Source organism: Callospermophilus lateralis, chromosome 11 (assembly GCF_048772815.1).
Source record: "Callospermophilus lateralis isolate mCalLat2 chromosome 11, mCalLat2.hap1, whole genome shotgun sequence".
Taxonomy (NCBI): domain Eukaryota; kingdom Metazoa; phylum Chordata; class Mammalia; order Rodentia; family Sciuridae; genus Callospermophilus; species Callospermophilus lateralis.
Window position 1 is genome coordinate 104,180,216 of NC_135315.1, and position 72,089 is coordinate 104,252,304.

A 72,089-nucleotide genomic window follows, 5' to 3' on the forward strand; every position below is an offset into this window, starting at 1 on the left:
TAATATTGCTTCAGATCAATTATATATTTTGCTAAATAGAAAACATTATTGATAAATAAAGTACATTATTATTTTACATATTTTTTTAGTATTTTTTACTTGTGGATGGACCTTTATTTTATTTGCTTATTTATACGTGGTGCTAGGAATTGAACCCAGTGCCTCACACATATGAGGCAAGTGCTCTACCACTGAGCTACAACTATTTTATATAAAACTAAGATTTAAAGAACAAAGAATGTCAATTCAAGTATGACAGGGTATCGACTAAAGGCCACACACGTTGCAATGTGAAAACTATGTATAAAACTATGGCCAACTGTCCTCTGAAAGTCACAGATTTTAAAATGTGAGTTTATGAAATAAAGCTTATAAAAATTATGGATATTACATAGAAGGAATACAGGAAGTCTTCTAAGATAGTGCACTATCTTTCCTCACCAATATTTTAAACAAATTTACATTTAGCAGATCCTAAAGCTGTACATAGTCCATCTGAATTTACACATCCATCTTTATTTTAGTATGTGCATGTGGATGAATGTGTGAGATTACCTAGAGCAACCATGAAAAAAGGTTTTCAAAGAGCTAAAAATATACAGTCAAAATCATTTATAGGGCTAGAGTTGTGGCTCAGTGGTAGAGGGCCTGCCTAACATGTGTGAGGCACTGAGTTGGAATCTCAGCACTGCATATAAACAGATGAAAAAAAATAAAGTATTTTTAGAAAATAAAGTATTTATCAATGTATAAAAATGGAATTATAAAGTGTTCAAGTGACCCAAAAAAGGCAGTAAAGTGAAAAGTAGGGAAACAGAGAAAACAAATAGAAGACTAAAAGTAAAATGGCAAACATAAGGCCCAATATTTCAAGGATCAGATTAAATGCAAGTGGGCAAAATATACCAATGAAAAGACACAGATTTGCAAAGTAAACTTTGAAACATGACCTAACTCTATGGTGTCTATAAATATTCATATGAGCTTTAAAAATATAGGCAGATCAACAAAGGAAAAGGCATCAATCACACATCATGGAGACATTAATTTTTAAAAAGCAGAACTACTTCTTTTAATGTTAGCTACCATTGAATTCACAGCAAAGTAAATTCCCAGACAAAGAAGAAAATTACACAGAGCAAGAATGCATTCCATTCCAAAATCAGAACTGCAAAATATGTAATACAAAATTGGTAGAACTTAAAAGACAAATAGACAAGCCTATAATGATGGTTGGTAATTTCAAGGCCCCACATCAAACTTGATATGAAGTTAAAAAATCAAGGAAGAATATAGAAGCAGCATAGTAGGATATGCTAAAGGTGATCTCACTGAATTCTATAAAACACTCACCCACAGCAGCAGAAGCACATTCTTCTCAAGCTTCCCTGGAACAGACACCAAGAAAGACCACAACCTGGAAAAGCATTTATAGTTTGTTCTATGACAACAATGAAATCAAATTATAAATCAATAACAGAAAGACAACAGGAAAATCTCCAAACACGTGGTCACAGAAAAACATACTTCTAAATAATCCATGGATCAAAGAGGAAGTCTCAAAGGAAATTGAAAGTATACATTGAACGAGTAAAAAATAAAATTGAACGTTAAAATTCCTGGGACAGTGACAAAGAGAGGACAGCCGTGGGGGACAATCAGCGGGCACACCTTGGGTTCTGCAAGTACTCGGGAGCCAGGCCTGGCTCCCGAGTACTTGCAGAACCCCTCTGGGGCCGCAGGTGAGCGCCTGGGTGGTGCTGGCAACTAGGGCCCAGGGAGACACCAAGGGAAAGTCACTGTCAGGTAAGCCCCCAAGCAGCTGCAAAGCGCCTCAACCTGGAGGAGTGAACCTTGGAACAGCTCCCAAGCCCAACCACTGCCAGGAAGAGAAGACCCCAGAGCTGGAGATTGGCGTGGACCAGCTCTGGACATGGAGAGCAATGATACCGAGGCTGCCAGAGTCAAGGAGCTGATGGTTGGCTGTTACAAACCCACTGACGCCTTCGTCCCCGACCTGCTGGACAAGATGCAGGGCATGCAGAAGCTGAGGTCCCCCCAGGAGGAGTAAGGGTCCCTGACTCAGGTGAACGTGCTGGGGTGGGAAGGATGGGGGGTTGTTCCCACAGGACAATCTCTGTTCCCGGACCTGGTAGTAACAGTGATACCAAAGGACCCTGAAATCAGGACAGTTTCATGAGCAAAGCTCCTGCCATGAGCAGTGCTTCCTGTGTCCCTGGTTCAAAGGTCTCTTCCCTTGTCCCCTCAGTTTTCCACTTTGGTTTTTTTAATTTGCTTTTTGTTACTAAACCAATAGGACTTTTTTTTTTAATCCTGGAACATAGCTAATATAGTGCTAAGAGGAAAATTAATAAAACTAAATTACATAAATTCGTAAAAAGAAAAGTCTCAAACCAATAAAAGCTCTAGAACCTAGAAAATAAGCAGAAAATAGAGAAAATAATGAACAGAAATCATCAAAATTGGAAACAGAATAGGGAAAAGCAGCAACAAAAGCTGATTTTTTGAATGATCAGTAAAATTGATAAAACTCTACCGCAATGATTTCCAAAATTAAGAAGTAAAAATTACTAATATCATAAATGAATGATGAGTTAACAATACTGATCCCATTAATAATTAAAAGGAAAGCTATTAAAACCTCTGCCTACAAATTTGATGACTTGGATGAAATGGACTATTTCTTTAGGGACACAAGTTATAAAATTCACACAAAAATTATAATTAATCAGAATAGGCCTTGCTGTGGTCCAAATGTTGTGCTCCTCTCAAATTCATATGTTGGAACTTAATACCTTATGTGATGGTATTCAAAGTCTGGGCTTTTGGGGAAGTGATTAAGTCATTAAGGGTCCACCCTCATGAGAAGGGTTAGTGCCCTCTTGAAAGAGAGTTAAGGTACCTACCTTATACTTTCAGCAATGTGGGCACATAGCAAGAGGGTGTCATCTGTAGGAACAGGCTCTCAACAGACACCAAATCTGCTGGCACCTTGATCTTGGTTGTAATTCATAAATTTGTAATACATCAATTTCTGTTGTATATAAATTGCTCTGTCTAATGTATTTTGTTATGACAACCCAAGTAAGCCAAGAAGGGCCTATGTGTACTAAAGAAATTGAATCAATAATTAAGTATCTGCCAAAAATAAAAGCACCATGCCTAGATGGGTTTACTGATACTTTCTACCAAACATTTAAGGAAGCAGTGATCCCAACTCTTAACCCTTGCCAGAAAACAAAAGCAGAGAATACCTCCCAACCCATTCTCTGAGCCAGTCATTGCCTTAATACCTAAAGATAAAGATAAAGGTGCTATTTTTTTTTAAAAAAAGGGAAGATATAGACCAATGCCTCTCATAAACATACAAACAACCTGAATAAAAGATGAGAAAAGTATATTCTTAAAAATATATAAAGAGAATTATATACCACAACAAAAGGAGATTTATTCTTGACATACAAAGCTGGTTCAACATTAGAAAGTCAACACAATTCAACATACCAATGGGCTTATACAAGAAAATTGTATGTTTGATGCAGGAAAATTATGTAATGGAATTTAACTCCCATAGATGATAGAAACTCTTATAAAATTTGGAGGAAGGATGATTCGGTTTGAGTGTGTCCTCCAAAATTTCCTGTGTTGAAATTAAATCTCCATTGTCAGGTAATAAGAAGGTGGAAACTTAATCTCTCACCTTGGGGAGGTGATTAGAATTACATAAGGCCATCAGGGTGGAACCCCCAAGACTGAGTTTCTGATGGCTTAAAAGGGATACAGACCAGAAGATCACACACACACACACACACACACACACACACACACACACACTTAATGTCTCTTGCCATGCGACAACATATACCATCTCAGGACTCTGTCAACATGAAATTCATCACCAAGTGCAGTCCTTCAACCCTGCACTCCCAGAATCATGAGCCAGAAAACCTTGTTTCTTTTTTTCTTTATTTGTTCTTTTTAGATATACATGACAGTAGAGTGTATTTTGACATATTATACATATACAGAGTATAACTTCCCATTCTTGTGGTTGTACATGATGTGAAGTTGCACTAGTCATATATTCATATATGAACATAGGAAAGTTATGTCCAATTCATTCTACTGTCTCTCCTATTCTTATTCCCCTCCCATCCCTTCATTCCCTTTTGTCTAATCCAATGAACTTCTTCTCACCCTCTCCTGATTGTGTGTTATCTACATACCAGTGAGAAAATTTGGACTTTGTTTTTTTTTGGGGGGGGATTGGCTCACTTCACTTGGAATAATAGTCTCAAGTTCTATCCATTTACCTGCAAATGCCATAATTTCATTCTTTAAAGCTGAGTTAATATTCCATTGTATATATACCACATTTTCTTTATCCATTCATCTGTTGTAGGGCACCTAGGTTGGTTCCATAGCTTAGCTACTGTGAATTGAGCTGCTGAAAATTATGCTTGGCACCAAATACATTGGTTGAACTAAATACCTTGTTGTTTATTCTCAATATCCAGCACGAGTCTGTTGCAAAGAACATACACAATAAGTGTTTGCAAAAAGAGATACTGAATCAATCTGAATAACATGGTTAAGAGAAAACAGTATCTAGAGGAAGTCATTTAGGAAGAAAGTGATAATGCATAATGATACAAGAAGCTATGGACCCAGTGGATAACTGGGGGAACATATAGACTACTAGGTTCTAATTGCCTTCCATTCAGCTGCCAATGCATTTCTACTTTTTAAAAATAATTCTTGGATTACATAGCTTTTGAGAAAAAATGGCTACAGTACTCTTATTTCTAAAACCCTTCTCTTTCCAAGTTATTGATTCTATCAGTTCACTCTTCTTCATACTAAGCCACTCCAATACTTAGGTACATAGAACAACAATCGTTAATTTATCATTCAGTGGTCTAAACCCACTCAGGTGATGTCCACTGACTTGTCCATGCCTCCACGACGTCAGTGTGTTTTGCCTGGTCTCTGGGTAATCTGAGACAGCCTCACTCATATGACTAATATTTGGCAGCCTATGTACATGCACAACTGGACCATGTTGCTGCAGTCTCTGGCTGGGCACAAATCATGAGTCTCCACACAGCTTGTAGATTCAAACAGCAATTCTTTATTCCCGAACTCACACTGGCCATCTACAAACACGTTCTGGGGGAATCCACATTCTCTGCCCAAATCCACTTCTCCCAAAATCACTCTCTGCCCAAATCCACTCCGCATGGGCTTCTGTCTCCCGAAATATACTGTCTGACCCTAAGCACTCAAGAGGAACTCTGCAGCAGGATACGCCCTATTCTAAAGGGGGAACACCCTAATCTCCTATTATGCTAAACTGCCCTATTCTAAAGGGGGAACACCCTAATCTCCTATTATGCTAAACTGCCCTATTCTAAAGGGGGAACACCCTAAACACGGATCCTGCCCTGGTCCTTGAGCAAGGTCACCTTTCAGAAGTCCTTCCACTAGACAGCATGGGAGTAAGCTGACAAGGAATTTGTCATACCTACTTGGCTGATGGCTCCCAGCACCATGTGTCTGTCATCATCTATCAGGTTAATGCAGGCTTTGTCACATGGTAATCACAGGATTCCGAAAGCAGCAAGCAAGCAAGAACTAGCATATTTTAAGCTTCTGTGGTCCTACCTTTGCTTAATAATCAAGTTTGAGCACTCCCTTCAGGAAGTTGACATTTTCCTGCCTGCTTTTCCCAAAGCATAGGCAACCCACAGAGCCCAGGTGGCAGTCATAGCTTAATTAACGAGACCCAAGTAGAAGCATTCCCCCTCTGAAGGTCCTCTATGCCTCAGAATTTCAGGAGCAGAAAACATATTATACAGGTAGGGCTGTATTCATTTACATCATAAAATAGTAGACATTTTTATAGTATTAGCAGCCAAGAATCTCTCACACAGTATCCAAAAATGATAAAAGAACAAAATTATGCCTAGTATATAGGTCACCTGATCCTAATTAAATTATGAGTCTTTTGTGCAATAATACCGAAATTCCTATTGGTGAAATTTCATTTATTTAAAGCATCAGGAAATCTGCTCTTTCTTTTTTATCTTTTGCAAGTAGTCAATTCTCCAATATTATTTCTAAAGTGTACTCATTAAAGAAACTGTGAAAAACTTGATATACTGACAAATTACACCCTCCAGTGGAAAAACATGTTTATCCATAAAAATATAGTGTTTGCATATTGCAGCTTTGGTAGATTCAAATGTGTTTCTATGACCAAATTTTTAAATGTAACTATATTTTATGACTTGAATGAATATATATCTATCTCTATTTTTCATTATACTTTCTAGGTCACTAGGAAGTTGCTCTGAGTTTCAGATTCTATTATGTTAATAGGATATTAAATGTTGGAAAAGTAAAAGAAATATTTAGGAAGAAAATAAAAGATGAAATCGCACCATATGCACCTGCATATACTGATTATTTTCTAAACAAATATCCTCAAGTATGTTTTTAGTATAAAAATATTTTAGATATATAATACTTCTTTGTGTTGAACATACTGAGTTTCTATATTAACAAATTTTATTTATATTCCTATGAGCAAAGACTTTGGTTGGAAGGATCTTCAGCTGGTCAATATTAGAAAATGATTTCTTTTTTAATTTTTTTTATTATTTCTTACATACATCACAATAAAGGAGTGCATTACATTCATAATTTTTGTATTACAATTCTTAATACATCTTTTTACCACAATTTATTAAATCTCTGTTTGTATATACTCAGCACTAAAAAATAATAAGATCATGGCATTTGCAGGGAAATGGATGGCATTAGAGAAGATTTTGCTAAGTGAAGTTAGCCAATCCCTCCACAACAAATGCTGAATGTTTTCTCTGATATAAGGGGGGTGACTCAAAGTGGGGTCGGGAGGGAGAGCATGGGTAGAAGATAATTTTTTAATTGGCTAATAAAAAATGAACCCCACACGTATTCTCATAAACTGAAAAAGGAAGTAAAAGATTAAGAAAAATACTTTCCCTCTGGAGATCTAAGCTAGGTGCTTAGATTCCAGTAATTATCTTCCCCTCCCTGCTACAATTGTATGGTAATAAAAACAGTCTCATAATGATTTTAATTTTTTTAAAAACTGGAGTCCTAATAACAATGGGAATTGAATATGGCCTGCAAGAAATATGTAGCACATCCCCTACAGCTGCCTATAATCAAGAAATGTCTTTATTTTTAAAAAATCATCAGGTAAATATTTCATATTCTACTTCAAAATACAGTATATGTGATTCTTTTCAGTGTAAAAACATAAATTAATGGTAAAATGATTGTTTTTTCAAAAAGAGCTGAAACCTTGAGCGCATCCGTTTGTCATGCTACTCTGAGAAGTCTAAAAGCTGATAGTAGTAGAAAGTGATGAACGCAGATGGACTTGACTTTAAAACTGACCTCACTCCACAATATTCTGTGCTAATTCCAAAGCCATCAACATCATTCTCCACCTTCTGTTTTTGGTGAGTGACTGCCATGCTATCAGACTCAGGCACAGATGGAAACTAAGTTCCTTTTCTTTACTGTCTTCTGGTCCAGAAATTCCTCCCTTTTGGCTTTCCTCTCTCTGTTGCAACATGGCCTCTGAAATTCTCTTCTGTTTTCCTAAGTTGAACACTACTGTAGCCTTCACTTCACACATCTTATGCACCAGCTATCTAGCTTTTATCCTTAATGTCTCCTTAGAGGACTTCTAGGTTTCTTCTTCCTGAAGAATTGTGCTAAGAAATACATCCTTCTCCCTAAGTTACCTCTTTGCAAACATTTGCTGTCCTTGACAAATTGACCTAAATCTTCTTCTCAAGAGAGAGCAAACATAATATTTACTTTTGTTTCCTAAAGTTCTTAGAGCCAGGACCTAATTCAGATCCTCTTCCTGCTGCCCTCTTCTTCGGTCCTGTCTCTTCTGGGAAACCCTGTATGGAACCAGCCTGCTAGGCACTCAGCTGCGGAGAGAGCCTGGTCTCACTCTCTGGAATGTTTTCTCCACCCTAACTCAAGGTTTTTATGTTGCTGGTCTCTTGCTGTATTTCAACTTTTTTCCAAGTTCTCTACTTTAACTCGTTTATGATCTTTTTACTGTATTTTACTTAGTTCTGTTTGTCTTTTAGACATGTAATACTCCCACTTCCTGAACTATTATCTTATTGGTTTGACTTTTTAACCTGTTAAGAGGGATAAATCATGCTATTTTTTCTTTTCTTTATCCATTTTAGTTCATAATTTTTCTTTTCTTTCTCTTCATGCTAAATAGTAGGTTAGGTCCCCAAAGAAAGAAAGAACAGAGAACAAAGAACAGTATCTCATGTCTCGCAGAGGAAACATATTAATTTAAAAGTACTTAAAATTCAAGTCTGGAGCATATGAATGAATTATTATCCTATTTAAACAAAGTCAAAGCTTCCCTAAAGAAAAGATGAACTGAGGTCTTATAAAGAATGAGAATAACGGAAGAGACTAAATACCATGGAAACATGAGGGACAGCAGGCTAGCAAGCTGATTTGCAAGAAGTAAAAGCCATTGAAGCCCAAAGAAAAGAACACATACTATGACAGAGCCAAGTGGAGTTTGGATCATTTAAGTTTTGTTATGTATCTTAAAACCAAAAAAGAAGTGATTCAGATATTTTGGCAGAAGTGACATGAGATTAGCATTTGAAATCTTACTCCTTACCAGCTGGCTCTGTGACATGACCTTTGGGCAAGTTTATCAACTTCTCTTAGCCTTATCTGGAAGGCAATAACCATTACATTTGCAGTAGTATAAGAAGTTGTAATGATAATGATGGGTCAAGCTTTATGGAGCATGTACCTTGCCCCAGTCTCTGTTTTTCGGGTGTCATGCTTTTTCTCTTTTGATCCTCCTCGAAGTAGTTACTATTACTATCATTCCTGTTTTTCAAATAAGGAATATGAGAAACAGAAATCAAGTGAAACAAACAAAACAACTAGTTAATGGTAGATTTCCTACTTCCCTTTTGTAAAGATTACAACAATTGATAAAATTGAAGTGGTTATCATAGTCACCATAGTAAGTATTTGACAAAATTGGTCATGGTATTAGAAGTTCTGTAATTACTATTTATTGTGTGGGAAATGATGAGTTTAGATTTTCTAAGACCCTATCCAAGGTTGAATTCTGATCAGATCAGTGTCAATTTCTTTCTTTCTTTCCTTTCTTTTTCTTTTTCTTTTTTCTTTTTTGGCCAGTTTTGTCATACAAACTGTTTATACTTATTTTTAAAAGCATTGTTATTTTTTTCAGTGGCCATAGAAAATCTGCAGGCACTTTCAGCTCGCTCAGGCTCCCTTAGTACTTTTTAACTATATGGGCTTTAACTCTTTACTGTCTGTACTCCAACTAACCCATGCTCCTCTCCATATCAAGAACTTTCACTGGGCTTTCTGCTAATGTAAATATGTTGTCTTACCTATCTTCTCCACCAAATACTCCAACTTCTTCCTGGTAAGGTGGCACTCCTTAGGGTATATGACTTCTCCTGCAGTTGCTCTGATGGTATTTCCTATCACAGCTTTCTCCCCCTCGTTTTCCAATATCCAATCCATCATTTCTTCAAATGAGTGCAAAAAAATAGCTCCTTTCAGGTCCATGTGTCTCTCTGTACCATATCCTGCCCTTGTAGACCCTGCCATTCCTAACATTGCATTATCCATATCCAAGAGACTTTTACTACCACATATTTGGCCCACACAAAATCCTTGTCTCTCAGGGCTGTGATTCCAACTTCACTGACTCTACATTCACTTCATTCTACTCGAGCTGTGCAGTGAAGCAGAGGTTATCAAGTAGGGTATGAGGCCTGAAATCGGTTGTTTGGTTCAGAAAATTTAAAAAATATAGTTGATCTGACAGTCACCACAAATCCAAACTTTATATATAGAAAATCTCTATATAAGTCTATATAGAGGGCATTTTCTGCCCTAAGTATAAAAATATGTTCCAGTTATCAGTCACTACCTGAGGGTATAATCCCCTATACAAATTACTCTCTTGAGGTTTCTACTGTATAAGATAGGATCAGAAAACACTTTCTTACTGATCAGTAGAGTACTCCCTAAGACAAATTTAAGCTTTTGCAGTCGTTGTGTTTTCATGGTATGATGAGAGATCTTATTGCTTGCCTAGCATACATGACATCATCTGACACTGGAGACAAGTCTAGAACAGCCTGCATAACTATGACATTGTCTGACACCTTATCCTTATGGTACTTTTCAAAATTTTAATTTTTCCCATTATTAAAACATGTGTTTATAATAGAAGAACTGAAAATATTTTTTGAAAATTAAAGAAAATAAAATTTTACATCTCTCCACTACCTAGAAAGAAACTGTTAAAATTTTTATGTAGTGTTTTCCAGTCTTTACTCAGCTCAATTCTTTTCTGCAAATCTAACCATAAATATGAACAAAACTACTCTTTTATTAACATATATATGTACATGTGAATAAAAGAATAGTTTTATTCACATATACATATATATTTCTAGAAATGTATCTCAGTGGTAGTGTGCTGCTTGCCTAACTTTCAAGAGGCCCTGGGTTTACTCCCCAGTACCACACATGAAGAAAAAGTCCTTTTTCACTTAAAAATGACTTCATAAGCACTTCAAATGTTATTGCAATCTCTTTTTACATATATTTTGAGATAAAATTCACAAATTATAAAGTTCTGAATTTTCAACCATGTAATTCAGTGAATTTCAGCATGTTTCCATGTTAAATCAATGTTCATATTTTGAAAATTCCTAATAAACAGAATTATACCATGTGTGGTCATGTATGTGTGTCTTACTTCATTCTGTCACACTTAGCATAATGGTTAAGGTTTATCCATATTGTAGCATGTAACAGTACTTTATTCCTTTTTATTGAATAAAAATATTGGTTTTTTGGAAAGTAATAAAAGGAATAAAAATGTTTTATGGAGCAATATTCAAGGGAATGGATATATCAAATTTTGCTTATCAGTTCATCAGCAGTGGACATTTGGGTTGTTTCCACTTTGGACTATTATGAATAATGCTGCTTCATTTATGGACAAGTCTTCATGTGAATATGTGTGTTTAATTGTCTTGGAATATATGTACAAGTGGAATTTGCTGGGTGTTGTGGTAACTTATGTTTAACTTTTGAAGCAACTAACAGTTTTCCAAATGGCTGTGCCATTTAACTTTTCCATCAGCAATGTATGAGGACTAAATTGCAGATAAAAGAGGAGCTCAATATCAGCAAGAAACAGTACACTTTTGACTTCCCAGTAATGTTAAAGAAATATTTCCTATTTTCTGCTATTTAAAGTTTGTGTTTTATTATAGTACTTCTATGTCTTCAACATTTACATGGAAAACTTTGATCCCTTTGGAATTTATTTTGATGAATTGACAAGTTTGTATAAGAACTTACTTTTATTTCTGATACCAACCTTTTCTCCATTTCCATTTATTTGAAAGTTCATCTTTTGCCACAGATTTAAAATTTTATGTTTCTATGTTGTAAATTTGTCTGTGAATTTGGATTCATTTCTAGATTTTTCTATTTCTCTATTCTCTGTCATTGTATGCTTCTGTTCTTGTGTCTATGTGACACTTCTTTTTTTAAAAAAATGGTTTTACTTATTTAGGCCTCTCATACACTACTCCACATGAAATTAATAATTTGATCAGTTATGACATGTGTATATCTTGGTAAAAACATCACACAATAAAAGTCATGAAAAAACATTTTCTTGTGCCCTTTTTTTGTGCTCCCATTCCTCACCAAGCAACCGATATGTTTTCTGTCATTATACCTTGGAGTGTCTCAAATTTTGATCATATGTAAATATACTCATTTTGTCTTTTGCTCAGCAAGTTATTTTGAGACACATTTATTTGTTGCCTTTAATCATTAGTCTTTTTTTTAATTGATGAGAATTTTGTTATATAAACATTACTTGGCTTCCATTTATCTGTCTTTGGAAATTTGAGTTGCTTCCAGTTTTTGACTATTATAGCTACTGTGTGAACATTTATGTGTAAAGCTGTGTGTATATACGCTTTTACATCCTTTAGGTAGGATGGAACAACTGATGTTTTTGGAAATTACTAGACTATTACCCAAAGTGCTTGTACCATTTTATATTTCCACAAGACGTGCATGAGTTTTTTTTTTTTTTTTTTTTTTTTTTTTTGGCTCATCCATGTCCTCATCAACACTTGGTATTGTGGCTGTATAATTTTAGGCAATCTTATATATAAAGGAAAATGTAGAGATATGTACTTTGTAAATATATATAAATGAAATGCTTAAATTTTCATTGAACATTGACTAGAGAGTAGATTACTCTCTAGTCAAGTGGTGAACTCATCCTATTATTTGAACACCTCCAGAACAAAGTCTGAGGTTTTTCAAAGAAGTATTTCTCCCTGATATTTAAACTTCGAAAGCTTGCCTGAGTTTTCAGCCAGGGGAATTCCGACTCAAGACTAGAATCTTATCTCTTGCTGAATTTACAGCCTATGGAGCCTATTTTATGATTTCGAATTTACTGTCCCTCACAATCATGTGAGTCTATTCCTTTAAATAAATCATTCTCTCTGTATAAAAAAGTATAGCTGTATCATATTGTGGTTAATTTCCAACTCCATTAAGATGCAAATTAAAAATTAAAAAAAATCTTTCCATATACTAGTTTAGTCCTTTTCCATGAAATGTCTGCACAAATATTTTGCCTACTTTATATAAATATATATAAATATATTTATACAATGTACATTCGTGCACATCTCTCTGTATAGTTCATCTTATTAATGTGAATTCATTTCATATTCTAGCTGTAAGTTCTTTGCCAGACACATATTTATCAAATGTCTTCTCCCAGTCTGTGGATTTTCTTAATATTATCTTTTGAAAAGAATATTAATGAAGTCCAGCTTATTTGCTTTTAATTTATTCTTGTTGTATTTAAATAGATTTGGAGACAACTTTACAACAGTGATTTTTACAATAGGTAAATATATCATATTGTATGGTCTGAATGCCCCCTTCCCACCAATTCATGTGTTGAAATTTCATTCCCATTGTAGTGGTATTAAGATGGGGCCTGAGAATGGAACCACCATTTAACCCAGCTATCCACTCCTTGGTTTATACCCAAGGGACTTAAAAATCAGCATAGTATAGTGATGCAACCACACAATGTTTATAGCAGCTCAATTCAGAATAGCTAGACTATGGAACCAGCCTAGGTGTCCCTCAATAGATAAATGGATAAAGAAAATGTAGTATATATACACAATGGACTATTACTCAGCTTTAAAGAAGAGTAAAGTTATGGAATTTGCCATTAAATGGTTGGATTTGGGAATATCATGCTAAGCAAAATAAGTCAATCCCATAAAATCAAAGGCCGAATGTTTTCTCTAATATGTGGATGTTAATTCACAATAAGGCGGGGGGCACTAGGGAAGAATGTGTTACCTTAGATTAGGTAGAGGGAAGTGGTGGGAGGGAAGGGGAGGGGATGTGAGGATAGGAAAGACAGTAGAATGAAACAGACATTATTACTGTATGTACATATGTGACTACATGACCAATGTGATTCTGCAACATGTACACTCAGAAAAATGAGAAATTATATCCCATCTATGTATGATATACCAAAGTGCATAAATGTATTCTACTGTCATGTATACTAAAAAAAATTTAAAAATTAAAAAACGATATAGTGAATAAAATTATAAATCAGATGGTATAAAGTTGAAATTCTAAAAAAAAAATGGGGCTTGAAGCAAGGTACTTAGGCCCATTTTTGTCCTTCTACTATCTTCTACTTGAGGACAGTGTTCACCCCTTTTCTGTCATGTGAGGATGTAAGAAAAAAAAAACCCTTACCAGACACTAAGTGCCAGTGCCTTGATCTTGACTTTCCAGACTGCAGAACAACAACAAATTTCTATTGTTTATAAATTACCCAGTCAGTGGTATTTTATTATAGCAGAACAAGGTACTAAGGATATTTCATCAGTTATTTAGGTTATTTCTCTGAGGTGTGTTTTAGAAGTGTTGGTCAGAAAACAATTATCCTTAGTGTATCAGATTTAGCCCATGGCTTGCTTTGTTATGGTTTCTGAGATAAAAATAATCAAAAAAATATTCTTAGTTGTAGATGTTCACAATACCTTTATTTTATTTAGGTTTTTTTTTTTTTTTTTTTTTTTTTGTGTGTGTGTGTGTGTGTGTGTGCTGGGAATTGTACCCAGTGCCTCACACATGCTAGGCAAATACTCTACCACTGAGCCACAATCCCAGCCAAAGATAAAAATAATTTTTACATTTTTAAAGGCTTGTGAAAATTCTGAAAAAAGTGGGAGAAAAACTAAAATATAAAATATAAAAATATAGCTGGTCTCTGACAGTAAATAGTTTGCCACTCCTATTGTAAAGAATTGTGTATGGACGTTAAATATAATTTATTAAATTCATTTCCAGGTATTTCATATTTGTTCCAGGTATTTCATATTTGTTCCAGGTATTTCATATTAAAAACATGTTTATAAGAAGTTTATTGAAAATATCACATTCCTGGTACAAGGTCATTGTTTTATGGATTTTCAATTGAATAAATGAAGGAAAACATTTTCATTATCAGAAATAAACTTCGGAATCAGTTTATTAAAGGATAAGACCATGACAGATCAGCAAAAGGAAGACACTGAAAGAAATTTTAGTATGCGAAGATTCCCTTTTTCTTGACCTCCTGCCTCTGGTCTCTGATCTCTCCCCACACTCTTGACAAAAACTTCTGGCACCTGAAGGATGTGGATATCCTGGCATTGTTTTTAATTTTTCTTTTTTTTCATTGCTGATGGATTAATTAGGGTTTTCCAGGAAAACAGAAGCAAGAGGATGAAGAGATATAACTTATTTGAAGGAACTGATTCACACATGATTGTGAGAGATAGAAAATTTAAAATCATAGGACAGTGGTGGAAGTTCACCCAGATGAGATTTCAGTCTTGAGTCTGAATTCTCCTGAGCTGAAAACCCAGGCAAGGTTTCTAAGTTGAATTCTTAGGGAAAATGGCTTCTTTGGCAAACCTGAATTTGCTCTTGAAGGCTTCAACTGGTATTACTAGAGGGTCATCTACTCCAGCGTACAGAATTGCCTGTTAACCACCATCTAATATCTTCTGAACAACACCTAAAGGGTGTTTGACCAAAGCTTAGGCATTTCCTCATATCCTCTATGCAGGAGACTCCTCCACCTGTTCTTCTATATTTGATGGGTAGATAGGGGCTAAGAGTTGGGACCCCCATTTCATTTGGTCTTGGTCTTTTGTCTTGCATTACGTCTGCACAATCTCAAGGTCTGGGACTATACTAATCAAAAAGTGACCCTCAGACCAGCAATACCAGCCCACCTGGGGCAGAAATCTCAGGTGCTCCCTCAGAGCAAAGTTGTCCTTTGGGATTTTCCCCTTTTTGACTTCCTTTCTTTTCTAACCAGCTGTACACTTACATGTGCTTTTTCTGTGTACAGGGGGAAAAAAAAGGTTTTTTTAAAAATCGCAATCTTAGGTGTAACTGCGTTTAAGTCTTGCCCTTTAAATCAGAAAAAAAAAAAAAAAAACAAGCGAAGTCAATATCGGTTTGTTAGACGTTTGCCAGCATGTGTGCTGGGACCGGCTTCTGGCGGTCGCCCTTTGGTTGGTTACAAACTATTAAACACACCAGTGAGAATAAAATACGTCGGTACTACTGCGCCTCTGCCAATTTCTTCCCAAGTCCTTATCAAACCTCCTGTCTTCCGTTCCCCTGCCGCAGCAAAGCTTCCAGGATTCAATCACGGGTGACCACCCAGCCACCAAGAAAACCTGGAGTAACGGATCAGGGGAGTAACCAGTGTTCCCAAAGCGGCAGAGGAACCGACCGAGCATGCGTAAGGAAGGGTGCGCGCGCTTGCGCATTGGTACGCGCAGGGGCGGGCGCCGTCGCTCTGGGCGGCTTGGAGGCTGCGCGCGCGGTTGACCTGTTTGGTGGTTGCAAGGCGGCGAGACTCCGGGAGGGGAAGGAGCAGCGGGGAGGGGGTTGAGGTGGGTGGCTGAACCCGGAAGTGGGTAGGCGCTGGAGCGAGCGCGCCCAGAGTGGACTCAGCGGCTAGAGCCAGCGGGGGAGCCCTGGGTTCCCAGTAATGAATCTGTGGGGCGTTTGCCTAGGGATACTCGGTGGGAAGGGTAACGGGTTTCTGGTAGGGAGCGCATTCTCCACCTGGCCCTGGCCTTGAAAGGCTCTTTTGCTTATTTTAGTCGTCCCTGTGTTTGAGCCCACTCCTCTTGCTCTGAGCCCCTTCTGGGGCCGTCTCCTGCTGGGTGGTTTTGGGAGAGGGACGCGTTAGGTCTGTGAATAGCTGTGCATTGCCCCGCATAAAAAAGCATGCTAATGGAAAGACTCGGATTTCGTGGCCGCGACGGCCTTATTGTCACTATTTCAGCGCCCCCAAAACATGACTGCAGCCCCCTTCAACCTCCATCGTCAAGGATCTTAGAACTCTCCCGCTTCTACCCAGTTATTTCCACCCTGTTCGTAAATCAGGCCTGGAAGGTGTGCTCTGGCTTCCTTTAAAAATTATTCTTTTGTTGGCTGTCTTTTCTAACCTGGCCCTCCTTTTTCTCCGCCCTAAAAATCTTAGCCACGAATGAATGTGAGTGTGACTTGATGGTAACTTAGTTATAATTTAGGAAGGAGCTGACAAATGCCTGTGACTGATATAAGGTTGCTTTGCCTGGAGTTATTTTACACAATTCTTACTTTTGCAGACCATGAAACCCTCAGGCACCCCTGTCCAGAAGTTGTTGTCCAAGACAATCTAGTTTTCCTTTATGAAGCTCTTAAGACACTTATGAAGTTTCTTGTTCTGAAATTTCTGTACTGCAATGAAGAAAAGGAGAAAGATTACTTCAAATCTTGACGAGAAGATCCATCTTGGCTATAAAGATTCTTCGGAAGGAAATGTTGCAGTGGAATGTGACCAAGTGACCTGTACTCACACTACAGAGAGACCTACAACTGAAGCTCTGCACTGTTATCAGGAAGTTCCTCCCTCTCCTGATCAGAGAAAGCTTTTGAGTTCTTTGCAGTATAATAAGAATTTGCTAAAGTATTTAAATGATGATAGACAGAAACAACCATCTTTCTGTGATTTACTTATCATAGTAGAAGGAAAAGAATTTAGTGCACATAAAGTAGTTGTTGCTGTTGGCAGTAGTTATTTTCATGCCTGTTTGAGCAAAAATCCAAGCACTGATATTGTCACTCTGGATCACGTAACACATTCAGTTTTTCAGCATTTGCTTGAATTTCTTTACACATCAGAATTTTTTGTGTACAAATATGAAATACCTCTTGTTTTAGAGGCTGCCAAATTTTTGGACATTATAGATGCAGTAAAGCTGCTAAATAATGAAAATGTTGCCGCGTTTCAATCAGAGCTGACTGAAAAGTCATCACCAGAAGGAACAGTAAATGAATTAACTGGAAGATTATCAAATAATCATCAGTGCAAATTCTGCAGTAGACATTTTTGTTACAAAAAGTCTTTAGAAAATCATTTGGCTAAAACTCATAGGTCCCTTTTGTTAGGGAAAAAAAACATGGGTTAAAAATGCTGGAGATAAGTTTTTCTGCAAGAAGATCAAAAAGGAATCGGAAGTGCCCTGTTAAGTTTGATGATACCAGTGATGATGAACAAGAAAGTGGTGATGGGTCAGACAATTTGAATCAAGAAAGTTTTGATAAGGAAAAGTCAGATAAAAATGATTCTGAGGATCCTGGAAGTGAATATAATGCTGAAGAAGATGAACTAGAGGAGGAAATGTCAGATGAATACTCTGACATTGAAGAACAAAGTGAAAAAGATAATGACACAGAAGAGGAACCTGAGGCTGGTGATTCTGTAGGAAGCATTCACGAGGGGTTAACTCCAGTAGTCATTCAGAACAGTAACAAAAAAATATTGCAGTGTCCTAAATGTGATAAAACATTTGATCGAATAGGTAAGAAAACTTTTGTTTCTTATCACTTACTTTACATGGATATTTAAGGTAATAATTGGAAACTGAAGTTTGAAAATAAAGAGTGCTTAAGTAGGGAAGATAATTTTCTTTTCACTGTGTACTTTATCCTATTATTTTAAATTTGTTGTGATTCAGGAATCATGTTAACTATTTATATTACCCTTTATTTTTTCTTTGTCATGTCCTAATAGGTAATAGATTATTAGTTCATGTATTTAATATGAAAGACTCCAGAGAATCAATAATTATCATGAACAGCTTTGATTTATATTCCAGTTTTGAAGATGAGTGCTAACTTGAGTCATTACAGAAAATGTAATTGGATTATATTTAGTAATTTGTTTACTGTTTTCCCTTTGTACATGATAATAAGTTATAAATATAGTCACCTTTCTAGTGTTTTTAGAATTAGAATGTTTTAAATTAGACTATAGTGAAGAATAAAATTATACTGTAATTGAATAACTTTGGATAGATAATTTAGGAAGTACCCTAATTATTAATACTAATTATTATAAAAATGAATAAATCAAATTTTTCCCTTTTAAAAGAGTATGTAGGAAATGTGGTCCATAACCTGAGGTTTTATGTCAGTGCATATTTAATTTTGAGATGTCAGATATTTGCTAGTAAAGCAATTTTTGAAGAATTCATATAAACTATTTAATGCATACTCTTTAATTGTAGTAGTTAAGCTATTTACGTGTAAATTGAAGTTATGAAATTGTGAAATATATTCTACCACACATAATGATAAGAACATAATGAATTTAATCTGAGTTTGTTTAATATGTTCCCAGGTGTATTATACTTTTGAATTATTATGTTATTGATATAGGTGGAAATTGGTTTTATAAGGTATTAATCATTTGCTATCAAAATATAGCTACAGCATACAGTAGGCATTAAAGTAGTAACTTTTTGCTTTATATAATGCTTTTTGAATAGATTATCTCTGAATCAGAATACTTTTGATAATCCAATTTGGCAATTATTTATTAACTTTTTATTGTGAAGCTGTATGCCAACATGAATAAAATAACTTTTCAGTCAATCAGAAGAGCTCATTACAAGACACTTTTTAAAGTCAGGCTAGATATTTGCTGTTGAGATTTAACAAAGTTAAAAGAACGTATGTATTTTAGGAAAGAACAGCTTTTGGGGGTTTATGTACCTGAGAACATTTCATCTTTCTAATGGATTCTGCATCTTTGGCCTTTGTACCCTTAGCACATGCTTCCTGTATCTACTTTAATTGACCTAATTTCACTTGGAAATGAGTGAGCAAGGGTCAGTTAAAACATGCATTATAGATCCAGCACATAGATCTTAAATTGTCCCATCCAACACACTAGGCCTGTGAGATACTTTCTTAGAGAGGGATTCTGGATTGCAATACAACTGGGAAACTGTATAATAATCTGCATTAATTCTGCAAAATTCTATAAACCTAAGCTATGGTAATGTCTGACTGCCTGGATTTTTTTTAATTCAAGTCTTGGGTGATTTACTTAACCTGTCTATGCTTTATTCTCATAAAGTGAGACAATGCTAATATGATGCTCATAGTACCTTCTTATTGGGGTTAAAATGGGGATTAAATGCGATATTTCTAGGAAATCACTTAAACTATTGTACAAAATTTATGTGTTCAAGGAATTCTGGCTGCTATTACATACTTACTGAGCCTCTAAACTACCAAACACAGATAAACCAATAGGAAATGATATATTCCCTGTCCTTAAGAATCTTAGAAAGTGATGTGTACATGCAAAGAGACGATCATATGATAATAATTATTAAAAGATAATTTTATGAGGATAAATACAGAAGACTCACGGAATCAGGAGTGGTTTCCAAAAGCAATGATATTTGAGCTAAGACTTAAGAAATAGGCAGAAATTTTGAAGGCAGAAGGATCAATGTGTAAAGGCATTAAGGGATTTTGATTCTGGAAATTTCTAAAGTTTGTCTGGTTTCAAGATGGGCAGGGAAGCCTAATAAAAATGATAGGAGATGAGGACTGGCAAGTAAGTGAAGGTCAAATTTTGAATGGCTTGTATTTAAATGGCAGAGGAGTTTAGATTTTATCTGATGAAAAAAACTTGATGAAGAAAATGACAACCTTTAGTAGTTTTAGAAAGATGCTGACTTCAGTTTGGAAAAGGAAAGACTGAATGAGAAAGTTTGGGAGACAAGGAGGAGCATGTTGCCAGGCTCTGGCACACGCCTGTAAGCCCAGCAGCTCAGGAGGCTGAGGCAGGAGAATCATGAGTTCAAAGCCAGCCTCAGCAAAAGCAGCACAATGAGACTCTGTCTCTAATTAAAATACAAAGTAGGGCTGAAAATGTAGCTCAGTGATCAAGTGCCCCTCAATTCAATCCCAGTAACCAAAAAAAAGAAAAAAAGGAACATGTAGCAGAGGACTAGAAGCATCAGTGCTTGGACTAGATGAGGGCCTTGGGAATGAAAAGTGGATGAGGGTAGAGCAGAGTGATTTGCTGAATGTAGACAAAGTAGATTGGTGATGGGTAGAATGAAAAGAATATGTAGAAGATGTATCCTAAGTGTGTTACCATAGCATCCCCAAAATAGTTCAAGGGCTACCTTCCAGTCATCCTTTTCATATCACACTTATTACTTCCATGGAATTTACAAATGTTTGTTGTTATTTTAAGCATTTCATTCAATTGTGAATCTGAAGCTTATGCATTTTATTCTTGGGTAGTATCCTTTATAATATATCCGGTCATTTTAAATTATGAGTTTTCAGTAAGCACTTGCTTTCTTGAACTAGGTTGAGAGGCTGATGCCTGGCTTTACATTGAACTTGTAAGAAGCCAGTTAAGCTTTCTTATCAGCTTCTAACTTGGCTGCCTTGGAGTGGGTTTATGAGAGATGAAAAGCTCTGAAACTTGCTGGAACCATTAGCTCCACAGTATATAATTTAATAAATTGATTCCATTTCTTTGGATCTCTTATCTTTTCTGATATATTTAATAGTTGCTTGGAGTAAGACTGCTGATCCTGTTATATCATTCCTTAGGCTACCAGCTGTCCTTTTCTCAGGGGATTTTCATGCAAATAAGAGTCCTTTGACCTCTTCCTTTATACTAAAATCCTAGTGGGTAAAAAAGCAAAAATAGCAAGATGACATATGGGGTGCAAGAGAAAATCTGGATAATTTATCTTTCCTAGACAGAACACAAAATTTTCCTTGGATTAAACTCACAGTATCTTCTAGAATTTAAAAATAAATGTTTTTTAACACCCTTCCCCCTTTTTTAATTGAACGTGACTTTATAGTCCATCCTGACAAAGATTACACTTGGTTCTTAAAGAAGAGTCATAACAATGGCTTAATTCTCTAATGCCAAGTATTTTAATTACATAGTTTTTAGAATATGGTATATTAATAGATTCAAGGTACAATTTAATGTTTAACAATATTTTATATTATATATATGTCTTAAATATGTGTATGTATGTGTGTGTGTGTGTGTGTGTGTAATGAACTAATTTGGTGATGCGCCTCTGCAAAAACTGCATGCAGATTCTGACAGTGATAATTTTGCATGACCCATATCATGCAATAAATTCTGAACACCAGGACAGATTTGTTCCTTGAAATGACACTATTTTTTCAGTTGAAACTTCAATAAATTTGAGTGAACATTTAGATTTTATACATTATTGTTGAATACCCCCCCACACATACATACACCCCTACCAATTGCTTTAAACATGAAATTTATTTGGAGACTTAACTTTTTGCCCCATTAGCCTCTATAGATAAACCTAGATAAACCTCCTCTGAATCCATCATTTTCTCAGGGTTTTCTCTCTTCTCTTATTCAGAAATTCAAATTCATTAAGCTATAATAGGTCCTGCAGTGATTATGTACATAAACTTTGAATTAATAACTTAAGCATAGTGTTTTCACTATTGATATTTTTAATGTCATGATGAATTATTTAAGTTCTATATTTTCATTGATCTCTTGTCTTTGCTGAATTTATTTAAAATATTTTCAAAAGATCATTAGATTTGTCTATTTTGGCTATTTCAGTTTAATTTTCTATTTTCTTTTTCTTGCTTAAATCTTAAGTCTCCTGGTCTGTAGGAAAATGGAAGCTTTATAGTCAAAATAGTTTTTATTTTTAATTTGCCATTTTGAAAGTTTTAATATTTAGCTACATTAGGTTTAATTTTTTATTTGAAAACAAGAAAAAACTTCTTTAAATTCAAGGAAAATGCTACTAATCTAATATAGCATCTGTATTTTCATAGAAAATAAAGATTGGTGCAGTTTTTCTTATGAAGTTACTGTTCCTGTTCACTTGCTAATACAGATGACATTTAAGCATTAGGAAGTTGATAAATTATCTTTCTGTTTTTTAATAATCTGTACTAGACATGCACATTTAATCCCCATTTAAAAAATGTTCCCCCAAAACACATAATTAATCATTTAAATATCAGATGTATATTCTTAATTTGTCTTACATACTTTCCCACGAGTTTGCATTTACATAATCTTAAAAGTCAGTTTAAGGGCTGGAGATATAGCTCAGTTTGGTAGAATGCTTGTCTTGCATGCACAAGGCTCTAGGTTTAATCCCCAGCACCACAAAAACAAAACAAAACAAAACAAAAAAACCCCATCAGTTTAAAAAAATGATATGTGAAAACTTTCATAATCAAATAAAACTTTTAAAAAATTCCATATAGTGACTCCTGTCCTCGTCCAGCATTAGATCTGATTCCTTAAATACATTAGGAGAAGTAGTGGAGATAGGATATTTATATGCATGTGTAGATGGGAGGGTATGCCCTAGAAGTGGCAGAGAGAAAACCGAGTTACTAGATAGTGTTAGTAGTGGCAAGTGGAAAAAGCAAAGTCCTTTCAGTGCTGTCAGATGAAACCCTAGTTTGATCTATTATAGCACATAATCAAATCTGTTATAATTATTTATAACACATAATCATAATTACAGATTTATATTTGAGGTATACCTACTTGTCCATACTGTGACTAGCAATCCATATAATCCATATGATAATAATAAAGATAGATTGTTATAGTGCTTACTTTATACTAGAATGCTTTAAGTTTTATCTGTGTATTAATTCATTTACTTCTCACAGCCCCATGAAGTATTATTAACTTGGATACAAAAAGGTTAAATTTTATCTGGCTTTCTTGAACACAGTAGGAGAAGTGGTAGATGTTGATTATTAATATACATGTATAAACGGGAGGGTATGTTTTAGCAAAATGACTGAGAATTATTTAAATTTCTGAAATTGAGGATTTGGGTGTATATTTAATTTTGCTAAATCATGACGTTTTATTCCACTGTCAGATTTCATTCACAATGTAGCAAATGTGCTCAATTTAATTTTAATTTCTCTCTTTTGGTAGGGAAATACGAAAGCCACACCTGTGTACACACAGGTGAGAAGCACTTTGAGTGTGATATTTGTCACCAGCGTTATTCGACAAAGTCTAACCTAACTGTTCACAGAAATAAGCACAGTAATGAAACAGAATTTCATAAGAAGGAGCACAAGTGCCCTTATTGTAATAAACTTCATGCAAGCAAGAAGACTTTAGCCAAGCAGGTTAAGAGGAAAGTATTATCTTGCTTCTATTATATACAATATGGTGCTTTCTAATGTAAGCATGTAGTAAACTAAAAATAGTCAGCTAAAAATATCTAAGAAAATGCTTATCTCTAATTCTTTCATTGCTTAATATTTTGCAGACTACAGATTAAGAAGAGCAAATATTAATTCATCCATGTTTTTTGTTTATGGTATTGAGATAAGTTTTTTTGATGTTGAAACAGGAATATAGTCTGTAACAGGTTTTAAGGTAGAGCATTTGATTATGTTGTTTTCTGTTTGGGGGTTGGATAAGAATGTCTTCAGAAATATGTGGTTTTAGAATTATAAGAATTTGCTTTACATATTTAATGTGTGAAAGATTGTGAGAAAATATTTAATATTGTATAGCATATTAGCTCTAAAAATAAATTTACTGAAATGTGGAGTAAAAAAGTGTAATCAGTTACTTTGCAGGTTATTTATAAATTGCTAGGGTTCCTGAATATTTTTAAAATATGGCTAATTTTTTTTATTTCTGCATAAACTGAGGTTTAAGAATAACTTTGTTAAAAATCATGATGATAATCTAAATTCTTACCAGAGATGCCTATCACTTTAAGAAAAAAATCAGTGCCTGATTCTTGTAATTACAGTTAGTGGATTTATATGTTATATTGACTTAACTAGTATCATCTTTTCCTAATAATTTTTATTTTTCTTTGGTGGATTTCATTCTGAAAATGCACAAGAATTTATTTCCATCAAGAAGACTAAGAGTGAAAGTTGGAAATGTGATGTAAGGGTTTTTAATTTGTATTAGGAATACAAAGTAAATATAATGTTGCCTTTTGGGAAAGAAAGGTGATTAGTTTTTTTGTTTGTTTGTTTTGCAATGCTGAGAATCAAACCTTTGGGTGTGGGGGAGTTGCTCATGCTAGGGTAGATTTTAAAGTAACATAACTGAACTTATCCCACTTTTAGTATCTTTCTTTTTTGTAAAATTAGTCTAGTGGTTTTTATAAATTAATCCTGGTGAGTTAGTTTTGGGTGGTAGATCTGATTAGAAATCCTAGTTTTTATTGATACTGAAATCACTATACCAGGTATTTACAGTTGGGTATATCATCTGTGACATTATTTTTGCAGAGTTGAAGTGTTAGAGTTGCTTCCCCCTGACTCCCACCCATTTGTGGTTATCTGTTGCTACATAATAAACTACCTTAAAAATTTAGTGTACTTAAAACAACTATTTTGTTGTATCTTACCTTTTTGTGGGGCAGGAATCCAAATTTGGGGCAGAGCTTTGCTAGGTAATTCTTCTGTTTTACATGGTATCATTTGAAGTCATTCAGTTGTTTTTAGGTGATTGTTTTTAGGTGGAGATTGGACTGGTTTGGTTTGGGGCCATTTCCAAAGTGATTCAATCACCTGGTTGGCAGCTTGGTGTTTTCTGACAACTAGGATTTCAGCAGGAATGCACCAGTAACCTAGAGCTTCCTCTTCTTTTTCATTAGATTACATCAACTTCCTTCTTGTATAGTATTTGTGTTCTAAGACTGATTATACTGTGTGTTTTGAGAAGCCTAGTAAGAACTACAAAGTTAGAGCCTAGCCTCAGAAGTCACATATCATAACTTCCACAACAGAAATCATCATTCAAGGAGTCATACAGCCAGGGCAAATTTAAGGGGAGGGGAATTAGACTTCATTTTTTAGTGGCAAGGAATTTGTAGGAAAATTTATTCTGTTACACTCCTGAAATATTTTTTGAGTATTTAGATGAATATGTTTAATATGTTGTATTGTTATTTTTTCTTCTTTATAACAAAGATTCAATTTATATACATAGCAAAATTCTCAGTATTCTCACCATTTCTCTGATTTCTGTTTCTAGAAATTGAATTTTGTTATTTGAATCTACATAAGATGATGTCTTCCCCTTACTAAGTTCATCATCTGTGGCTATAAAATGATGATATTGATAATTATGTCTACTTCATAGGATTATTGTGAAAATTAAATATATTTTGTGAATTAGCCTTGTGCTTTATGTTACATGTTGTTGCAACAGCCTCTCTTTCTCTTTTTCTATTTCTGATATATGTTACATTTCTTTAAGAGTTGTGTTTCTTTCTGATCACTTCAAGAGAAAAATTGTGAAATTATTTTTCTGTGATTTCTTGTTCATTTTTCAAATCAAATATATGGCAGCACTGATAAAACTTTTTTATTCCCAATACATAAATTGTTTAAACTATGTATTGAAATTAAGAATTAAAATAAATGTTGAATTAAGAAATTACTGTCTAGAATTAAGTAAAATTATTTTATAGCTCTATTAAACATATAAGGAGTTGAAACTCAGTTAGCTTTATAGCTGATACAAAATCATTCCTTGGAGTAATTCCTCCAAAGTTTTTTTCCTTCACATAATTTGATTGTACTTTTGGTAAGTTTTCTGTTTGTAGAAATTTCTTACTTGAATATATATATATATATATATATATATATATATATATATATATATATATATATTTTTTTTTTTTTTTTCTCATTATGACCTTGTATTTTAGTTTTTAATTAAGGTTTCCTTGCACTTTATATACATTCATTTAGATTTGTAAGAAATCTTTTACAAGAAGACCACATTTGGAATAACATATGATTTTACATTCTCAAGATAAACCTTTTAAGTGTACCTATTGTGAAGAACATTTTAAATCAAGGTTTGCACGGTTGAAGCATCAGGAAAAGTTCCATCTGGGTAAGGAAGTTAATTTTTTTTCAAGCACCCATGGCAATTATTGATTATTATTATATCATGTTGGAGGGGACTATTGAAGTACTCTTTTTTCTTCTAAAAGTGCCTTTTTTAAAGTAATTATTTCCCATTATGCCCCCTGCCACCATATATGCATAACATCCCCGTTATTATCATTGCCCAACAAAGTAGTATATTTGTATAATTTATGAACATCCAAGTTTTGGTAGTTATGAAAAAAGTTGCTATTAATATCTGTGTGCAAATTTTTGTGTGGACATAAGTTTTCAGTTCTTTTGGGTAAATCCCTAGCAGCATAAGTACTGTATTGAATGGTAAGATTATACTTGGTTTGTAAGGAACCACCATCATCTCTCTTCCCAAGTGACTGTATCATTGTACATTTCCACTAGCCATGAAAGAATTACTGTTGCTTCACATCCTTGGTATCTGTTAGTCAGCTTTTCATTGTTGTGACAAAATATTTTGGGGGAAAAAAAAGACCCAAAGAAGGAAAATGTTATTTTGGTTTACGGTTTCAGAGGTTTTAGCCCATTTTCAGCTGGCTCCATTGTTTTAGGCCTGTGGTGAGGCAGTACATGATGGTGGAAGGGCATGGTAGAGCAAAGCTGCTCACCTCATATCGATTGGGAAACAGAGAGAGGAAGGGACCGGGGACAAGATATATCCTTCCAGGGCATACCCCCAGTGACATGTTTCCCCCAGTGAGGGACCACCTACAGTTTCCACCACCTTCCCAAAAATGCCATCAAATTAGGAACCCTTTCATGGGCTCATCCACTGAATCATGATCCGATCATATTCCAAAACCCCAATGCTAAACATTGCTGTACTGGGACCAAGCTTTCAATACATGAGCCTCTGGAGAACTTTCTAAATGGTAACTATAACAACAGAATTTAGTATTGTCAGTATTCTGAATTATGGCCATTGTAATAGGTGTTTAGTGGTATCTCATTGTTTTAATTTATGTTCCTAATTACTTATGATGTAAAGCATCTTTTTATGTTTATTTGCTATTTGTGTATACCTTTGGTGTGATGGATGTCTACTAGATCTTTGGCCCGATTTAAAAAAAAAAAAAATTTAAGATGTAGATGAACACAATACCTTTAATTTATTTATTTTTATGTGGTGCCTTACATGTGCTGGGTAAGCACTCTACCACTGAGTCATATCTCTGGCCCTTTGGCCCAGTTTTTGATTGGGTCCTTTATTTTATTTATTGTTGAGTTTTGAGAGTTCTTTGTATATTTTGGATAATATATATAGCCCTTTATGAAATATTTCTTTTAAAGTATTTCCTCCCAATCTGTGGCTTGTTTTTATTCTGTCACAGAAGAAATTTTTTATTTTAATAAATCCAGCTTATCAATACCTTGGTGGATTTGCCTTTGGTGTCATGTCTAAAAGCCATTGTCAAACCCACAGTCATCTAGGTTTTTGCTACTATGTCTTAGAATTTTTATAGTTTTACATTTTACATTTAGGTCTATGATTCATTTCAAGTTCATGTTTGCAAAGACTCTAAGGCTTATGTCTAGACTAATTTTTTAAAAAATTGCATATGGTAACCAGTTTTCTCAGTTGTGTAGCATTCATTTATTTATTTGTCATGTCAGTTGATCATATTTATGTGACTCTGGGCTCTTTTATGTTCTGTTTGTGTAATTGTCTTTTCATCTGCCAATACCATACTCCCTTGACTTTATAGTTAAGTCTTGAAGTAAGTTTTCTAACTTTGTTCTTCTCCTTCAATATGGTGTTGGCTATTCTGGATTTTTTTTCCCTCTACATAAATAAACAGGAGAATTTTTTGATACTTAAAGAATAATTTGCTGGGTTTTGATTGGGATTGCATTAATTCTTGGGTCTAATTGTGAAGAACTGGCATCCTCACAATATCAAGTCTTCCTGTCACTGATCATGGACTATATCTTCATTTATTTAGTTGTTCTTTGATTTTTTACATCATAAATCATGTAGATTTCTATTCATTTTGTTAGATTTTTTACCTGTTTCATTTGGGGAGACTGTTGAATCACTATTAGTGAATTTTGGATATTAAATTAATGAAAGAAAGTTATACTGATTTGGAGGAGTACTGTATATGCTGCAGTTCCCACACATTAGTAAATGTGATGGTTTTTATTTTGGTAGCAAATGTGTTCAAGGTCATAAACAACTTTGTGGGTTTTTTGTACCATGGATTGTACCCAGCCACTGAGCCACATCCCTAGCCCTTTTTATTTTTTATTTTGAAACAGGGTCTCATTAAGTTGCTTAGGGCCTCACCAATTTGCTCAAATTGTCTTTGATCCCCCAGCTTCAACCTCCCGAGCTGCTGAATTACAGTTACATGCCACTGTGCCTGGCAGTAATTCATTCTTTGATTATTGAATAGGTTGGGGTGAAGCATTTTTATTGTATAAAACACTCATTTTTCAAGGAATAGTGTAAACTTAGCATATGTAAAATGAAATACTGTACTTGATGAATTTTTTTTTTGCCTTATGCCATGACCAAGGTGGAGACCATGATCTAGATGTGGTATAGTTTGATAAATTTTTGACAGTTAATCCCAAAACAAATTATTGTCATCCCAGGGGGAGGCCTTTATCCTATCCTATTCAATGTTTTTACTAACGTAAGTAAGAATTCTTTACAGTAAATAAAAACAATGCAGGTAAATAGTTTTACACATGGCATAAAGCTGCAGGGGTACTTAATATACCTAAAAATAAAAATATATTTAAAAATAAAGCTGGATATAGTGGCACATAACTGTAATTCCAACTACTCAAGAGACTGAGGTAGGAGGATTGCAAGTTCAAGTTCAGCCTAGGCAATTTAGTATGATATCCTGTATTTTTCAAAATAATTTTTTTAAAAGGGCTGGGATATCATTCAGTGCCACAGTATTTGTCTGGCATGTACAAGGTCTGATACTGAAAAGAAAAAATTTTGGATATTATGAAATAGGTCAAAACAAATAAGATTAGGAATAAATACAAAATGGTAGACTCATGGGAATGATCTTTTACTCATTGAGTCTTGAAAAAACAGAACGTGGTGGTACATGATCCAAATTCCTCATATTATAGATGGGCTTAATAGCAAAGGCTTTTTAGGCAAAGGCACAGTGTAAACAAATAGACTGACAAAAATCAGTATAGTTTTAAACTATGTTAATAAATGTGTTTTCAGAATTAGGATATTAATAGTATAAATGGTTTTGGATATTGGCAAATATAGAGAAGGGTAGTTTTGGTGATATAGGATCTTAAAGTCACGTCATTAAAAAAACTGTTGAAGTACCTGAAATATTTTATCTTGAGAAACAGAATCTTCCTCTCTCTTCAGATACTTTCAAGGGTATATCATACAATAAGGCATACTTAATCTTTGTGATTCTAGTACACAAAGGTGGTTTATACAGAATTCTTTTTCTATCCTAACCCTCTCCAAGTTGCCTTTGCTAAATTGTTCTTTAATAATATTTCATCTGAGAAATTCTAAGGAATCATCATATGGAAATAGTTTTTGTAGTTACTAAATCTGTAGTTGGAGACATGTTCATAATTAGAAGTTGTATGTGAAAAACTCTTTTAGACTTTAGTACCAGGAAAAATAGTTTTCTCTGGGTTTTCTTTCTTTTTGAAATGAAAAACAATTATTAATATTTTTTGTAGAAACATCCTAAGAAAACTTAGTAAATTGTATAATCAATATATTTGCTTCTGCCTCTTTTTCCTGTTCCTGATTATTACAACATTTATTAAATAAATGACTTAGTAAGTAAGTAAACATTTTAAGTACATTGGGTGGAAATTCTAAGATACAAGTTTAGTTTTACTACCAATTATTTATTAAGTATTAGAACTTACAAATTAAAGTAATTGTTTTGTGATAATTACTTTCCCATCAATGAAAGCATCCTAGTACATAAGCATATGTCAAACTGGGCAGATGTTAATGTTGTTTACAGAAATTCCTATAAAGGGATTGAACTAGAAAAATTTTCAGGCTTATTGAAAAGTTATTTTTTTTCTTTTTCTTTCTTTTTTTCTTTTTTAGTTGTTGATAGACCTTTATTTTATTTATTTATACATGGTGCTGAGAATCGAACTCAGTGCCTCACACATGCCAGGCAAGTGAGCCACAGCTCCAACCCAAAAGGTTATTTTTCTGTCATGTTTCAGCATATATTTAGGAGAGGTATTCCAGTTTACGAAGTAGTAAGGTTTAGCTAACCTGCTAACTAAAGTTCAGTGAGAAAAATATCCAAGGGAAGTACATTGTAATAAATTTTTATTGAATAATTGCTAAATATATGATTAACTTTGTGTTAGAATCTGGGTATATTATCCCTTCCAAATTAAATTACAATATAATGGATAGCCAAACAATTAAATTAATCACTACATTATAACACTGTGCTCAAACAAATATTTTACATATGGTTAGATAGTTCATATGATTTTTTTTTAGAGAGAGAGAGAGAGAGAGAATTTTAATATTTATTTTTATTTAGTTCTTGGCGGACACAACATCTTTGTTTGTATGTGGTGCTAAGAATCGAACCCGGGCCACATGCATGCCAGGCGAGCACGCTACGGCTTGAGCCACATCCCCAGTCCCAGTTCATATGATTTTTAATAAGAGTTGACATTCATTAGGAGAAAAATGTTAACCCATTTTGTCTCAAGATTTCAATTTTATAGGTGTAGGACAGTGTTGCTAAACTTTACAAATTATTTCAAAAGAAGACATGGAATAAGTTTGTAATTTGGTACTGTCTATTCTGCATGAAATCAAGCATTTTCAACTGTGCCATACAGAGAGCACATGTGCAGTAAATATTTATTTGAATTAGAGAATTGCTTTAGGGCAGCTTGCAAAAGTAGTGTTTTCAGTATTCAGTGACTTCAGTACTGGTAGTTTAGCTAAACATTCAGACTTCATTTGAAGCCAGTAAACAGACAACTGTGCAATCCAAAGAGACCAATTTGTTCACTTTTCAATTCAATAGTAATTTTCTTTTACAGTCATGTTTATATAGAGTAAAGGTCAAAGGAAAAGGTGTGTTTGGAGCATTCACACGAATAAGTTTGCTACAGTGAAAGATTTTTGGTATGCTGATGGAAAGGGGACAATTTAAAATAGATATTATAAAATTCAGGTAGCTATTATTAAAGACAGTTTTTTGAGGTGTAATTGACATCCATAAACTTTATGTTTAAAGTGTATGATTTCATCAGTTCTGACACATATGCACACCCAAGAAATTATCATCACAATAAGGAAAATGCGCAGATCCATCACCACCCCAAATTTCTTTGTACTTCTATCCTCATGGTTCTCTGTCCCTTTCTCCAGGCAACCACCCACCTACCTCTCTGCTGTCACTGTAGGTTAATTTGATTATTCTAGGGTTTTATGTAAATGAAATTATATCACATGGACTTTTTTGGATTCTTTCACTCAGTGTAATTATTTTGATATTTATCTCTGTTTCTGATCATATCAGTAGTTCATTCCTTTAAGTGCTCAAAGTATTACATTGTATGGATGTACCTATTCACAAATTATGGCCATTTGGGTGTTTCTAGTGTTTGGCTCTTAGAACTAAAACCAAGCTGAACACCTGTTTTACAGATCTTTGTGTGGACTTAGCCTCTCTTTTCTCTTTGGTAAATACCCTGAAGTGAGATGAGTATATCATGTGGTAGGTATATTTTTAATTTTTAAAACTGGCAAATTGTTTTCTAAGTTGTTTGTTTCCTTTTACATTCCTATCAACTATGAATGATGATTCAGTTGCTCCAAGTCTCTTTCTTAAATACTTACTGTGGTATTTTTTTAAATTTTAGTCCTATGATAGGTACCTAGTATTATCTCATTGTGATTTTTTTAGTTTTTCTTTTTTTTTTAGTTGTAGATGTACACAATACCTTTATTTTTTATTTATTTTTTTATGCAGTGCTGAGGATTGAACCCAGTGCCTCATAAGTACAAGGCAAGTGCTGTGCCACTGAGTCACAACCCCAACCCCTCATTGTGATATTAATTTGCATTTTCCTATTGGCTATTGATGATGTCAAGCATATTTTCATGTCCTTATTTGCCACTGCTTGGTAAAGTATCAAATCTTGTATGTTATTATTTATTGAGGTATTTTTTTATTATTAAAATTTAAGAATCCTTTATATATTCTAGATACAAATTATTTATTAGATTTATGATATTTTGTTCCAGTCTGTCATATTTTAAAGAACAGATATTCTTAATTTTGATAAAGTTCAATTTATGATTTTTTTCTTTAATATATTGCACTTTTGGTATCATATCTAAGAACTCTTTGCCTAACCCCAAGTCACAGAAGTTAGCTCCTGTTTCCTTGAAGAGTTTTATTGTTTTAGGTTTTACACTTAGGTATATGACCCATTTTGAGTTAATATCTGTGGTGTATGGTGCAAGGTAGGAGAAAAAAGTTTATAGGTTTTTTTTTTTTTTGTATTGGTATTTAGTTGCAGCACCATTTGTTAAAAATGAACATTGTCTCTTTGCTGAATTGCCTTTGTACCATTGTTAAAATCAGTTTTCTTTGTCCACGGGTCTATTTTGGCCTCTATTTTGTACCATGATCTTCTTATTTATCTTTATATCAGTACCACATTGTCTGAATTACCATCCCTTTGTATTAGTGTTTGTCTTCCAGAGGTTTTCTCTTGCAAAGTTTTTTAGACTGTTTGTGGGTCTTTGTGTATCCATTGGAAGTTTATAATCAGCTTACCTGTTTATACAAAACAGCCTGCTGGGATTCTTATATATTGGATCTATGAATCAGTTTGGACAGAATTGACTAAACAGCATTGAGTCTTACAACAAATGAACATGTTATTTCTTCCCATTTGTTTAGATTTTCTTTAATTTCACTCAGCAATCTTTTAAAGTGGAAATCTTGCATATCTCTTTCAAATTTGCCTTAAATATTGACATTTTGGTGTTATTATAGTATTTTTAAAAATTTCAATATAAAATTTTTTATTACTGGCATAGAATGACAATTCAGGGTTTTTTTGTTGTCTAGCTCTTATATCATGCAGCTTTGACAATCTCACCTTATAGCAGTAGCTTTTTGGTGTATATTTCATTGGATTTTTTCTATATAGATAATCTCATTTCAAAATAAAGATGGTTTCAATTCTTTCTTTCTCACTTGAATGTCACTTTTTTCTTGTCTTATTAAACTAAGCAGAATTTCTTGTATTATTGGATAGAAATGAAGGGAGTGGTCATCCTTGTCTTGTTCCTTATATTAAAGGAAAAAAAAACATTTAATCTTTTCTTATTATGTGTGCTGATAACAGTAGTTTTTTCTGATTTTTTTTTATCAGAATGAGAATGTTTTATTTCTAAGGTTTTTATTGTTGCTTTTGAACTAAGAATGGGTATTGGATTGTTAGATCTTTTCATAAATCTATTGAAGTTGTTTAATTTTTGTTTAGTAATATAGTGATGTGCATTGTGTTTTGAATGGCAAACCAGTTTTGAAAAATTAGCCTAAATCTCATTTAGTCATAAGGTATTGTTCTTTTTATATATTATTGTATTTAATTCATTAAATTTTTGCTGGGAAGCTGGATGTGGTGGCATATGCTTGTAATCCCAGCTACTCTGATGCATGAGGATCACAAGTTCAAAGTTACGCTGGGTAACTCAGTGAGACCCTGTATCAAAGCAAAAAGAGCTGAGGATGTGGCAGTAGCCTAGCCACATTAGAACATTAGCTTAGCATGTGTGAAGTCCTGAGTTCTATCCCTTTTTACAACCCCCCACTCCCCCACAATTTTGTATAGGATTTTGTACCTGTGTTCATGAGGGGTGTCACAATATCTTGTAATGTTTTTGTCTGGCTTGGATAGCAGGTTAGTGTTGCCCTCAGAATAAGTTAGAAAATATTTCCTCCTCTTCAGTGTTCTTATACAATTGGTATAATATTTTTCCTACATGTTTGTTGGAATTTACCAGTGAAGTTATCTGGATCTGAAAAAAAAAATTTAAGGGAAGATTTTCCAAACTACAAATTTTTAAAAAAATAAACCTGTGACTATTCAATTCCAGTTTTATTTGAAGGTGAGTTTGGTGTTATCTTTCTAGAAATTTGTCCTCTTCATTTAGGTTGATGAATTTATTGGCATAAAGTTTTTCATAATTCCAAAATATTTCCTAATTTTTCATAATATTTCACCATATGTTCTTTTCATATCTGTACAAACTATGGTGATTTCACCTTTTCTTTCCTGATATTAGTAATATGTACATTCTCTTTTTTTTTTCCTCATCAGACCAACTGGAGTTTTACCACTTTCATCTGTCTCCTCAAAGAACCAGTATTTTTTTTTCCTTTGGTGCTTGGGATCAAGCCAGGGCCTTACACATACTAAGCACACACTGTACTACTGAGCTATACCCCAGCCCAAGAACCAGCATTTAATTAGTTTATTTTTCTTTTTTTAGTTTATTTTTCTCTATGTTTTTATTTATTGATGTTTCTGCTCTTTCTTCATTATTTCCTTTTCTCATTTACTCTCTGCATGTTATTTTAATGATTTCTTTTGCCATATTTTTAAATTTTTATACATAAAATGTGGTTCTTTCAAGATCATGATTTAAATTATTTCCTCCCTGAGACATAAAAAGATATTGAGGCACAGAGAAGTTAAAACAGACAAGCAGTTAAGACGCATAGCCTATGTTCTTTTTCTTCCAGTTTAATAAATGTAATAGAGGAAGTAAAGGTTATGGAGAATATACAGAGCCAGTGCTTAGCTTTTGAGGAGTGGAATTAAAAGGACCTAGGAGGGCTGGGGCTATAGTTCAGTGGTAGAGCGCTTGCCTCACACATATGAGGCACTACGTTGGATCCTCAGTCCTCTTTATTTTTTTTTTTTTATTTTGGGACAGGGACTCAGTTGCTGAAGTTGGTCTTGAACTTATGATTCTACTGCCTCTGTCACAGCTGAAATTATAGACATGCACCTGTGTGCCCAGTTTTCAGATGTTAGTTATTTTTATTTTATCAGTTGTAGATGGACACAATACCATTATTTTATTTATTTATTTTCATGTGGTGCTGAGGATCAAACCAAATGCCTCCACACATGCCAAGCACGTACTCTACTGCTGAGCTATAACTGCAGCCCCAGGTGTTAGTTCTTAAAGTGGTTTTTTGTTTTTAACATTGGTCACAGATACCTCTCTTCATTGTTGTCTTATGAAAATAAATTAGAATAGCTAGGAGTAATTCTGAACACAACTAATGTTTCCTTGGACTTAATGAACAAATCTACTTTTTGTATCTATTAACAAATTTTTTTAAAATTTCTATTAATGTCTACTTTGTATTTCTATTTGTGGTGGTTATGGTAACTATAACAAACAGTATTGGCTGGTGTCGGTGCCAAGATATGGAATAGAAAGAAATTTCAGGGGGCAGAAAAGGAGAGACTTACAAAGATTTATATCAGTATCTCACTAAAAGCAGTGTCACTGATAAGTATGTTGAGACAAGAATAATGTAATAATATTTCTCTTGTCCATGTTAGACAGTTGAATCTCTCTTCAATCTAAATTAGGGTACTATATTTAGGGATTTAAAAAAAATACATAACAACTGTTTGCTGAGAGGCACTCCTGTGGCCAGTGGTCGATTGTAGGCAAGAAACTAAAGGTAAAATAGAGGTGTTATTTTCCCTTGCCATGAGAGCAATGAATTGTGTTTATTATGCTATGTTTTCATTTTTTAAACGAAAGTGTGGTTGAAAAAAACAAGCTACTCCTTCGAAAGCTTAATTCTCAATATTAAGAAAACTCAATTTTCTGAATTTTTACAGGAAAAAAAAGAACAATGGGGGGTGGCAAATAACTAGTTTGTTATCAGGGCAGGGCAAGGACCCTGATTCTGACAATCTGCCACAACCACAGGCTTACCCTTGCATCATTCACCTGTAAAAGGAGATGGTAATGGTACTTTTCTCCTGGTTGTAGGTTAAATGAGAAACTATGAGTTGTCATTCAGTATGTTTTGAACAGGAAATCATTTTTTTCCAATTTAAAATCTCAAGGAAATGATTAAGGTTTATATGCAGATAAGAAGCTACTTAAAGTTATTGCATTTCTAAAGTGAATCTAACTTGCCTACTTCGTCTACTTTGAGAATTACAATTTTTTTTCTCATTAGACAAATTCAAGTGAATTTCCCTGAATTCATAATTCTTTTAAAGCCGTTAGCTTTTCAGTGCTAAAGATTGGCTCTTCAGTTTTGTTTGGTCTTAAACTTTCTAGTGTTTGGTAAACAATATATGAATAAATATTATTAACTCATGTTAAATTCCTTGAAATTTGCACAGTGTTTTTATGGTGTGTGCACACACTTTTCTCTTTTATGACAGGTACTATGGAATGTGCAGTTTGCTCTTGGTTGAGGCTTCCTGTTGCTTGACTTTAAGGTTACAGGAGGATAGTGAGGTGCAGAATGTTGAGTAATATAAAGTTTTGTAGTAGAGCTACAGGTATATGAGCTTCTTCTTTCTGGAGTACTCTCTCTTGCCACCTGCCTCTCCATCTACTATCCATCTTATTCATTAAGACTTAGCTTCAGCACTTATGTCCTCTGGAATCCAGCATTGTTGTCATTGCCTAGTGAAATGCCCATCCCCACACCCCCTGCCTTCATAGCATTTTGCTCTGGTAATATGCTTTACACACTATGTCATGGTTGTCTGCCTTCTATCTTTCTAACAAATTATAGAATGAGAAAAGAGGTCTTACTCATCCCATTACCCAGTCCCCAGCAAAACTCCTAGATGAAGGTGCTCAGGGAAATTGTGTTGGACAGGAAGGCTTTGAGTCCAGTGCATTAGATTTACAGAATAAGAACATATGGTTTATCCTTTATCCTAACAAAGGTATTTTTTCTTCTATATTCCAGCCTCCCCCAGATAGGTGTGTGTCTGTGTGTGTGTGTGTGTGTGTGTGTGTGTGCGCACAAAATGTAAAAAGGGCTGTGGATGTGGCTTAGAAGTAAAAACACTGTGGGTTCAATTCCTGGTACCAAAAAATAAAACAAATAAATAAAATAAAAATAAAAATTTTAAAAAGCAATGAGAGGAGCTAGCCCCTAAGTAGAGATGGGCCAACTGCCAAAAGAGGTCATCAAGAGCCAAGGGACGGGATGCTGCACAAACATCTTGCAGGTATCATGGCCGCTGTGTTGTGCTAAGCCCTGGAGAGCAGCCAACTGCCCCAGACCTTCAGCTTCCTCTGCCCACAGACTGCAGTACAGGCACATCCAGCTTCACTACATGCCACACTAGCTAGGTGACCCTGGGGACTTACTAAGCCACCATGTGCCCTAGTTTCCTCATCTGTTAAATGGAACAGATGTCCCTACATCACACGGTCACCATAGGGATGACCTGCAGGAAATAAGTATGTCTAAAGTCATGGAAAAATCTCTAGCTCAGCAGGGGACTAAGGCTATGTCATCATGCACAGAGGGTCTTCAGAGTCACCTGCTGACAATGCAGAGTGGGCACAAGGTGGGTTCTGGATCCATGTGGTCAGTGCCCCACCTCTCCATTGTACTGGGAAAGGTCCCTGCAGCTCACTGTTTTCACCCTGAACTCCACAAGGTGAGTGGCATCAGCTCTTCTCCAGCTCCAGGTCAGCCCTTGTGGGCTCCTTCAACCACTGATTTCCACCTCATGGCCACAGCAGGTCGAGGGCAAGGCTGGAGAGCCTGTTAGAACCAATGAGGTTTTGGAGGAAAGCTTTTCCTCTATTACTACTACTACTACTAGTAGTAGTAGTAGTAGTAGTAGTAGTAGTATTCTTGTTCTAATTAGTTATACATGATAGCAGAATGCATTTCAATTCATTATACACAAAAGGAGCACAGCTTTTCATTTCTCCAGTTGTACATGATGCAGCATCACACCACATGTTCTTATCATTTCACCATCGTTCCTTCCCCCATTGCCCTCTTATCCCCTCCCTCCTCTTTGCCCAAAGTTTCTCCATTCTCCCCCTGCATCCCCACCCTCATTATGGATCAGCAACCACTTATCAGACAGAATATTTAGCCTTTGGTTTTTGGGAATTGACTGACTTAGCTTAGCCTGATATTCTCCAACTTCAATCATTTTCCTGCAAATGCCATAATTTTGTTCTCTTTTAATGCTGAGAAATATTCCAGTGTGCATTATGTACCACCATTTCTTTATCCATTCATATGTTGAAGGGCATCATGTTTGCTTCCACAGTTTAGCTATTGTGGATTGAGTTGCTATGAACATTGATGTGGCTGTGTCACTATAGTGTGCTGAGTTTAAGTTCTTTGGGTATAGACCAAGGAGTGGGATAACTGGGTCATTTCCCTCTGTTCTGAAGGAGCATCTTTTGTTACCTGGATTAAGCAATGAGGCAGGGAGCTGTGGATGCCATGAAACCAAGGGGTGGGATGGTCTGGAGCACTAGAGATAGTGGCCAGGAGGGTAAGGAGGAAGTGCAGGCAGGCAGAGTCACACCTGTACTCCAGGGCTACCAGTCGGGTGCCTAGATTGATCTCGCCTACAGCCTTCGGATTGATCGGTGATATGAGCAATAAATTCCACTTAACTAATCTGAGTTGCATTTTTTATAATTTTCAAATAAAAGATTTCTAATGGGTTAAATAATCTAACCTCAGATTAGGTTATTTTCTTTTACAGAAGTGAAAACTATGTCCAGGTAACCAATGTCCCAACTGCCAGGATTAAATGGATGTCGGGGTCTTAATAGAGCAGGTACCCTGAGGTGGGGCTTACAGGTGCCCTGATCAGGGCCTGGCTATACCCTCCATGACACAGTGGTGTGGAGACTGCAGGAAATGCAGGGGTGGCCCAGGGAAGACCCTTGGAAGGACCCAAGCCAGTTCCTTGAGGACAACCTCCAGGGAAGTGTTAGTGACAGGTAAGTGACAGCTCCCTGGGGACCCACACTCTTTTGGCCATACCTGGACAGCAGCAGGTCACTCATTTCCAATATAAGCACAGCCTGAATCCCTGATGGACAGAACTGCAGTAGCTCAGGTGGACTGCAAAAGGTGCCCCTGGAGGAAGGCCCATACTGGGTTTCCAAACTCACCAGGGCACATACCAACTCATGTGGGAAACAATGTGTGCCCATGGTACTCAGGATGAGCCACAGCCCTCTGTGAGTGACAACTCCCCCTTCAGGGGTGAAGTGCCTCTGCTTCACAGCACCTTCATTACACAAGAGAGCTTCTCTTCTTGTGTTATAGTGAACCTGGAACACACCCAGCCAATGCTCTGGAAAATGACAGGGCAGGATCTGAACACCAAGGAGCAGACATCAAGCTCTGTAGGGCACCCACCTTTCCACTGGTGTCTCAAGCACAGCCTGCTGATGGGCACAGGCCCAACTTGGACACCAGCTGGCTGGTAAGTAGAACCCTGGGTGGCCTGTGGATGTCAAGGGAGAGACTTTTATAAGAAATAGAAGCTAGGAGTCATGGTGGGCAGGTAGGATGTGCAACACAGAACAGAAAGATGGCACCCCCAAAATTACTTGCCAAAAGGGCCAAAACCTAAGTGGTTGCTGCTGCCTCACAAACAGCTCAGTTCCAAGCTCAGCCCTCTCAGTGGAGGCATGAGGGTGACAAGTTATTCCAGGGCTGCTGGGAGGGTCTGCAGCCAGAAACACAGACAACCTGCTCATTATTCACCATAAAGGTGTCCGAGACCTTGCACAGAGCAGCCTCATTCATTCTCTTCTGGGCGGGAAGGTTCTGGGAAGCTGCTGCTAACCAGGTATGTCCTCTATGGCATCTACAGAAGGTCAAGAGGCCAGGCCCAATCAGGGAAACCTTATGGAGCAGGGAAAACACAACACAGAACCCAAGGTAGCTGAGGCCAACAGGAAGGGGATTCCGGCGGGCAGGGTAGAAGTGTCCCCCAGGCAGGCAAGTCAGGTCCTGGTCCCCTGGGGCCTCCACCTGAACACCTGGGCCCCTGCTTCCAACAAATGCAGCTGCAGAGGCACCAGAGGGAACAGGTCAGTCCAGACACCCGAGGCTCAGCCAGGAATAACCTCTAGAGCCTCCAGAGTCGAGGTGTGCTTCCACCAGGCAGCCTCTGTCAAATCATGCCAGCAAAAGGCTGAGGAAGGGAAGCCACTGATGCCCGAGGGCCACTTGGAGCCTCCCACCTGACCCACTCAGGCCCTGCTAGGTCACTTCCATTGCTGCTGGAAGTTCAAACCCCTGAGCCTCTGGAAGGACCCAAAGCCAGCAAGCAGAAGCCCACAAGCCAGCACCCAGTGGCCACTGAAGAAAGGGCCAGGAGGAGGCTGGCCACCTCCCCATTCCCCTGTGGACCATAGCACTCTCTCAGGCAGGTGCTAGGACATGCTCAGATTTGCTCGGGTGGGATGGGATGTGGCTGGTGGCTTTGTCCTGGCTTCTGAGGTCCAGGCCACCCCTAGGCTCTGCCCACCCCCTGGGAACATCAAGTCTGAGCTCAGAGACCTTCTCTTAACAGTGACACCAGCTCAGGTGAAGCATGATGCAGGTTCACTGTGGCACTGGGAAGCCACTGCCCAGAGACACTTGTGCTCACCTATGCACTAAGCTCCCAGTTTCTTTCAGTTGCAGCTTCTGAACCTTCAGGCATGTATTTTTTTAAAAAAATCTCTGTTGACAACACCACACACAGTGTGGAAATCATACAAAAATAGACAGTTTGGAGTGGTTCTGCTGCTGTTTTGCAGTGCTGGGGCTGGAACTCAGGAACTCACACATGCTGGCAAGTGCTCCATACTGAACCACACCCCTGCCCCTAACACTTGAAAGTGAACACTCACAATGTTGTCTATTACCACCTGTACTAGGCTTCCACTTCATCACTCCAAAAGCAACCAATCTCACAGTCTCCCCTTCCGTGCCCCCACCAACTCTGAGCTACTCATCTCTCTGGATGAGCTGGTTCTGCACATTTTCTATAACAGGCCTCACACAGTTTATGTCTTGCACCTCAGGTTCCTTTTTTTAGCACTGCATGTCTGAGGTCCACCCTCATTGCAGTTTGGACACGTACACTTCCTTCTTTAATATGGTTGACTGATATTCGATGGAGTATATACAGTCTAAGGAGTCCACCTGCTGTTCACCCGCTGAGGACACCACGGGTTTCTGTGCCACTGGACTGCCATGGCTCTGCTGCTCTGAATGTGCAGACAGGCATTTGTTCAAACACTTGTTCTCTTTTCTCTTGAATGAATACTTAATGGAACTGCTGGGTCATATGGCCATTCCAATTTTAACTTTCTGATAAGCTGCCACACTGCTTTCCACAGTGGCTGTAGGACTTCACATTCCCTCCAGCATGACACCACAGCTCCAATTTCTCCACCTCCTCCCCGACACCTGTGACTTGGCACTTATTATCACAGCTCTCCTAGTGTGTGTTAGGTGGTGTGTCAAGAGGTTTTGTATTGCACTAAACCACCAATGCGTGCTGACACCTTTCACAGGCTTCATGACCTGTGTGTATATTCTTTGTATATATTCTTTGGAGAAAAGCTTTTGCAACCCAGGTGTGGCAGTGCATAACTGTTATTGTAGCTGCTTCAGAGGCTGAGGCAAGAGGATCTCAAGTTAAAAGCCAGCCTGGGTGATTTAGTGAGACCATATACAAATAAAATAAGAAGGGCTGGACTGCTGTTCAGAGGTAGTGCTGATCTATCATGCAGGAGGCCCTGAGTTTAATTCCCAGTATGAAGAAAACAGGGATGGTAAGGCAGGCTGCTTCCAGAAAATATTTTGTCCAGAATTAAGTTGTACTCTCTTTTTGTTGTTGAGTCAGGAGTTCTTTATATACCATGGATACTAAACCCTTACCTGATACATGATTGACAAATACTTTTCCATTACACTGGCTGCATTTTCAGTTTTTATTGTCATCTTCTAAATGAAAACAGTTTTCATTTTGATGAAATCCAATTTTTCTAGTTTTTCTTTTTGTTTCTAGTACTTTTGATACCATGATTGAGCAAGTTTTGATAAACTTTTGGTGACCAACTTCCCACTCTATTATATTCCCTCAAATTGAGTTTTATTTCTATAAAGTCATCAGTAAATGTCTCCACCTTTATTTCTACTTTAGTTTCTTTCACAACTTTTAAAAATACAGACCTTTATTTGTTTATTTTTATGTGGTGCTGAGGATGGAACCCATGTGTTAGGCAAGGGTTCTACTACTGAGCTACAATCCCAGTCTGGCACCTTTTCTCATTGGTGTTTTGCAATTGCACACATTGATGGTATTTGGTGTTGCATACAGGTGCATGTGATACACAATGTAACAATACCATTTGGCCCAGATTCCTCCCAGCAGTTCCCCTTCCCCCCTACCTTCCACCTGTACCTTCTCTTTCTCCCACTGGCCTCCCTTTGATTGTAAGAGGTCTGCCCCCACCTTCCATCTCCTTTTTCCTCTCTAGCTTCCACATGAGAGATAAAATATAGGACCCTTGATCTTCTGAATTCTTTACACATTATCTCCTTCTTTTATTACTCTAAAAGGTTATGGATCTTGTTGGTCTTTTGAAACAATCAACCTATTGATTCATTGTTTTTTCTCTATTGCTCTTCCATTCTCTCCTTGTTTTTTAAAGACCTAGGGCCTGAAGCCCATTGACTCCTGTGGGATGGACCAGACACTGGGGGCAGCCAGGCTGCTGCCCATGTGTTAGCACTTCTAGTGCCAGCTGGACTGCAGTGCAGTAAGTTTTCAGGGAAAAAGTCAGGGAGCAGGGGACACATGGCAGCAGTTAGGGTAACTCAGCCCAGCTCAGCCACCAGGGAAACAGAGCAGGAGCAGGGATGGAGTCAGCATTGCTCACTCACTCTTTGGATAGTCCAGGATCCTTCATTGGACATGGGCTCAGCTGCATTTTCCTTCCAATCACTGGAGCCTGGGGACAAGCACAGGTACCCATCTTCCTTCAGCACTTTCCTGCACTCCATCTCTTCTTTCAGGGATTGGGCCATGAAGGAGTTATTGTTTCAGAATCTAAACAGGGAGATAAAGGACAAGTCAAATCATGGAATAGGCAGGGAGCACCAGAAGGCCACACTGGTATGACCCCTGCAGAGATCAGCCCTGTCCTCCCCCAAAGCCCTGGTGTGGTTTGTACTACAAGCCAAGCAGGATGTGGCCAAGGACTTAGCCTCAGCTGCAAAGAGTGAATCAGACAGAAAGTGCCTGGCTGTAAGGTGCATGTAATCCCAGCAACTGAGGAGGCGGAGGCAGGAGGATTCCAAGTATGAGGCCACCCTCAGCAACTTAGTGAAGCCTTGTATCAACATAAAAATAAAAAGGGCTAGGGATGTGGCTCAGTAATAGAACACCTCTGGGTTCAATCACTAATACCAAGGAAGAAAGAGAAAGGGTTGGTGCAGGAGAAATGGAGAGAAAAAGAAAAGAAAGGGGCAGGGCAGGGACAATGTCCAAAACACTCCAAACTCTGCAGCTCTAAAACAGAATCTGCCCTTTCCTTCCTACAAGAAAAGTCCTCCTTGCTCAGGGCAGGAAGCCTCAGTCCAGGTACCTCCCAGCAGAGTCCTGCCTCCCTTAGCCTAGCACTACCCCATGTATCTACCCTCTTGTCTATGGAGAACCTCACCTGACCAGATATTGCCAAAGTCTGGCTGGGCACAAATCACAAGCCACTCAAGCAGGAACAAACTTTATTTTCCGAACTCCCCCGAACCCCACGTGGTCTTTCCAGCGACACCACACACCAACCGGAACTCCCTACACCAGAACTTTACCAACCAACGCGAACTCCCCAGGAATCCCTGGAATAACTTCAAAGTAGCAGGTGCCTGAGGCGGACAGCAGGGGTCTATATACAATTGAATACACAGCCTGTTTCAATCCAGCATTATCTTTTTTTTTATTGGTTATTCAAAACATTACAAAGTGACTCGCCTCTCAACCATAACTTCTGGCAAAATTCCAGGCATCATCACGACTGGGCTGTGGCCCTCAACAAGATATGTCACATACACAGTGCACACACAGCCACTCAAGATTGCATACCTGAGCCCAAATTTGATCTTTCGAAGAATCTCTATTGTCAAACCTGGGTCTTGATGATATGGTGCCATTTCAAGTCTGTGCCTGGAACCTTCTCTGAGCTGACTGCCCAAGGCCCAGGCCTGCTGGGCTCCAGGTGTCCCATCCCCTAACCCCTTCTCTCTTTACTCTCCCAGCACTTTTACCACTGCATCTCCTCCCTACACATTCTATGAAGACCTTAGGTCCAGAGTGCTGGAGGAAGAAGACCCTCAGGCACACACACTAATGGATGCCCAAATGCAGGTCTCTGACCCTATACCAAGTCCTCATGCAAGATTCAGACCCTATGCTAAGTCCATGTGTAGAACTCAAACTCAACACCAAGACCACATGCAGGACTCAGACCCTATACCAAGTCTTCTAACTGCCCACACACAATACATCACCAAAAAGTTGAAAAATTTTCTGCCACATACCCCACTCCCAGACCACTTCCCTTTAACAACTGACATTTAACAATAAACCCAGGATTCTGATTGGCCCCTTCCCATTATAAGAGCTGGGTGAGCAGCTCTAGTGAACCTCATCCAGTCAGAACCTGGCATCTTCTCTGGACCGAGAGACAGACTCAGGAGATCCAGGGCTCCTTCTGGAGTTGGACACACCCACCTACTCCTGGGGGTCCATGATGGTGTGCTGGATGTTGGACCTTGGCCAACATCAGTTTTATCTGCAGCCTGAAGACATAGCTGTCATAGGCAAAAGGGTCAGGCTGCCAGGACCAGAGAAAGGAGAAAGACCCTAGGCACACCCAAACCATCAAGCCAGGCCCTGGCTTCCTGTGTTCTCCATCACAAATAGTTCCAGGGACTGTAAATCTCAACAGGCAATCCAACAAAAACAAATAAATATGGCCATCTGATTTCCAAAAGATGCCTGGCTTCCCTGCTAATGGAGATCATAACTGTATCTACAGGGGCCACTTCTGCCCACCCCACTGGACTATGAACAAGATGAAACACTCCCATCACTGGGGTGGGGAGAGGAGGTGGGAGAGGAGATGAAACATCAGGCACACTGCAGCCAAGGCAGGTAGAGAGGCTGGAGGCTAGCAGAGGTTGCCCCAGTAAGCATCCAGTCCTGAGGTACAGGAGCATGTTCTCTAGACAGACTGGCCAGGAGCAGGAATCTGTCTGCCCACAGCTTCAGACCCTGCCAGGGCAGAGTATTCCAGCTGCTCAGTACACCAGTTTCCTTAGAAATGTGAGGAAGAGCTGGACATAGTGGAAAATACTTATAATCCTAGCAACATAGGAAGCAGAAGCAGGAGGATCACAGGTTCAAAGCCAGCCTCAGCAATGAGGCCCCATCTCAAAATAAAAAATATTAAAAGGGCTGAGTATGTACCTCAATGGTCAAACACCCCTGGGTTCAATCCCCAGGACCAGAAAGTGTGTGAAAGCTCACACCAACGCACTGACACTAGATAAGCTCAAAAGACCTCTGAAATGCCAAATGTATGTTATGATAATTTTGTCACAACTCAAAAGCAAACACAACAGGGCACAGCACAGAAGGCTTTGTCAGCCTTTTGTGTGTCCAGCGCTGGGGGCAGAGGGGAGCAGAACTGAGACACCACATGCCACGCGCTGGGGACAGAGGGGAGCAGAACTGAGACACCACATGCCACGGTGCTGGGAACAGAGGGGAGCAGAACTGAGACACCACATGCCAAGGCTCAGGCCTATTCCCCACCTGATGCATATCCACTCCCTCCCTGGGCAGGGCCTCCAATGGAGACCCCTGGGAGACCTCAAGGGAGAAGACCTTACACTTTGGACTTCATTCTTTTGAGATGAGGTCTTACCCACTCATTCCAGGGACTGGACTGAGCCCCACGCACCCTGGGCCTCAGAGTCAAGGCTGCTTTCCTTCCAAGTGGTGTCCACCATCTTGGCTTCAAGCAGCATGCTCCCCACCTCCCAGGAGCCTTGATGCTCTGGCGATTCTGAACTTACTTGCTCCATCATTGAAACATGCATCCTCCAGGAAAACACAGAATAATAAAGAAACACACTGCCTGGGCCTTCACGCCTCCTCCAGGAACCTCCCAGAATTGGGGAGGGGGGTTCCAACTTGGTCCCTGGTGACCTTGGCAGGAAAGGGTGGCCACACCTCTCAAAGACCTCACCCCACCCTCACCCCCTTCCTGTGCAGGTTTCCCCCACATCTGCATCTAAGGACCTCTAGCCCTGGGTACCTGGCAGAACACACTGGGGCCTGGGATCCCTACCAGCAGATGAAACCACCTGGAGAACTTCCAAGTGACTGAGAGGAGTGGCCAAGTTCCCAGTTCCTGCTTCATTTGGAATTACTGTAAACAGTTACCCCCAGGTGTGAGGAAGCCAGACTGGCACCCCTACCAGGCTCTGGCTCAGGTGAGGTGCCAGGCCACTCTGCCCTCTCTCTCTACCTGCAGGAATGGGCACCCCCTGGAAGGCAGGCCCTGCTAGTGTAATGGATGACAAACCCAGACCTGGATATAAAATGAACTATCAGAACACTGTGATGAGAAGTAATGCCTATAAAAGGGAGGGTCCCTGCCCCTTTCTAGTCAGCTATCTCCAGGAAACCTGGTTAGCAGAAAAGACTTTTGTTTTTTGGATTGTAAATAACTTCCCCTAGGAATCTAATGACTCCTCTTTGAAGTGTAAATACCTCTGTGGAGGCTCAGGGACAGGGCCAGAGATTTTCTCTTTGCTGCTTCTTCTCTGATTGTTGCCACAGTAGAACTCCAGTATGAGAAGAATCAGGGGCATTTGATAAAAAGGCCACAAGTCCCTCTTCTGGTTCTGATGGCAAGTGGTTCTGCGCCCATCCCAGGCCCTCACCAAAAATGAAGAAGGGCGGAGGGTAGTGGCCTTTCAGGGATGCTCTGCAGCAGGGTGAAGGTGAATTTCCACTTCCCAAGGGATGGGCACTAAATAAAGCCCCTCATGGTCCTGTGTCTGCCCCATTGTCCCTTTTCTGGCCACTGTTAGGGACCACCCTATCTTGTTGCATCTTTGATTTTAATGCCAACACTGCGGCAAGCCTATGAAGACAGGCTGGCACTGTTTATCACTCAGACAAGCAGCCCTTTTCTCCCTCAAACCAGGAGAAGCAAGACCTCAACCACAGTTCAACCTGCATGTGAGCTCAAGAGGGTTCAAGCCCTATCTCTTCCTGTCACTAGCTGTGTGGCTTTCACAAGTTACTTAACCTCTCTGTGTTTCATCTCAACATCTATAGCACAGGGAATTATGATAATGTCATGTTTAGCACAGTGCTGGGAACATCACAGGTTAGCAGCTTGTTTTTTTTTTTAATCTCTGGGACTGCAAACCCTCCCCTCCCAAGGGCCCAGCTGACAGATGTTCTTCCTGATACCCAGTGGTGGGGAACCCTGGTGGCTCCACCAATCCACAGCTCTACCTTTACAAGGCAGGAAATCCACAGCCATTCAGATCACTAAGTGCATCTGCCCAAGGCCCAAGACCCAAGGCTAAGTTAGGTTCCAGAAGAAAAGATGGATTCCAAATCTCACTGTAATTCAAAGCCCCTTCCCAAAGAGCCAGAGATCAAACACCAAGGAAGCAAAAATCAACCAAAGAAAGCAGCTGCCTCCTCACACCTCCTGTGACCTAAAGGAAGCACCTGAAAATGACAGCAGAGCAGGGGAGAACCCCCTCACATCCACTCACACCCATGACACCTGCTCACACTCGGACCAAGGGTCAGCTAAGGGTGAGCAGAAAGCTGAAATAAGGACTTTGTTCCCACTCAAGCACAGTTGTCAGACTGGATTATCAGGGTACCTCCTCTACACCAGTCTTCTTTCAAGTCTTAGGGTCCCATCTGGCCAGGCTCACAGGCATTTACAAGGATTTCCAGGCAATTGCTTGGAAGAGGTAGAAAAGATGTTGTTCCCTACTTTCCAGTGAATAGGTACCTATGCATGGTTGGCGTGAAAGTCCTGTTTTTGAAGATGCAGAAACCAGTCTCAAGGTGCTCCAAGCAGATAAGGGTGTTGAAGCATGTCTGCCTTTTGGAGCTGGTGCATGAGAGTAAGGAGCTCTGACAGCAGGGTGATCACACTGTGAAGATGGTCTACAATCCAATGAACCAAGTCTGCAGCCCTCAGAGCCTGTGGACAAATGCAAGACCAAAGGTGATGCAATGGCCTGCATCTGACCCACGTGAAAATAATGTTTAACGTGACAAAACATGTACATGATGTATACATGTATGATGTTAATTGTAGTGTATGGCCTAATAGAATTAGGAAACAAGATGGAAAAGAGCAGAACTATGTGGATGGTGACAGGAGCAGTTCCTTTTGCAGTGCTTTACTTGGAACAGAGGTGATTGTGGAGCAGTAGGATGATAGGAGCTTGAGGACATGGCCAGTGGCTTCAGGTGGCTTCACCTATAGCTTTTTTCTAAATGGATGGTGTTACAAACCAGGTGCAAAAGCCTATCCTAGTTATTCCAGCAACTTGGGAGTATGAAGCAGGAGGATTGCAAGTTCCAGGCCAGACTCAGCAACTTAACAAAGCCTTAAGCTACTTAATGAAACTGTGTCTCCAAATAAATAAATAAATAGCCTGGGATGTGACTCAGTGTTAAAGTGCCCCTGGGTTTAGTCTCTAGTAACAAAAAAAAGAGGATGGTGACTTGGGTGTTGTGGCCATGGCCTGCCTATATCTCTCCTCCTCTCAGGATGACAAACAACATGTTCAAAAAGGACCTTAGAAAATCTGTTTGAGGAGAAGCCTGTAGGAGAACAGAGGGGAATCCATCCATCATGGCTATCCCTGCCTAGCCACTGGCCTTGTTCCCCAACCCAAGCCTGGCCTTTTTCTCCAACCCAGGCTTGGAAGTTCATCCCACACAAAAAAAGCTATATCCAAGAGGTATGTTTTGTGGGGTAAAGAAAGGCTTGATTCAATGTCCAAAGAATGGAGAAGTGGAAGATTTGATCCCAAATCAGCTTCTTAGCTCCAGGGGTTACAGATGCAGGATAGGACTCAAAAGATAAATAAAGGGCAGAAATGATCATGTGGCTGGAACCCAACTTCAGCTCATAGCCCAGGAAAGTTATAGTGGGGCAGGGTAGTGGGAAAGTTTCTGTAGTTAGGCCATTGCTAGGGGTTATCAGGGAAGTGTATTATGGTGTCACCTTGGTGGTCACTGATGTAGTCATTGCCCCTTTTTGAACCAGATATTTCTCAGGATTCCAGTCCTGGAGTATGATCCCCTTCTCTTTGTGATGATAGGTTATTGCCTGGGTTTAGGTCAGGCTGAATCAGAGTGATCTGGGATGACTTTTATTCTAATGTGGAGGATTTGTTCAAAATGGAGCTTTCAAGTTCTTCCTAAAAAAACCAGACTGCAGTCTTCAGTCCAACCTGCTTCACTTTCTTGCCCTGGGGACATGCCAGGGGAAGCCCTGGTCTTCTCCTTGCCCTCTCCAGTGGATCTGACCCCAAGCACACAAGAGATGTGACTTTGCTTCTCTTCTGCATGTTTTGAAGTTCCTGGCATCACTTCCATGTTTCTTACCCACAGAGCAGTTGCAGGGCACAAAAGGATACTCTCCTGCTGGTAGAGGGAAGGCAGAGGCTCTGCTGGATATGCGAGCATGTGGGTATCTGTGTATGTGTATATATATTGAGGATGGGAGGAGCTGCTGGAGGTACAAGTGCTGAGAGCTGGGCTGCTGAGAACAAAGGTCTTGTGAGTGAAAGCGGAGGAGGCAGGGCTGTCTGGGTTTGAGGCTCACTGCTCCATGCCTGCTCTGGCTTGGGATTCTGGACTCTCCAACTCCCAGACCCATATATCTGGATACAGTGCATGTGTGCCAACATGGGACAAATAAAACACTTGCATCTCCTTCTGAATTGCTTACAAGGACCCTGCCAATTAAGGTGGATGTATAGCTCCCAGTTTCTGTAGCACCTATTTTCCAACTGTCTTCAGATCTTTGGGTAAAAATTGTTTAGAGTCAAGTTGTGGGGGTGGGGCCACCTCTTCTTATTGGTTATGGAAAATGAAAAACCCCAAGATAGTGTGGCCTGGGAAAAATGTTCAAAAAGCCATACATTGTTAGCTTTCATCTCTCCCAAGATAATTCTTTCCCAGATGCTGGCTGCAGGTAGGGAGAAAAGATTTCATCAAACCTGAAGTGATAGCCTCTAGAAAACACTAATCTCTTCAATGATAACCCCTTTTCAGGTGCTAGCCACTGACTCCCAACCCAACAATTCAAATTCCTGTGTGCCCAGACTGACATGCTCACTAAATCACCCACAATCTATATAAGCCTAGTCCCCTCCTTTGTTCAGTGGCTCATTTTCCACTAAGAAAGTGAGTCCAATACTGTAGGTGTAGTCCTGTTCCTTAAAAAAAGCTGAAATGATCTATGAAGTTTGTGTCTGGCCCAGTGTCTTTGTTCTATAACTTTTCTGGGCCTGAATATTCTTGCATGAGGATCCTGCTCCTCTTGGAATAACAAATGTCCCAGTGTCAATCTTTGCTTGGGTTAAAACAGGTCATGCTGGAAAGGTCCTGCATCAGCCCTAAATGTGTTGCTCACTGTAGGCTCAGACCCTCTGACCAGGAGTTCAGCAGCTGGTGGCAACTTCTCATAGCATGACAAGGACCCAAGGTGGGTGCTCAGCCATGAGTGACATGTACATAAAAAACAGGGAGATTGACCAAAAGCCACAGGGAGCCTTTTCTGAGGTATGAGCACCTAGGAGGTGGGGGCTTGGTATGTTAGAACCCCTCCCCTGAGCCTTCATTAAGAAAGGCTACCCTCAGGATCCCATCTTCATTGCCTCCTGTAACCAAGTCTCCATCACCCCCTCCCATATCACCAAGACTATGCCACAACCCCCAATCATCCTGACAGCCAAAACCCTCACAAAATGTGATGCAGGCTATTCAAAAGGTAATGAACTTATTAATGGGGAGGTAAATTAATACAGAAACAGGGGGACTCATTTCCTTTAAACCTCTGACACTGAGTACCACACCATCCTGTTGAGAGGAAGTCATGCAGTCCCCCAGCTCTCCATCAAATTCAAATGGAGGGAGACTTGGGCAGGACTCTGGATGCTTCCTGGTAATAAGAGTACAATATGGTCTGGCAGTGGGCCCCATTTAAGGTCTTCTTAATAAGGAGAGAACACACAGAAAATTGACCCCTAGAAATATTAATGGGCATCATCAAGGCCTCTTCCTTCTGTTATTTATCCTTCCCTCCCTCCCTCCCTCCCTCCCTCCTCCTCCTCTTCCTCCTCCACCTCCTCCTCCTACTCCTTCTCCTCCTCCTCCTTCTCTTTCTTCTTCCTCCTCTCCTCCTCCTCCTCTTCCTCCTCCACCTCCTTCTCCTCTTCCTCCTCCTTCTCCTTCTCATCCTCCTCCTCCTTTTTCTTCTTCCTCCTCTCCTCCTCCTCCTCCTTCTCCTCATCCTCCATTTTTTATTCTTTGTCTCCTCCTCCTCCTCCTCCTCCTCTTCTTCCTCTTCTGTTTTCTTCTCTCTCTCTCTCTCTCTCTCTCTCTCTCTCTCTCTCTCTCTCTACCCCAATAAAGATGGTCGTCAGGAGAAGTGCACCATCCATCTTCTCTTTGATATAACCCACTCTCTTTCTATGAGAAATAGAAAGGCTGATAGTTGTCCATTTTGAAAATGTAGCCTTAATTGGATCCAATGATAGCCATTTTGACTATAGTCCTTTATTTTGCCTCCCACCCACCCCCAATTTTATTTTATTATTTTTTTAATAAATTTTTTTAAATTTATTTTTTAGTTTTCGGCAGACACAACATCTTTGTTTGTATGTGGTGCTGAGGATCAAACCCGAGCCGCACACATGCCAGGCAAGCACGCTACCACTTGAGCCACATCCCCAGACCAACCTCCCAATTTTAAAAACAGCCAGTCTTGTAGACTGTAATCCAAGCTCCTCCAATCAGAGTAAAGGCCAGTGCTGCCTTAGGTTAAAGATATCAGCAGGCTAAGTGGCCACACTTGCTAACCAGCTTCTGTAACATGGCCTCTGAGAGAAGTAAAAGTTGGCCTCACCCACCCACTCTGGAGCTCATGTTTTATTTCTTCCAGCATCCTGATGATAGGTAGTATCTAGCAATGAGCAGTGACTGCAGGCAAGGTCACAAGTGTTTCTAAGTCACTTTAGGGTCTTCTTTAAACTACTTCCAAAGTAGACAATAAAGCAATGTGGTGGTAGTTAATTTGCAGAAAATTTTTAAAAAAGAAAATAAAATAAAGGTAGCTAGTTGGAAAACATATTAAGAGAAAAGGATTTATGGGACTAACTCTTGACAGGGTTCATTGATGTTGATGTAAAGCCAGGAATTATGTTCAGAGGTGTCTCCATTTTTCTAGGAAGAAAAATTGCTTCAGTAGCACAGGTGCACTAAGGTAACTTCTTACTAGCTACTGACCCCAGTGCCCACATTAACATAGGATTGACTTGAAGATTAAGCTCCCATAAATAGGATGGCCACCATGACAGTTCTACAGAGGATCAAATAAAGTCAAAGACTCCACGACTTGAAGTGAAGGAGGAGTTGAACACTGGAGGAGAAGAGTACAGAGGTGAGCTCCAGTTCTCCTGGTGAACATCAAACAGTAATCAGTTTGGAGAAAGCATTATCTCTTTTGTTGTTCTCTGCTAAGTGATGGCCCACTCTCCCTCTGGAGAGTGCTTTCTACTTAATATTCATTTGCTTTTAACTTCATTTTCATCTCATTTTCACTTATAATATCATTCTTTTGCATGCTTTTGGTGTCTGACTTTAAATTTTATTTCTTCAAAATACAAGAAATGAGGTTTGGAGTTTCAGCTCCCTGCTTCCCTGTGACACTGGTATTTCTAACATCCCTTGAGATTGTTTCATTCCCCTTTCCTGTCCTTTCTGAATGACTCATACCTTTAACTCTGAGCACCAATCTGAAATTTTTCTGACCTGATCTCAAGAACCCTTCACAGTGCCTCAGTTTCTAGGGAGGCGCCAGCCCCATTGTTTCCTTTCATCCTTAATACAAGATGCTTGTTCTGACATGGGGGTTATTTCCAGTTTTTGTTTGTTTGTTGGTTAGTTTGCTTGTGGTACTGGGGATGGAACCAGGGTCTTACACACGTGTTAAGCAAGCACTCCACCACTGAGCTGCATCCTAATCCTTTTTGAGACAGGGACTCACTAAGCTGTGCAGGCTGTCCTTGAGCTTGTGATTCTCCCATCTCAGCCTCCAGAGTTGCTGAGATTATAGGTGTTGCCCCTGTGCCCAGGACGAGTAATATTCTTTTAGTGTTGGTTGCCACCCGCTAACAGAATTGCATGGCCAGCTAGTGGGTCACTGTCCTCCTTCACAGGGGACTTATGATACTATTTCATTCATTTCTTAAATGTTAACTACACAGACATCAGAGAAATTCAAGTGGGTACTGCTGAGAATTCTCACCTCCACAAAATCAGTGAGACAACTAGAAAAAAAAAAAAAAAAAAAACACCCAATCAGCTTTTTAAGAATTCTGGAAATTAGGAAAAAACACTACATTTTATTGGTGTGCATGAATTATACAGGATGGTCAGTTTCATAGGCGTGTATTTGTACCTACATGGAAACATAATTTGGGCAATCTCATCTCTACTATCTTCCCACTCCTTCCCATGCTACTTCCTCCTGATTCCTCCTCTACCCTAAATGTTTCCCTTAAATTCTCCCTCTTAAAATCTTAGCTTGATCATATCTACAGAGTCCTTCAGGACCACATAGAGGAACACAGAAAGTTTCATAAGAATTCTGGAAATTAACCTGTGGTGAAAGCAATCTGGGAACATTTTTTTAAGAAAAATGCTGGGGCTTTGTAAGTACAGTGTCTTCTGTAGAAGTTTGACTTGGCTCCTCCCTAATACCAACTCCAATCCTGTGGCAGCCTTGAAAACAACAAGGAGGTGGACTCCCTCTGTGGAGTTCCTGGAAAGCATACATCCTTAGCAAGGCTGGCTTTTTTTGACCTGTGTGTCAGCCCTAGAAAAAGAGGACAGTTAAGCTCCATGTCCCTTAAGTGCCCTTCTCTGTTCAAAAGAATGTAGCCATGTCAAGGCACTAATTAGAGAGCACAGCTGGAAGAGAATGTTCACAGTACACATTTTCTCAAATCCTGATTAGTGTAAGAAATATGTCATGTTTTTATAAATATGTCAAATAAACTCCATTGTCATATATAAGTAAAAAGAAAAAAATAAATATAAAAAAGCATAATAAGGGTGGCTAAGTTTGTTCAATGGAATTAAAGCCTGGCCTATAGGGTTCAGTGCCAGAAAGTGGTCAGCCACCTGGGTCAGCATCCTGATCTCTGGAGGCCTCTGCCTGAGTCTCTGAGCAGGTCATCCTCTTTTGTGGTCCGTCTCTCTTTTGGGTACTGCTGGATTCCTGTAGCTGTTCCGGGTTCCCTTACCCTTTGGTCCTATGCATTTGAGCTGCTTCTTCTAGTAACAACCCAGAGGAATTTCACAGAGGATGCACTGAGCCCAGAAAGTCAGACTCTAAAAGAATCTTTATTTTTCTTTTTTGCAGTGCTGGAACCTAGGGTGTTCAGCACACTAGTCAGTTTCTCTACCCCTGAGCCATGTTCCCAGCCTTTTTTCACATTTTACTTTGAGACAGGATCTATAAGTTGCTAAGGCTGGCCTTGACCATGCAGTCTTCCTATGTCAGCCTTCTGAGTTTGTGGGATTATAAGTGTGTGTCACAATGCCTAGAACAATGATTCTTTCTAAGGGTGAAGACCTGAGGAGACTTTTCAGAATGAGTGATATGTTATCTTGATTGGTAGATTCACAATCAAGGGCGGACATAAAGCTATTTCTTTATATTTAAACATTAACTCAACACACACAAATATTTAAAACATCTGCAAAGAAGGAGGGTCTAGGGTTCCACCCATGTCTTTAAGGCCCTCTCATTTCTCAGAGTTTTGGGCTGTTCAGATCATGTCCTGTCCTGTTTTGATCCCTAAGAGTGTGGACATGCTGGACAGTGGCTTTTGCCCCTGATGCTTCAAAAAATGGAAGCTCCTGGGGCTGCTTTGGGTCCATGACCACCATTGCTCCATGTGTGAAGACCAGAAGGCTGTTCTGCTGATTGTAGGGTGCACTGGACTCAGGTGGAAGTGGGAAGCCAGGGAGGATAGGCGCCTCTCAGCAGACTTTTCTCCCAGGGCTGGACCTGCTATCTCTCTGCATCAGGTTCCTGCTGTGTTTCTGGGAGGACCAGTACAGCATGCTGGAAGGGGTTCTGGTTTCCTTGTTCATCCTCCTGCACTCCGTATCCATGTCCAAGATGCAGGTGTGGACCAGGGGTAGACACTCAATTGTGGGACTCCTTGTCCTGGATGTCCTGGTGTCTGAGTTCATGGGGTGATTTCAGTCCCTGCTGAACATGATGTCTTTTGGTCATGCACTACAGCAGTCTCTTCAGTGCCTGGCCTCCTGCCAGTGTCCCCTTCTGTTCCCCCAGCACACTGGTATCAATATGGGCTTCCTACTTGTGACAGATAAGCCCTGACAGTGGCTATGTCCACCCTGCCTCCAGACCTCAATCCTTTCCCTCTGTCTTCCCAGGTGTCAGAGGAACGGGTCCTTCTCTTGCAGCTGGTCAGTGGTCTGCACTGCCCTCCCATCGAGGCCTTCTGGGAGGTAATACTGAACCATGTCTTGAAAGGTATGTGGCTAGGCGGAAGTCACTGTGAGCTCCCACTGCCCTCAGTTCCACTGCTCTCTGTTCCTCGGCCCTGGCTTTCAGGACATGAGGACCAGCCCAAGGCATTAGGGAGATGCTCACCTTCTTGCACCATCATGAGATTGACACACAGATCTGCAGTGGGCACTGGGTCCCAGAACCCCCTGCTCTCTGTTTCAGCAAGGACCATAGTGCCCCAAGTGTGGCTCCCCCTGTCATGTTGGTCTTGCCACTCTGATATTCTCATTAGGTGTGACAGAGTGGCTTGACCCCTAGGTGCTGAGCTGTCCTAGAATGCACACATCTACACCATTAACTACACCATGGTGCTGGGATTCGACAACCTCCTGGAGGACTTCCACAGGCAGGGTGCTGCCCTGGTCTTTTTGGGAAGGCATGGCCTGACCCCCTGCCTCTGAAATGTGTTCCTGACAGCCTAACTTTTATCTTCTTCCTGTCTTCCAGGACCCTCTCCCCTGCTGTCAGTATAGATCCATGTCTGCAGTCAGACTGTATTCAGTACTGGGGACATTGGGCTCCAGAGCCATGCTCATGGCTCATGGTTGTCATGTTCTTGGTGGTATGGGCACAGAACTCCTCCTGGTAGTCTTTTGAGATTATTCACATAGAGATCTCTCCCCTGACAGCAGATCCCTGGAGGCTGTCCTCCCTCCACCTACCTATGTGGAGACGAAATGGCCCTCTCCAGACACTAGGGCTTATCCATCCCAGCGACCCACTCTGTGGGTTGGGGGCAGGAGGGCCTGTGCCCTTAACTGGAGCATATCTGTCCACAGGCACCAGTGCTCCATGCTCTACTGGCTGCTGACCTAAAGGGATTTCAGTACTTCTTCATCCTGGGGGAGGCAGGTGGATACAGGGGACATTCTCTAGTAAAAATATTCACATTTCTGAGAACATTTTTTTCTCATGGTTAGCTACTGTTAATCAAGTTCTTGTTTAGGTGCAGAAAGTGATAAGTGCTATTTCATGTTGTTAAAGACTAAATGGACAACCTACCAACATAACCTTTTAACATAATTAAAGCAAACAAACTTGACATTCACATTGTGCATTAAGAGAAAGAGCAGACAATGAGAGGATCACAGAATGAGAAGGTATATGATATTTTAAAAATATTTATTTTTTAGGAGTAGTTGGACACAAGACTTTTATTTTATTTATTTATTTTATGTGTTGCTGAGGATCCAACCCAGGGCCCTGAACATGCTAGATGAGCACTCTACTGCTAAGCCACAACCCCAGCCTGAGAAAGCATATGATTGAATTGCATTTTTATTATATATTAGCAGATATGAATGCCAAATAGTTGTGGCATTCTGGTGTTTTCTAGTCATTGGGAAATAGTAGGTGACATGGGGGACAGAGGTAGTACTTCTGATCATAATGTAAACAGTCACACTCTTCATTTTTATTAATGAATTGGTTATGACACTTTTCATGTCTTATGTCAGAACCTGAAATATAATATAATCACATCCAATAAGAACCACATCTTATTTCCAATTATTTGTGATATATGGCACAGTATTTTGTTTGCTCCTTTTCACCCTATTGTTAGAAGCCACAAACAATTCAAGTAAAAGAAGGTATTAAGTTTCTACTATGTGCCAGGTCTAAGCTAAGGAAATGATATATACAAGGAGGTTTAGACATGGTCTCTGATCTTGAATACCACACAATACACTGAAGGTCATGTATTCAAAAATTGATCATTTAAATATCGATGTGGATACCTCCCATACACTAATGTTGTCAATTCCAAAATAAAAGATAGAAGATAACTTGCTGCAATAATCTAAAAATAAGTCAGTATAATCTCATAGGGCAGAATTCCACATCAGAGAGTTAGATCAACCTCAGAGTTTAGACTAGATAGAAGAAAATTCTAACACACATTCTACCAGTTTTCACACTTGTTTCTTCTTTCATGTGTACTTTGGTATTCACATTATCTTCAATCTCTAAATAAAGTTGAAATGGGAAAAAAAGAGAAAAAATAAAAATAAGCAAGCTTTTTAATTTATGAGACCAGAAAGTGAAAGACTATTATTAAATGAACTTGATAGTGAACTCCCATCTGAGAATCCCTGTTAGGCTAGACAAAAGTATCAAGAAAGATTGTTTACAGTAGCCCAAACACAAATGGGTGTGCATGCATTTGTGTGTGTGTGTGTGTGTGTATGTGTGTGTGTGTTCATTATGAAGACAAAAATCAGATATCTCCCAATGAGTATGTTGCAAGCCACATACGTACATAGGGCTGTGACAGGCAGCTTCCTCTTCTGTTTCCTAAGTGCCTTTTGAGTAAATTTTTTTGTTCAATAATTTACTATATGGGAGAAAATTGCTAGAGTTTTTCTTTTCTTTCTCTGGAGGAAAAAAAAAACTCCTCATAGAATTACATTTCCTTCAGGATCCCCATTGGTAGTCTACAGTGAAGACCTGTAGTAAAGAAAAAGTGTAGAAGAACAGTTTATATGAATGATGTTGAACAAGATGTACTGTGGAGTTGGGAGTCATTGGTTGCTGCTAGCATTTGCTAGTCATTGGAGGCCCTGCTACTGTTTGAGGAGACAGCTGCCATCACTCGGGCACTCTGTCAGCTCTGGGCATGGTGTGAATCTCTCATGCTATCTCTGTGCTGTGAAAGACACTATTGTGTCACTAGGGCAGACCTAGGAGGGAGAGAGGCACGTCTAAATTCAGCAGTATAAAAAATAAGTTTGTATTTGGTGCCACAGACCAAGAAATAATAGTTTAATATCAATCATCAGAAATAATTGCAAGACAACTAGATGTTCATACACAGAAGATATTTTGTCCATTATGAGGCAAATGTATCAGCACCCTAACACTTACTCACTAAAATTTGAATAAGCATCATATCTCCAAGAGCAAATAACTTTAAGCTGAGGTGTTTGTCAAAATGAAATTGGATTGACCTTCAAGTGCTTTGTACTTCTAGGGTAGCAACTACAGAACAGCCTCATGTAGGGCTTCATTATCATAATTAGGAGATTTCTCTTCTATCACTGTCTTGATGAGTTAGTTTTCATCAATGAAATAGATATAAACCTTCTGCATGAAATACATATGTATTCTCCCATCATCATACCTGAGATTTTAGAATCCCAAAGATCATCTATCTCTTGATCCCAAGGCTTGCACATTGCAGAATCACTAGAGGGCATAGACCTTTCAAAAGACAGTTCCCTTTGCCTTACTTCTTCAATAAGTAGTTATATGTGTTTACTGTCATTGCCATAGCAACATTCAAAAAATATGGTGGTTTAAATAACAAACAATAATAATGTCTCACAGTTTCAGAGGCTATGAATCACAAATCAAGGTGTTGGCAGAACCATGTATCTATGAAGCCTCAGGGGAATACTTCCTTATCTCCTCCTAGTTTCTGGTGCTTTCAGCAATCTTTGACACTACATTACTTCAGTCTCTGCTTTCTCTTCACATCACTTTTCTCTCGGGTCATCTGTGTGTCTGTCTCTTGTACTCTTCTTATAGGGACGCCAGGTATATTGGATCAATGGCCAACTCTATTCCAAGATGACCTCAGCTTAGCTAATTATGACTGCCAAGATCCTATTTCCAAAAAAAAATATAATTGAGATAGAACCTAAACATACTTTTGGGTGGGGAGTAAAAATTTACTCAATATCATTGGCACTAGGGTGAGAATCACTTAGGTGATTTGGTGATGGCCACATTGAGAACCACTCATAAATCATTCCAATTTCCCTGGAAAGTAGATATATCCAGGGAATTTTGGTTGATCGGGTCAGAATATAGATGAGTGATCTATGTAAAACACAATCCTCTAGAGTCCCAAATTATTCATTATGATAATCATGAAGCTTCCTTGATCTTGAATGAGAATCACTTGATATTCTTCAATTTAATCAAAACCTCTATATGAAGTGTATTTATTTTGAAACCAATTACCTAACTTTAACCTAAGAGTTTCAAATTTAAAAAATTCTAGCAGCAGTACTATTCAGTTATTCAAGCAAGACTAAATAGGTTTGATGCATTTGCAACTGCAAAGAAGCACACAAATGCATAAACATTCACATTTACCTATGAAAGTAAAATATATTACTCAGTGTGGTCTCTCAGATGTGTAGCTATTATTCAGAGTAATGCAAATTTAAGGGTAAATGTGACTTATTTTTCTAAAAAAGCACTTACAGATGTGTAATTATATGTCTGCAAAAATCAAATGTTCAAATAAATGTACAATAACCTAGTCCACTTCCTGACACATGTGCCTCTCAAATTTCTTTTCAGCTATGTACAGGGAGTCATTAAGGCTTGTCAGGTATTAATGGAATGAATTTATAAATAAGGTTTATACTTCAGAGGGGAAGAACATAAAAATGTTTCTTGTACAAACAGAATTATATGCAATCACTGTCATGGAAAAGGGCAAAATTTGGGTGAGATTGTCCCAAAATGGGTATCAAGAGACATTGGAATATGTAATAAATAGGGACATACTGGCATCAGTCCCATAACATGCAGAGATTCTATTAGCTTCTATAAAAGAATTAAAAAGCAAAATTGAGATCGGTGTTGGGTGATATTTAACTAAAGATCTTAAATCAGAAAACAATTGCACCTTCTGTTCTATTCCCTATAAATTAAGGAGATATCAGTTACTTTCCTTATTATAGGGTGAGTATCCCTAATCTGAAAATCTTGAAATGTTTTAAAATCCAAAACTGTTTGAGCACTGACATGAACTTTGAGAGGAAAATTTCACATTTGGTCTATGCAATGGCTCATATTTAAAACACTGGTAAACTTAAAATCTTGTATACAATCACCTTCAGACTATGTGCATAAGGGCATAAAATGTATATGAAATATAAATGGTTTTGTATTATTGTTATATTTATACAAGTGTATCAAAATCAAAAAAAAATCCAAAATCTAAAATATTTGGTCCCAAGCATTTTGGATAGAGGACACTCAATCTGATATATATATATATATATATATATATATATATATATATATATATATATATATATATAAAGTTGGAAACATCTTCCTCCAAATGTCTTGATTTTGATCAATATATATATATATATATATATATATATATATATATATATATATATTTGGAGGAAGATGTTTTGTTTCCAACTTTAGACAGAATTGAGAGTAATATGAGTCTTAAAGCAAAAATGCCTTCATTTTCATGGACTGTCTCCAGGTCATCTGTAACACAAAAGGAAAAGTGGAATCCATCATAGTACATTTCTGTCAACACAATCTGATCAGTGGGGATCTTTGTTTCCATAGATATTGCTTCCTGAAGTCTGGAAACAGTCCCAAACAGAGGCACAGCCACAGCAATCCTCATGCAATGAGGACGTTTTCCTTGATACACTACAGTGAAATAGGTCTTGTGTGCGTTAGAGGAATTGGCAAAGAAATGCAGAGGAAAGGATCCAAAGTGTTGCTCTGTTTCTGACAATGAGGACATGTCAAAGAAGATCTGTACTGGGCTTGAAAAAGTTCTTGTACAAAAGTGCTACACACAGGAGAAGATGGTCCCACGGGCATGACATCAATCTCTGATGGAGGCTTCAGAGGAGCCCCCCCCCTCCCCCCGTTTTCCAGCAGGATTGAGGTCTTTATGAACAGGTACAAAAGCCACAGCAGAGACTCCTGGGCATCATGCTGGGATTCCCCCATCCTGAAGTCCATTCTTTGACACAGTACTCTTGAAGTCGCAACTGTAATGCGGGGTGTACTCTAGAATCCAGAGGGCCCACACAGGTGCGCCAGCGGCTAGGTGATCTCGCCCTGGCTCCTTTGCGCTGGGTCCTGAGGGCTGCTCAGGTCAGGGAGGGCTCCGGCCGCCCTCCCCCCAGCGCAGGTGCTCGGGAAGAGCTGGGTGTTGCTGAGGCGCTGCAGCGCGGTGTTCAGAGCAGGCTTTGCATGGTTGCGGAGCCCCCCACTCCTGGCACCGGCTCTGGGCGCAAGCGGGTCGGCGGGCCAGGCGGGCAGGGAGGCCGCGTGGGCGCAGTTGGGGCGGGAAGCAGCTGCTGCGCAGGCCACCACTGTCCATCGGCGACCTCAGAGGGAAGGTGCGAGAGCAAGGACAGCGTCTTGAGCACGTTGCTCAGAAGCTGCCCACTGATCGCGCTGAAGAGTGCGAGGAGGGGCGTCTGCCGCCGCCTCCCACCGGCCGCTCCAGAACAGCCGCTTTTTAGGGAGCGCCTCTCCTTCCCGCCCACTGCCGCAACCGGAGGCCCGGCCTGGAACACTACCCTGGACATGGCGGCAGCCTTGGACGCTCCTGACAGCCCGGGACCCGCCAAGGCCACCAGCGCATCCCGAAGAAGCCCTCACCGGCCTGGGGGCTCCACGCCCCACACACCCCAGAGGCAGCCGAGCCAGGAAACGAACTATTTCAGGATTTTTCAGTTAGGAACATCTGACTAACACACCTGTATCATGCGACTTCCATTGTGGAACAATGTTATGTGAATCCATTTGTGCCACACACTGGACTCACTGTGGAGACAGCAAGAAGGAATGAATGATCTTCACTGTAGGGTGAGTGTGAAGCTAATGGCAAAGCTATGCATGGGGAGACAAAATATAAGCCAAACTGATGATCAAAGTCAAACTTCAAGTGGACCCAGCATGGAGGAGAAAACTTACTGACAGAGGAATCCCATCAAATGTGAATGACATGTGGCATAGTGGGATGTTTGAGATGAACTCCAGGCAGCAGGGAACAACGTCATGGCAAGATGAACTGGGAAAATATAGACACAATGCCATTTCATTTTCTATAAATCCAGATGTGCAAATTTAAAGTAACAAAGTTTAAGAGGTATTAATAAATTATTACTTTATGTACAAAATTTGAAAAGTGAAAAATATCCTAAATGTAAAAAATATTAACTTTAACCTTGTTAACAGTTTCTACAATTTCATATGACCACTTTAGCAGATTCAGAGAACTTTCTCCCTTCCTTTGTCAAAGTTTGTCTTCAAACTTCTATGAATGCATTTGATGACTTCCATTCCATAATTTTAGAATGCATGATTATCTTAGTCCATTTTCTGTTGCTATTACTGAATACCACAGACAAAGTAATTTATAAAGAGTAAAGTTTTTTGTTTTGTTTTTGTTTTGTTTTGTTTTTTCCCAGCTCATGTTTCTTGGAATCCAACGATGAGGTGCTGCAAATGGAAATGTTCTTCTTTTTGTTGAATCCTCTTTGTAGATTCTCAAAGTGGTGTAGGGCATCACAGGGTGAGGCAGAATGTACCAGTTCAGGGTTCTCTGCCTCTTTTTTGTTAAAAGCAGAGTCCCATTTGTTACAGTTCTACTCCTATTACCTCATTTAAACTAATTACCTCCCAAATCCCATACAAGAATTAAATTTCTATCCTTTCAATAACTCACAATGGGGAATAAATTTCAACATAAATTTTGGTGAGATATATGAACCATAACCATGACTCTACAAATTATTTCCCTGTACACTATAAAAATATAACATCTTCATTAAATAGTGCTACTAGGGCTCAGGCTAATGCCGGAGGTAATGTTTCAAAAATCTGAAACTTAGAAACAGGATTTAAATGCAATAAAATAACAGGAAGAAGTTCACCAATCCACTATCACATGTTCTTCTGAAGATTTAGGAAAATATCTGATATGAACTAATAACAGAGTTTCTGGGCAGAGGCATGTGGAGTGAAATGTGTTCCTCCAAGGTGAATCCACTGTTACATACTGCTGTGACATCTATACAGTTTAGATTTATTCACATGGAAGAAATGTTATTAAATAATGAAACTTCTGAATGATGTAGGCCTTTGGGGCACTTGTGTAAGAGGCAACTCCCTGATGTTGATGGGAAGCACATAATTCCAAGCTGCAGATAATTGACTGCAGAAAAAAGAGAAAATCATGAGACTGTAGAAGTTACATGAAGCCCATTGAATTCAGCCTTTGAGTGAGGGAGGGATTATGGCAGTTTTTAAAATAGCATGGCACATACAGATTTCCGTTTCAGAGAGATCATTATAACAACAGTGTAGGGGAGGAAAGACTTCAGGCTTTATATCCTGATGGGGACCTGATTTATGATTAGGTCAGAAGATGGGACCTGTCAGCAGTTTCAGTTTGGGGAAAGAGAACACAATTTCAAAAATATTAACCTTGTCATTCAACAAATAGTTTGTGAACAATTAATAGGATCCAACAACCATCCTGTGCCTTAAGATGTAAAATCCAAAGCACTTGGGTCTTGAATGGATGTATTTGTTGAGTAGAGTTCATAGCAATCTGCTAGCAGAAGGGAAGAAAGGGGGAAGCTCCTTTTGCCTCTGCAGTTTTACAAAGCCAATTCAAGAAGATGGATTTTGAATTTGGTCACAAATGAAGAGTCAATTTTGAGAGGCAAACATAGAAGAAAAAGGATGAAACTGGCCCAGCAGACAAACAAAATTGTCTAAGGCCTGGTGCTCCAGGTCAGAGCCTATGAAGCCAGCTTATCTAATTCAGCACTGGAGTCCACTGGTGGTAATGGAAGATTCAGATCATGTCAAAGAATATGCTGGGAAAACCTTTGCAGAACAAGATAAATCCTTTGAGTTTTATCCTGAATACAATGAATGGACACTGGAACATTTCACAAGATAATTTAAAAATGAGATGAAGAATATGTACTATAGGGGGAATCTAGTCTTATGATTCTACCAAAGAATTTTAATGATTTAATGATTTAATTTTAATGAGAGCATGGATTACTAAAAACATCCATATCTATGTTGCCTAATGCTTTCAAATTTCAATCCTAATGGTGACTATATATTTGTTTCTTCCTAAGATTATATATTCAACCACCCCACTGTTGAAAATATCCCTAATCCTATCACTCACTTTATACTTTGCCCGATCTCCTATCATCTATATTGATATCTATTTTCCTGCATAGTTTCCCAAGTCCACTCTTGTGACTGACTCTTCCTGTGTGCTGATATTCACATTCACTCTCTAACAGACACCTTATTGTAAAAGGACTTTTTGTTCAAATCCTAAACTCACTCTTCATCCTAAACCTACACTGCAATCCTAACTACTATCCCTATTTCAATGAATGTTCTCTTCTACATTCAAAAATCCGAGGTAAAAGATCCTATGCCATTGTATATTGATTTATATGATATACCTGTGCAGAACTTAATTAAAAACTATGTATCCAAATCAAGGGCCCAATGCCTTTCTGTGTTTTAGATCTTACCTAGTTTTCTGTTTTTGTACTTACATTTCACCTGTACATTCTGATAAAGATCCCTTTTTCTCAATACCAGTATTCTCATCCAGCAGGATGACTTCTAGCAGAAATTGAACATGATATTAACCCTAAGCATACTCTGTTTCCAATCTAATTTCATGTAAGAGCAAGCATAGAGTTGATCTTGCAATACAGGTATGTAGGGGTCCTACACCTGTTGAGAACCTCAAAGGTAGATGTAGAAATGATACCTGGAGAAGATGTAGGCAGCTATGTAGGATCTGAGAGGCCTAAAGTTATCTTCCATGGCAAACAACCCGGTCAGGATGAAGGGATGTGTCTGAATCAGCCTCTCTATTCTCAATAAAGACAATATGGACCAAACCAGGCCTATGGGGATAGTTGATGCTGGGGGGCTTATGGTATAAATACATTTCTAACTTGTGAAAATGAAACAGGAGGATGAGGCAGCCTCCATCTCATGGGACTCTTGGAAACCACTGTCAAAACAAAGTGGTTGCCAAGGCAGTGACCTCATTTATTTCCTTGAAGGAAGTGACCTCACCTCACTTTCTTGGTGATGGAACCCTCTACTTGAGATACAGGTAGTGAGGCACCCAGAGCCAGTCCCAGTCCCTGTGGGCTCACTTGTTTGGATTTACCAAGGACAGAGTCATTTTTTTCTTGGCACCTACTGATGTGAGGATGGCCAAATACCAGGAAAGCTCTGAAGAGGGGCCTTTCCTGAGAAGGAAGGTACTGGCTCATCTCTGGCTCCGGACAACTTCACAGAGTTGGCCAGGGAGACCAGAGCTGATACAGGACAGGCCACTCTTGGGGAACATAGTGTCACCCACTAGTCAGAGGACACTTTGGATAGATGCAGACTAACTCCAGGGTGGTGTATGTGTGTCTTTGTGGGTGTGTGTTTGAATTTGTGGTTTTGTCTCATATTCTGAGAATATGGAGAAAATACAGTTTGTTCGATTTGGAGTGGACTGTTTACTAGTGAGTCCCTTTGCTAAAGGTGAGTGTTTCTATGTCAATGGATCCCACTTTGTGTGTAGTCAAAGACAATAAAAAAAGAATGCATCATTGGATGTGTCCTGTCTAATAGAAAGCTTCCCAGCACTCCTCCTGGTGAATATATGAATGGATTGCTGTTTGCCTTGCAAATAAGCAACACCTACTATGTTCCTAAGTTTCTGTATTCTTCCTAAATTTTGGCCACTCTCCAGAAGGGACTTGTGGTTTTGTGTCCAAGATATGTACCACCTTCAAGCTCTGTGACATAGCCATGTACTGGATTGCTGAATGGAATGCCAAGCATCTCATAAAACTCAGAAATCACTGTGACAGGTAAGACTCTCAGTGGAGAAACCCTGCTTGGCTAGATAACAACCCCATAGCATGATTGGGAGCTGTCAGTGCCATAGTGTTCATCTTGTGGAAACATCTGTCCCCAGGCTTTTTTCTTACCTATTGATCTGTTCCCCTGAATATCAGGAAGGTCTTTGCCTCAGGCCAGCCCTTTAAGAAGCCTTCAGAATATAGTTTCAAAATGGAAATTAAGAAACTTCCCCTGTGGCTCCTTGGTAAAGTGCTCTGTAAGGAGATGTGTTTGAATCAGCCTCTTGGCATGTGTTAGGCTGTGGCTTAGATTCTCAGCACCCCATAAAACTAAATAAAGATGCCATGTGTCCATCCAAAACTAAAATTACAATATAAAAAGAGTAATTTTGGATGAAGTCTCTCACCTTCCTCTGGTAAGACTCCTGACCTCCTTGAAATGAGAACAGGGATCCTTTGGGTCAAATGGGTTGTTTCAAGCCCTGCAGTAGCTAGCATAGAGGTGGTTGGTTTTTTTCCATGACTCTAGTACACATAAAAAATCTACCCCCAGCAGTCAGTAGGCATCTAATTTGAGAAGCAGAGCAGTATTAACTGTGGGCTCATTTTATCTATCCTGGTTCTCAAGAAGGGTGTCTAGGCCACCATGGCTTTAGGCAAATGAGGGGCATGGGAGCTTACTTTGGACACCATCTAGGACTGCTTCCCATATGTAAACCTCCAGCGAGAAAATTATCATGAGTATCTATAAGGAAGAAGATGAGGGACTTGTGAGAGTCTTTTTGTTGGAATTGTGATCATTTGTGTGGTGGTTGGAAGAAATGACTGTGTCAACCTCAGCTTTATGTCTGGTATAATTCCCATTAGAGACTGAGTTCTGAAACTGTCCTCAGATATGTATTGACATTAATTGTGTTGGGATTAGAGGAGGCGAAGCTTGAGAGGTGCCCTTGGAAACTGAGATTTAGGCCCAGGGTGGCTTTCGCCACAGCACTGGGAATCACATGATTTAATTGTGAAAGACTTGTCAGCCATAGTTGAGAACCAAAACACACATGGATCTCACGTTTAAGACCCCAATGGGCCTGGCTTCATGTGAACTTTTGGCTGCTTTTTGCGAAGCCATGCCTTTGTGACTTCTTCAGAGCTTTCATTGAAAGGAGATTCCTCACCACTTACTGGTTCCCCTGGCAATTCTTATCCGGTGACACCAGATTTCTCCATGATATTATTTACCCTGGTGTCAGAAACATCTGATCTGGTAGTCTTCATCTTGATATTCTCACCTTTCACTCTTATCAGAAGAGAAAAGCCTGCCAGAGGCTTTACTCAGTTTATCAGGGTGAGGGGCAGTAATTTGTCTGAGGCCATGTTAGAGGGCTCAGTGGGTGTGCCTGGAGATAAATGACCTCTGATAATGGAGTGAGAAACTGATGTGACTCCATTTTTAAGAAATCAGCCTCTACCTCAGAGCAAAGACTGTTCAAAGGGGGGAGTTACCCTTGTCCTTGGAAAAACTCAGAGTGCTCCAAGGCACATACCCAACCTGCTGAGTTGTGTCTGTAAATAACTGAATTGATCTTCCATGCCAGGTGATCCTGATTCAATTACACTAGGTTAGGACCCATAGCTACCCCTTAGGGATCACAATCAGTGTGAGAAAGAGAAAATACCTGAGATGCCAGGTGACCTTCTCAGTAGTTTTGGTGATTGGTAAAATGATTAGGCAACCCTGCATGTTTATCGTATACACTCTTGCAACCCGTCTTAGCCAAACCAATCAGTTCAAATGTATTCACCACTTGAACTAATCAATCACCCTTACCCGACTTGTTTCTGCCAATGAATGTGCTAATCAATGTTAAGAGTTGTTGTTTGAGTTTCCTGTGATGTGAAATGATTGGCTGTGTGATGTTGTGATGCATACAGTATCCCAAAAAATCTTATTAATCCTCACTGCACTAAGGGTCGGGACTCACTCTTGGGACCGCTGCATCTGAAATGGTTGTGAGTCCAGGCTTGAGTTTACAATAAACACTGTTGTGTGATTGCATCGGTTTTGGCTCCTGAAGGTCTATTGGGGTCCCATGAATCTGGCTTTATAGGAGTTGCTTAGGCTCAGACCTAAGGCCATTCTCACACAACCCCTTTCACCTTGACAACTCTTCTGCAGATAAACAGAAGCCATACACATAACTCCTGTCTTCATAAACTTGATCTCTTGAGTCCAGTGTCATTTCAAGTTCTGGGTCCAAAAAGACGTACTTATTTTCCCTGATGTTTTCAATAAAGCACAAGGAAGTCTTAGAAATAGCTTGGAAGTATAAAAATATAAAAATAAAAATGTTATACTGCAAAACTTCATGAACTTTCATATGTACAGAATAGCAATAGCAACTCTAAGCAGGAAATGTGAATCAGGCGGCATAGCGATACCAGATTTCAAACTATACTACAGAGCAATAGTAACAAAAACAGCATGGTACTGGTACCAAAACAGGCGGTTGGACCAATGGTACAGAATAGAGGACACAGAGACTAATCCACAAAGTTACAACTATCTTATTTACTGAGATATGTACAATTTGGATTTTTAATTTTTTTACAACTACAATAATATTTTATAATAATATTTATGATGCTTTCATGAACGAAAGGATATTACAAAAATAGATGTATTTCACTATACCTTAATAAAAATGGACATGCACATGTATCATTATTTAAATGTTTATTTTCACCTCTGAGTATATTTTACCAATATTATTATAAAGTAAATCATATAAGATTTATTAATTTGTATTTATTTGTTTTTACCATATTTTGGTATTATGTTTATGTTACATACATATTGCTGGTTAATACATTCTTAAAAAGGAAATGCTATGTAATAACCTTTGATAAAGGGGCTAAAAGCATGCAATGGAGGAAGGATAGCATCTTCAACAAATGGTGCTGGGAAAACTGGAAATCCATATGCAACAAAATGAAACTGAATCCCCTTATCTCACCATGCACAAAAGTTAACTCAAAATGGATCAAGGAGCTTGATATCAAATCAGAGACTCTGCATCTGATAGAAGAAAAAGTTAGCTTCGATCTACATCTTGTGGGGTCGGGCTCCAAATTCCTTAATAGGACACCCATAGCACAAGAGTTAATAACAAGAATCAACAAATACTCTGAAGTTTTTACCCTTAAGAAAATACATATGAAAGAGTACAGCAATTCTATCTCTGAGTAATGCAAGCATAAGAGAACGATGATAAGAATATTAAGTAAGCCTAAAAAATCTGAGGATTATGAAATAAATAAATTCTTGGCAAGAAAATATCTAGAATCAATTTTGATGTAAAGTCAAAACTAATAAGCATTCTAATTTACCAAATCTTAATGATTTAATATATTAAAGAAAAGAAATCTGGATTCCAACAAAGACTTGAGAAATGGGTGTGCACAACAAGATTTAACCTCAGAAAATTTTATGCATCCCCTGTGTCTGTCCTTGTGTCTCTCTCTCTCGTCTTTCCTATGTGACACCAAAACCAAAAACAATGAAGAACAAATTTTGGAGTAATTATATTTGGGTTTTAAAAAAGTTAAAGAAAATGGTTAGCTCCCTTTATTTATTTTTAGTAGTAATTTGACTTAGTATTTCTTCAATAATTAATGATCACCCTGTGCTTGTTGCTCATAATATAAAATGTGTAGAACAACCCAGAATGAGGCTCTGAAGAGCACTATTTGAATAATGTCAAAACAAAAAGTGCCACAGAACATTAGGAAGTGAAAAAGAAGGCCAAAGCCAATGCAGGATTACACAGAATGGAGGGCTATTTCAAGGAGGAATAGAGGTGGTCTTAAGAGGTCTGACCTCCCTTAGCCAAGGTAAACGACAGACTAGTACACATTGTCTTAGAAAATATTTTTTTAAATCTTATATTTTAATGGATGCATGGTAAGAATCCAGAAGTTAAATGTAAACTAGTGCATTTACATTCATTTATGGGACACTTTTACTTCTAGTTCACTAGATTAGCTAATCTTAATGCATTTCACCATGTCCTAATTGATATTTTAGCTATGGTAGAAAACTTTTTTTTTTCTTTTTCAATATTTATCAGGTAATTTACAAAGGATTCCATTACAGAATACAGTCATTTAAAAAAATTAATGTTGAAATTGTTCAAAACACATACACAGTAATATCACAGAATATGAAGTCTGTGTAGACACCAAGGTCTTTATGTTTAACTCCTAGTTTAAAGAAAGGTTGACTGGCTTGGAAGTTTACCTTGAAATCTTATTTCAAAAAACTTGAAAGAACTTTTCCTGTGTCTTTAGACAGGGATACTGGCAGTAACTCAGGAACAACTGTGGGTTTTGCACCTCTATTCATGATTACTTTTTCCTTTGTGGAAGACTTTAAACTTTTTGAAGATTCGAATTCCCATTCGGCGGTAGGAAATTTAACTTTTTTATGTTTTATTTCCCCTTTTCCATATCTCATTTCCCTCATTTTAGAATTGTGTTAGGGAAATTAATTCTCCTGGTCTGATTTTCTGTTTTTGCTCTGAAGGATTTTTCAACATTATCTTCCAGGTTTTATAATAGCCATTTATTTATTCTTCATTTTTTTAATCTTGTTTTTAATATATATATATATATTCTCTGCCTTAACTTTTCAGTTTTACACCCAGTGAGGTGTGATTCATTTGGCTCAGATTTGCTATAATATTTTAAGTACAATAATTTTAAATGAAAAATAATTAAAATAAATTAATTTTCTTTCTCATTTGGCAATCTTAATGAAGGCATAATGATTCATTCTATTTTTCTTACTTATAATTTTATCTTATGAAATATGCTTTGTCATTTATCATTCATGTAAAATTATTAATAGAAATTCATCACTGGTT

The 72,089-nt window shown here is 38.7% G+C and overlaps 1 protein-coding gene across 1 annotated transcript; it reads left to right on the forward strand.

Annotated features, from left to right (window-relative positions):
- Positions 1 to 17,009: 17,009 nt before the first annotated feature.
- On the forward strand, positions 17,010 to 56,130 carry LOC143410733 (zinc finger and BTB domain-containing protein 41-like). Its single transcript, XM_076871490.1, is given in 9 exon segments — positions 17,010 to 17,717; positions 17,720 to 18,128; positions 23,576 to 23,782; positions 24,486 to 24,556; positions 26,377 to 26,524; positions 39,457 to 39,559; positions 39,891 to 40,050; positions 53,257 to 53,356; positions 55,916 to 56,130. Coding segments are annotated over 9 exon segments (2,121 nt in total).
- The last annotated feature ends 15,959 nt before the right edge of the window (positions 56,131 to 72,089 follow it).